This window comes from Sphaerodactylus townsendi, linkage group LG03 (assembly GCF_021028975.2).
Source record: "Sphaerodactylus townsendi isolate TG3544 linkage group LG03, MPM_Stown_v2.3, whole genome shotgun sequence".
Taxonomy (NCBI): Eukaryota; Metazoa; Chordata; class Lepidosauria; order Squamata; family Sphaerodactylidae; genus Sphaerodactylus; species Sphaerodactylus townsendi.
Window position 1 is genome coordinate 154,599,398 of NC_059427.1, and position 55,184 is coordinate 154,654,581.

Genomic DNA, 55,184 nt, shown 5'->3' on the forward strand with positions numbered 1-55,184 from the left:
TGATTGGAATATCCAACTTGAGCAGGGGTCTGCAACCCGTGGCTCCTGAGCCGCATGCGGCTCTTTCAGCCTTATACTGTGGCTCTGTGTGGCCTGGAGGTCAGAGGGTAGCGTGGGCATGTCCCTCCAGCCCTCCAGAGCAGCGCTGGAAGGAAAGGTGAGTGGAAGGGCCGAACCGGAGTCAGCTCCGTGAATGAAGGTGCTACCTTTTGCATCCCCTCCACTCACCTCTCCTTCCAGCACTGCTCTGGAGGGCTGGAGGGACTGCATGTCTCTACACCCTGACCCCTGGAGGTCAGAGGGGAGTAGCGTGAGCACCTATCCCCAGCCCTCCAGCTGGAAGCTGGAAAGGTGGAAGGGTCGAACCAGCCGCTCCGCGGAATGAAGAAGCACCTGACTTCCACTCACCTCTTCCAGCAGCACTGCTTGAGGGCTGGAGGGATTTGCTACACCCTGACCGAGGTCGAGGGTATGGGTGTTGTTCCTCCAGAGAGCAGCGCTGGAAGGAAAGGTGAGTGGAAGGGCCGAACCGGAGTCAGCTCCGTGAATGAAGGTGCTACCTTTTGCATCCCCTCCACTCACCTCTCCTTCCAGCACTGCTCTGGAGGGCTGGAGGGACACGCCCATGCTACACCCTGACCCCTGGAGGTCAGAGGGTAGCGTGGGCATATCCCTCCAGAGCAGCCGCCATCCCTCCTCTTCCATCCCCACAGCTGCCATCCCTTCTCTGCCCCATGGAGCAGGCGGCTGCCTGCTCTGTTGAGCAGAGCAGGTTTCCCTGCCCAGTGCTGCTGCCTTCCACAGTGCAAGAGGTGGCGGCACTGGGCAGGCCGCAGACACCATCCCCCCTCCGCCTGCCCCACGGAGCAGGCGGCTGCTTGCTCATTGGGCAGAGGGGGTTTCCCTGACCGGCACTGCTGCCTCCCACAGCACGAGAGGCTACAGCACTGGGGAGGCCGCAGCTGCCATCCCCCCTCTGCCCCACAGAGCAGGCGGCTGCCTGCTCCATCACGCAGAGGGGTTTCCCTGGCCGGCACCTCTGCCTTCCAGCGCTAGAAGGAAAGGTGAGTGGAGGAGCCGAACTGGAGGCAGCTCCGTGTGGAGCTGCCTCTCTGGCTTGATAGATCTTTGGGGCCTTGGAAAACGGGTCCAAATGGCTCTTTGGGTGGTAAAGGTTGCTGACCCCTGGACTAGAGAAAAGGCCCATAGACTAAGAAAAGTTGCAGAAGAACAAGACTCTTTGAAAGAAAAGGTTAAAAATGAGCCTTCCTCAGCTCTGGCTGAATTTATGATACAAGATGAAGAAATAGCTGGAAAGAGTGAAAAGGTATACAGAGTAACCTCTCAAAATTCAAAATCACAGGAACATAGATATATTGTCATCTTCTTCTATGCAAAGGATACTACATATCAAATTATGGAGGCCCATTTAAAATCTACATTAAGATGGATGAAAAAGACATGAAGGAAATTCTCCTAAGGGTCTTATAGAAGTGAAATGACTATATATTTCTAGTGGACATTCTGAAGAAGAAATAAATATGGTTCATGTGGTTGAAATGGGAGGGAATTCCTTTTACATACAAAGGACAGACACACAGAATCACCTCAGCAACAAGCACCAAAGAACTTCATAGTAAAAACATTAAAGAATTTACTTTAAATCATCCAGTAAAATAGTTCAAATGTAGATAAAAATCAGCAAAACTAAGTAGAATGCTAGATATTATTATTATTAAAAAGATATTATTAAAAAGAAGACAAGTATTTAACTAGTAGAATGTTCAGAAAAGATTGAAGAATTTATATGTAAACTGTTTTTAAATCCAAGAAATAAGTTAGAAAGATAAGGTTATACTATGTTTTTTCTCTATATGAAAAGGATAAAAATTCAAATAGTTTCTTTTCTTTTTTTTAATTGCTGGTCTAGATACCAATGACAACAGTATAATATTGAAGATAAAATTCAGCAGTGGGTTCTGGGAAGTAGTTGTTTTGTTCTTTTATTTTATTTGTTGTCGTGTGAGTAGTTTTTAATGTTAGGGTGATTGGATCACCGTTGAGTTGTATATATTGTTTTAGTTATGATGTGTAATCGTTAAAAAAACTTAATAAGAAATCATTATTAAAAAATGTAAAAGGAATATAATTAAATAACTTTAAATGGATTATAATGCAATCCTGTGAAGAGCTAAACTATTTAAGTTCATTGAAGTCAACAAGGTGGGTTTTTCTGGCTCTATTAAACTATGGAAACTCTTTGTGAGGATCTGGTTTTCTGTGCGGTTCTTTTTTAGATAGAGTTACTAAATTTGCAGTGTATCTGCAGGTGACTCTCCTTACAAGAACTCCAAAGTTTCATGAAGATTGGGTCAGGGAGTCCAATTTTATGCCCCCTCCCCAAAGAAGATGCCCTTTCTTTATCTTCCACTGGGCAATCCTGTAGTGGAATCTTCACCAAATTTTGGGAGTTCTTCTAATGATAGCAACCTTTGCAGCATAGTGTTGCAAATGTGAAGTGGCTTTACCTCAAAGAGACTTCACTGCCAAGTCCTGCAAAATGTAATATGACCTTGAAAATGCTGCAATAGAAAAAAATCTCGGAAAAATCAGCTGTTTTTGCTTTTGTCTTTTCAGCTTCATTAAGATGGTGACTCTTAAGAAGAAGAAGAAATAGTTTTCCCCCACCTTTTTAAAAAAAAGTTTCCCTGGCAATGAGCTCATATTTAATTGGGAATGGTATTAATCACCATTTTCGACTTCCCATGGATTTTCAACTATTTTAAAGGCTATTAGTACTTTGTTTTGAAAATATTATTTTTTTGCAAATACAGTGTATTGATTTAGGAACAGTAATAACTGGAAACTATTTCTGAGCATGCTATAGGCATTTTCCATAACACTACGGTGCATACTTAAGCAGAGTTAAACCGTTCTCATTGAAATTGAGGATTTACCTGTGTTTACGGCTGCACTGTAAATCTATTAACCAGCTAATTAATGAAAATAACAAAGTTCTACGGATGCTCCCAACAGGGATGATAGTTTGATAACTGCTTTATTTAAGAGAATGTTTCACAATATTCTGTGCAAATAGAAAGCTTTTGATTATTAAAAACAAAACTTTCCTGGGTTATATTTGGTCATTGACCGTAAATAAAGTTTTCTTCTTCTTCTTTTCTGGGTTACGATTCTTCCTCTGCTCATTAAATCAAGCCCCTCATCTCTGTACTATCCTATGGGAGTCACTTTTCCATTTCCAAAATGCAATCTCTCTTGTGAGCTCTCGATAAAAGTCTGCAAATAAGTTTCCCCTCCAACATTAGAAACTTTTAATAAAGCCCTCAGAGCTGTCATATGAACAGTACTTTTTACTGCAAGCATAATTATCTAACTTTGTAGTTCAAAGCAATGCCCCAGATAGGTCATTATATTTAATGACAACACTTATACACTTAGTTATCTCTTTTGGTGTAATATTAAGGATGGGGTGGTTAGCTACAGCTGAGAGTTCTAAAGCTGGGATCCCAAATACTTTTTACTAAGTGGCAATTTGCCCAACTACTGTAAATGGTAAGTATAATGGATAAGCCACTGGCAAAAATTTTGTTAGATAATGAGTTTGCTGCTGCTAAACACAGCCACTAGATCTGTTAAGACAATACTGTCACCTCAATCAGTGTGTACATATTCCCCCCCAGACCATGCAGCATGCATGTTCCTCTTCTGTAGCCATGAATGGCCACATGTGGGAGTTTCATTTGAATTGGTGTAAACACACTACATGCCTTGATGTGGATGTTGAAGGCTAACTTGATTCTGGTAGATCTTGGAAGCCAAGGAAAGTTGACCCTAGCCAGTACTGGGATGGGAGACTCCCAAGGAATTCCACGGTTGCTATGCAGAGGCAGCGGCAGGCAATGGAAAATCATCTCTTGCCTTGAAAAGTCGGCTGCACCATGATGACACTTTCCACCACAAAACATATTGTACTGTTCAGGACACATTTGCACAATAACTCCATGCTACTCTCCTTCTCATAAATTTGCTGTTTGCCCACTAATCCTCCTGCCTCGACTGTGGATGATCTGAAGAACAGCAGAAAAAACAGGGAGAGGAGAAAGCAGTATTGATGATCACACTCTAGGCATTTTCCTAATCTCCTTACCAAATAGATTGGGGAAAGTTCTGGAACAGCATAGCTGATGTGAAGTCACATCCTGTGAAATACCATCCTCCACAGTCACCTTTTCCCAAATTTAGTCAGATTTGCCAGTGTAGGACTGGCAACCTTAACCTCCTTCCTAAACCTGAAACACAGAGCTCTAAAGTCATGCATTACATAAATGAACAAGATCATTTATTTCATGGCCATTTCACACTTGATGCTAGTGCAAATCTGCCATTGACGATGCAATCTTATACAGTGTATTGTCGAAGGCTTTCATGGCCGGATCCAACTGGTTGTTGTGGGTTTTCCAGGCTATGTGGCCGTGGTCTGGTGGATCTTGTTCCTAACGTTTCACCTGCATTTGTGGCTGGCATCTTCAGAGGTGTATCACAGAAAAAAGTCCGTTTCACACTGTGTCTAGTGAGAAGGTAAAGTTTAGTGTGGTATATTGTCCATGTCCCAGGGTGGGGAACCAATCATTAAGTGTTTGGGTGGAACTTGCTATGCAAAGGTGTGGTTGAGTGCATTGTATTGCGGGTGAGGTTATCAGTCCATTTTTTAAGTACTGGGAGCCAAGCTTTGCTAATTTTCAGAGTCTCTTTTTTCTTATTGAAGTTCTCTTGGTGTTTGTGAATTTCAATGGCCTCCTTGTGCAGTCTGACATAACCTCCTTTCTATTTATAAATGTACTCAGTTCCTGAACAGCTTCAGAATATTGTAAATTGGTTCTTCATTCTAGATCTGCCACAATACTTGCAAATGTTTCAGGCATTGTTAGAAAGAGAGCAGACAAACAGTCAATATTACTTTGCTCGTTCCCTTCATCTTTCAGTCTGACAAAACATTCCTGTAGTTTATTCAAATGAGCTGGTAAATTCTACGTTTCACAGTATGGATAGCCAACCAGACCCCCTGCCCATATAGTCGGGTTAGGGTCTCAAACATCTGTTTAACCATTGGTAAATCAGTGATATGCGACAATGGTTGGGAACTTATACTTTAGATGACAAGTGCACGTGCTTTGTCGTTCACTCTTTCCCACGCAGCTTTCATGGCTGTGGTTGAATCCTTGGCTGGAGGGTTTCCATTGGTTACATCGATTAATTCTTCTGCAGTTAGGGTCGCTCGTATTCTTGTTTGCCATTCCGCATAATTCAACTCTTCTGTAAAAATCATTAGTTGCAGCTGACCATTTAAGTAAGTGGCCATGGTTAAGCCGTTAATTAAGTTGTTAAGCCGGAACAAAAGGCAGCAAGTCAAAGTGTCCGTGGAAACTTCTCTGGGTCTTCCATGAAAACAAACAAAAACTTAACTCCTTCAGTGTCAAGCTTCCTCACACACAGTTTAAAAAGCACAGCATTGGGATCACACTCACCAAACTAAAAATAAAAAAGCATAGGGCTTCCAGTCTGAACATTAATCAGAATCTGGGCCCATAACCTGTTCACATTGAACAGAGTGCACGGGTGGCTGATAGCACAGCAGAAGCCTTATCTATGTGCACACGTGTGGGAATCCCATGTGCGTGTGAACTTGCACAAAAGAAAGTCGGAGTCAGTTGTAGTTTCTAATCTAATAAAAAGAGTATTTATTAGTGAACTCCATTCTGGATAGAAAGATAGGTAGATAGGTTCACTAATCTATCCTAATCTAGCTGGATGAAGACGGATGCACGGAGTACCCATCCTCCCTCTAGGCATGGTGAAAGTAAGATGGAGAGAGTCTGAGAGGAAGGCAGAAGGAAGGAAGTCCCTGAGAGTAGCAATCTAACATCAAAGGGATAGAGCCAGCATGATAGAGTAAAGGTGTCAATTCCTAGGTCCCTATCTAGCCACTAACTATCTAGTAAAAAACCCTCTGTAGGTTGAGGCATGAAACAGCATAAAGTCCTTCTCTTCCAACACTAGGATCTACAATTGACCTTTCCATGCTAATTTTCTAAAAAGGAAGAATTCCTCCATGCTGCCCATCATGGGGGAGAGCACAAATCTGGGACAGGAAAAGGCAAATTCTCTGCAAATGTGCAAATTCTACCCTGCTGCAGAATAAAGGAAACAGGCAGGAAGATTCAGCAGTGCACAACAGATGAAAAGTGCTGGGCAGGAAGTAAAAGCAAATGGACTGCTTCTAAAGTGTAGTGAATATGATAAAGGCAGAATAGACCTAAGTCTCTGTTTCTAGAGCACTTGGGGGATTCGACCTTGAAACAACAGTCACATAAACTCACATTTCCTTCATCCCTTAGCTTTTTGTACAATAGCTTGAACAGCAAGATGTCTTCTAATGATTTTTCATCTGTGTGGTGTCAGAGGTTACATGCTGTCAAGTTGCAACCAACATGTGGCAATCCCAGCAAGGGGCTGTCAAGGCAAGCAGAAGTAGTTTGCCATTGCTTTCTTCTATACCAGTGTTTCCCAACCTTTTTGACATCCCAGTATCCTTGACCTCGCTGTACCTGTCTCACGGTACCCCGTGATGGTACACCTCTGCCACCCCCACCCCCTTCCCCTCCCAGGGTTTTTTAATGTTCCTAAGAACTAGGAAATGAAATCAAAAATAACTTTACTTTGCTCTGTTGATAGAAGACCGGGAGTGCTTGCTGGCTCCCACAGACATGCAAGCTGGCCTTCTGGAAATGGGGCAGGGAACCACTGCGGTACTCATGGTCGAAGGCAGGCAGGATGAGCTGGTGCGGCTTGCACCAGCTCTGCTCCATGCGCGTGAGGGTTGCCATGGGGGGTGTTCTTACCACTCGCCTCTCAGGTTGAAGCGGGGTGAGGGGCCAGTAGCATTCTCATGTTACCCCTGGGACGTGCTTATGGCACCTCAAGGTACCATGGAACCCTGGATGGGAATCACTGCTCTATACCATCATTCTTGGTAATTTCCCATCCAAGTACTGACTCTGCTTAGCTTCCAAAATAAGACTATGCCATGGCTTCTTCCCTCCCCAACACATAACTTAGTGGAACATAATCTTTACTGTTCATTTTGTATCCTGTGTTATATTTCTAAGTAGGTATTATGCCTCTGAACATCACAAAATAGTGACATGCACTATTTCTCCAATTCTGTGGAATTTGACTTCCATTGGTTGTGGGACTGTATGAATTTCTGTTGTGGTAAAACAGGCCCTGAAGGCAGAGGCTTTTCACCTCAGGAACTGAAGAAATTGCTCAGCTAGCCCTTTCGGAAGTTTGACTTTCAAGCTTTATCCTTTCTCCAAGGCCACCAGGACAATTGAGGCATTGCTGTATGAAGACTTGTGATAAAACTCCCTTCTCCCACTTTCCCAGACACTATGGAGGAAGGAAAAACTTTGGAGAATTCATGTGAGGTTTTATCCGTAGTTGCCAAGACAAAATAACTGAAGGTCCAGAAGAAGATCATATTATCTTTAGTTGTATAAGCAATCATTAGTTACGCATAAAAACATACAATTGAACTGCAATATACTATAGCATCTAAACAAAAGAAAAAGCCCCAGGGTTTTCAAGGCAAGAAATCAATTATCCCAATTAAGCTCTAAACTAACGTTGATTCTGTGTAGAAGTTAGAATTTCACTTATAGAAAATATGCATTCAGGAGCACAAAATTCAGCAGAAAAATAAAGTTTTAATATGTGGAAACTGTGGCTTGATTAAAATTGGGTTGGATTGTCAAGATACTATTTCCCTAGGGCTGCATCTGACCTACAGATAACCAACAGATAACCAATAGATAATCCCCAGACCAAACCTCAATCAAAAAGTGACAACTTGAAAAAAGATGGGCCAAGTGTCTTTACTTGGCCTATCTTTTTTCAAGTTGACACTTTTTGTTCTTTGGGGTTTGTCAGAGTTGTTGATTTCCAGGAATGATCCCTTGCCAGGATCTTCAAAGGAGATATAAAAGCACAAGCTTATATCTTAAATGACTGTGCCACTAGGCAAGGGAAGTTGTGGTAGGTTTGCACTTTTTGGCAGATCTCACAGAGGGACCAGTGGAATTTGGATGTGAGAAGATCAGAGCTGAATTCTCCTAGCCACCTAACAGCACCTGTGATCTGATCAGTCACTTCTAGGCAGTATACAGACAAAAAAGTAAGTCTAATGAACAGGGCATTATTTTGGAGGTCCAGCAAAGAGTGGGGAGGGGGGCAATAAAATATTATTTTGGAAAGCTGGACAGAGTTGCTAAATACTGAGTAATCTTTAAGTACCCTTCCCCTATTCTGCTACTTCTATATAAAATATAGGGTGTTTTTGCTTAATGTCCTTATTGACAACTTTGAAAGGGTATTAGATTCATGGAGGAGAGGTCTATTAGTGGCTACTAGCCATGGGGACTACGGGGAACCTTCATGTTCAGTGGCAGTATACCTCTAAATAACAGTGCCAGGAGGCAGCATCAGGAGAAGAAATTGGTCACTATGCCCTGTTGTTGGACCTCTGGCGGAACAAGTTGGCCACTGTATGAGAAAAAATGTTGGTCTAGATAGAAAACTGGTCTGATCTAGCATGGTTCTTCTCATGTTCATGATGTTTTTGGCCAGCCATTTAGAGAATTGGTTCTCATCTAAACAGAATGGAGGGATGGATAATTCAGACCTTCCTTTTCATTTTTTCATACTACAAGACAAAGTAGGGTATAGGCTGGATACTCCTTCCCCTGTTCCACCAGCCTTCTCTCCATCAGCAAGTGGATAATGGTACATGTAGAAACTCATTATAGAAACTCAAAAGGAGCAATATTTAGGATTGCTATGTTTCCACACAAAGCACAAAAGGTGTCTTTGAATTTCTGTTAACACTATTTTGTACATATGTGAATACTGTTAAGGGGAGAGAAGGCCCCTCTTAATGGACTTTACATTCTTCGAAAGTAAGAATTATGTTTGTAATTCAAATGCTTGAGAAGCAAAACCCAAAATCAATTCTTAAAATGTGTTAACAGATCAATGTTAGAGTAGTGTTCAGCAACACTACTAAGTGTGTTTACCAGGAAATATAGCCCACTGAACTCAGTATGGGTCTTATTTCTGAATAAAAATGCTTTGTACCAGGCTGTTGGTCTTTTAAATACATGCATATTCATACAGCTTAGCAAGGGGGTTGAGTTTTAATATTTTTTGGAATCACAAGGAGCCTCCTTCATGACTAAAGATGATTGCATTCAGTAACTACAACAGTGAATACACTAAGTTTAATTATGAGTAGGAGAAATGCTGTCCTCCTCAAATGGTTAAAGATCATCACTTACAACTGGGTATTTAGAACAAAAGTCACAAAACACATTTTGTTTTAAACTTAGACTTTTTCATCTCTTTGAACTCCACCTGTCCATTAGCTCATTGTTGCCAACAGTTCACCTCTGAGAAGTTAAAATATTGGTGAATATTCCTTGGCTTCATACAGCTTAGCAAAGAGTCAAGCTTCAGGGTGCTGCTGAAGTGTAAGAAAGTAGAACCTTTAAACGATTATTAATACTAATTTATCATTGCCCTTGTTATTGTTTTTTAACAACAACAAAGTCTTTATTGGCATATAATAAAAGTACAAAAATATAAATAGGTGTCAAAAACATGATTTTAAACACATCTAAGATATCAAAGCTTGAATACACTAGATTGGCAGAGCCTCATAGCATGCCACAGAAACTTTGCAACCAATTCTATTATAGTTGAGTTTTAATTCACCAAAAGAAATAAAACCCTAGTTGTCAGATTGCCCTTTTCTTTTGGAGAGGTAGTGGTTCTGTCCCAGATGTTAATGTAGAAAGGACAATAAAAAAGGAAGTATGGAATAGATTCTATGCTGTTATGCCTAGCAGGTCAAAGCCTAGATGAGTAAGGAATTGTTTGAGATCTCCCCTACAATACAGCTGAAAGTAGAGCATTAAATCTAGCAAAAGCTCTACACTACCGCAGGACTGTAAAAGTATGGTAAAATGGTAAAAGTATGGGACTAAATCTCCTGAACTAGGAAAGATCCCCAAACTCAACAGAGAACAAATTTTCCTGGCCGCATCAGTAAGTTCCCACTCTATATCAAACAAGCTGCGTTTCATTGGTGGAAATATCTCAGTTAATCTCTGTGCAAAAGGGAATGTACTTCTGCTTGCAGAAAGGAAGTTTGGATTCAGTTCATTTTTCCCCTCTCCTCTGAACAGTCAGTCTAATGACAGTTTTTCTTTGTTAAAAATGGAATTACAAATAATCTCATGATGCTTTTCTCTCTACTGTCAGATTCTTAAAGTGCCTCCTCTTGTTAGATCCTGCAATAACTGTCTCCCAAATCATGGAAAGGTAAGTTGGGAACTTCCCAGTGACTACTAGGATGTGTTTGGAATAGCTGAGGCTCTTCAAACTGAAATAGTTTTCCAGAGTGATATTATAATTTTGCAACATTTTAGAATTCAGGTTTTTGAACATATTCTAATTTTTTATTTCAAAAACCAATATCGAAACTTCAAAAAATCCTCAGAAGTACTGATATATTTTAATATAGTAAAACTAACACAACAGAGTATGTTGAAGCGCTTAGAGCAGGGTTTGTCAATCAAAGTTCCATGGAACCTTAGGGTTCCTTGAGAGGTCATTTTTCCTTTTCCATGTAAATACTAGTGCATTGTGGTCTGAAAAAGTCTTAGGATACACACCCATCTTATGAATGCTTAGTCCAAATGTACTAGTTAACCACACAATGTCAATTTTGGAATGTGATTTATGTTTTTCTGGATAGACGGTATATTATCTTGCATTACCATATTTTAATCTCCATAATCTCCATAAATCTTGGAACTTTAATTTCTGTATTAGATAAAAAAAGTTTTAGGCAGCTTACCTTCTGTTATTTTTATGTTGCTATCTGATTTCCTGTCCATCCATGTCAAGGTTACTCCATTAAAATCTCCCATCTATGATATTTTCACAGGAATATTCTAGTAACATTTGTTCCACTTCTTTATAAATCTGAAATTTATTGTCATTTGGAGCATGCACACCATCCAAAACTGTTTTGGTTCCTGCTATTGAGACCTTTCTCTCTCATCCTTATATAACAGCTTTGGTTCAAATTGTTTTTTAACATAAAATACCACCTCTCTTTTTTTGGTAGGCTCTGATGTAATGAATTCTTGCCCTACAATTTTGTTTATTAGATACTTCTTGTCACATTTTGTAATATGAGTGTCTTGAAGACAAATAATATCCAGATTTTGTTTCCTGAGAAGATGAAAAACTTTTCAATGAGTGAAGTCCATTCACATTCCAAAACAAAATTTTATAATCAATTGCGGTTAGTTTTCTTGTGGTTGTTGTAAATACTTATGCAAAAAGTCCTCTGCTTTCAGAGTTTTCAGAATTCTAAATCTTTTGTCTTTAAAATTGAAGGAGACTCCTTCTGGAATTTCTCATCTAAATGGAACACCTCCCCTTTTCAGTACTTCAGTCAAGTACCTGTACTTTCTTCTCTTTCTCAGAAGTCTAGGTGGAACCTCTTTTAGGATTATGTTCTTTGTCCCCTCAATGATCCAGTTGTTTGCAAAGTGGGCCTGTAGTATCCTATCCCAGAAAAAGTTGAACAGAACAATGCAATCTTTTGGTAACTTTTCCCCTTCCATTATCTCAGGTTTTACGTCCACTAGGCTGGACCAATTTTATGGTAAATTATTGTTTAATATCCTGTTCCTCCACTTCTGGGATTGATCTGAGATGTAGAGAATTTTCTCTTTGCCTATATTCCAACATAGCAATGTGATCTTGGAGTCTTTCATTCTCATCTTCCAAATGCAGAATGTTTTGGTCCAACCCATCTAACCTGTTCTTACTTCCTTTTACATTCTTGGTGGTGGTATCAATTAAATTTACTTTCTTGTCTACTTCTGTGAGGGTTGCTGTATTTGCTTCTAACAAATCATGCAGTTTATTAAACTTCTTCGTTAAATCTGCATTACTTATTTTATCAGAGTTCTGCCCCCCATCTGGCCCCTCTACATGACTTAACAGATTCTCTCCTGGTTTTATCTTTGGTAGGGTCGTGCTTATTGGCCATAGTTTAAAACTCATGACAGCATTTTCTCAAAACTAACATATATTTCTCACAGTCTTTTCCCTGGTCCATGGTCATGGACACTTCTGTGTTTCTGATCGTGTTGTAATATAAGTTTTACATCTTAAGATCAAAGAACTTTTCCCTTGCTTTGGATTCTTCCCCCTCCTTTCTTAAAATGACTCAGATTTATGACTTGTCTAGCACCAGATCCTGCGTACCTGTCCTCTCAGTCTCTCACAATCCGTTATCTCTTCCTTACATAAATATTTTGATCTGCTGACCAATCAAATCCTTCCATTCTCATAAGTTTCAATATGCATTTACCGTATCTTATTTTAATCTTTGTATTTAAAGTTTAAGTAAAATTAAGTAAACCTTCTAATGTTTTGCTTTCAAATTTTATATTAAGATCCTTTGCTTATTTTTGAATTGAGAAGAAAAAAACCCTTACAGTTATTGCAGGTTCACTAAGTCTTTAATTCTTTTAGTCCATCAAACAGCCAGTCTTTGCACACTTTGTTTCCTCCAATTGTGAGATAACTTCTTATTTGTAAATCCAAATATAATGAATCCAGGTAAAAGAAATCTGGTTTCTTTCTGTTCCACAGCTGGGTTTATCCAAGATGGTGATCCCCAGGGGCGTAACGAGGCAGCCCTGGGCAAACTGTAGCCCCAAGTAAAACCTTGAGTTGGATGCTCCCTCGCCCGCCATGGGCCACCCACCACCTGCAATCTCGAATTTTTTTTTTTTGCACTAGGATATTGGTGCCTCCAGGGGATGCCTTTTTAGACATATCAGCACCCCTAGATTTCTCTGTAGCCAAACTACATCAGGAGACTGGTTCTATTCTAATTCCACTTCGTTTGTGGAGGTTTCTCTATTCAAGGGGACCTTCCAAAGTTATGGACTCCCAGCAGTGGGTGCCCCATTCCCCATTGTTTTAACAATGGGAGCTATTAGGAGATGGGGTTGCTACAGTTTTGAGGTGGGTCCGCCATAACTTTGGCCCCCCCCTGAACCAAACTGCACCAAACTTGGGGTGCCATCATCTCCAGATGATACCCCTGAAATTTCGGTGCCCATACATCCAAAAAATGCACCCCCTGCAGGAACATTCCTTAGAAATTTGCCCAAGAATCTTTTGTTCTGCATTGAGTTTTCTGTATTGCTGTCAATGGGGGGTTGCAGGGTGTGGGGGGCACATTTCTGAAGGTACAGTCTCAAAACTTTCAGGGTCTCATCAGGAGACCAAGGCCCCTAGTGATACCCCCCCAAGTTTGGTGCAGTTTGTTCAGGGGGGCCAAAGTTATGGACCCTCAAAACTGTAGCCCCCATCTCCTATTAACTCCCACTTGGAAACAATGGGGATAGGGCACTCCCCTTTGGGAGTCCATAACTTTGGACCCCCTGAACCAAACCTCACCAAACCTGGGGGGTATCATAAGGACAGTCTCCTGATGATACGCTGAAATTTTGGTGCCGCTAGCCTAAAAACTGCGCCCCCTGCAGGCCAAAAATGGAAAACCACCAAAATACCCAAAAACGAACCCAGCATTTTGATGCCCCCCACAAGGTGATGCCCTGGGCAGCTGCCCACCTTGCCCAATGGACATTACGCCAGTGGTGATCCCACTCCCAAGTTTCACTCTAAGGCAGAAAAAAGTCCTCCTCTGACACTTCTCCAGAGGAAACCTTTAGGAGATATGTGGTTGATCTCAAGTCTATCTCCTTGATTTGGAGATGACAATTAGGCTTGAGAAGCATCTCAAACCTGATAAACCCCCACCTGGGTCTCTGTTTTCACAGAGAGCTGCATTCACTTCAATCCCACATTGGAAGTCCCAGGCAGCAAGACCCATTTCTGAACTAATTTTTATTTTCAGGACTTCCTTGTAAAGTAGCTCCATCACAAAGATTATATAAAATGCAAGCATCTCACATCCCTTATTCCGAACAAGTTATTTTATTTTTAACTTCCAGCGCTTATGAATATATAACATTATTCAGCAATTATTGTATTTCATGACAATTTCATACATAATGCACATTTGGAAATCCAAACTTGCCATCAAGTCCACCAGAGATTTCCGTTGCCTTTCACCCTGCCACACCTCCTCCCTTAAGATCCACCTGTGCAAATTTGGAACTCACCTCTAGATCCTAACCCGGTTTGAGAATCACTGGGTTGAGCAATGCCTAGAAAGACTGGGACAGTGTTTATACATGTTTCCACATCTCATATTGAAAATTAAGCACTGAGAAAGAAGAGCCGTTTATATAACAGCTTCCAGAACTTTTAATCCATATTTACAATTTTGGTAAATGCAAGTTCAATTGATGTGCAGCAAAATGGTCATCTGAACACTGTGCTAACCCAAAGGTGAATAAATACTCCTTCACTGGTGCATCTGGTAGCTCTGTCCTTATCTCAGATCTGCAGAGCCCAAGAAGTACTGTGAACTTGCATAAAGCAGTGGCAAACATGCTTACACATAGAGTCAAAGTACGGTGCACAGGGTATTTATTTATTTTGTTAATTTATTTTATTGGATTTGTATGCTGCCATTCCCCTTTCAGGCTCAGGGCAGCTTCTAACATATTGATTATACAATCCTAAAAACATAAAACTGTAAACATGCAATCTATTAAAAGCTCTAGATGGCAAATAAAATCAATTTAAATTAAAATAATGCATAAATAACTCCAGCAATATATACAGCATACGGGAAGAGAAGAGGGAGATTATAGGATGGTTCAACCATAGATCCTTTAGCAATAGGCTTGGTGGAACAATGTTATCTTACAGGCCCTGCGGAAGTGCATCAGATGCATCAGATGCCACAGGGCCTAGGTCTTACCAGACAGGGCGTTCCACCAGGTAATGGCCAGAGCCAAAAAAGCCCTGACTGTGGTTGAGGCTAGTTGGATATCTTTTGGGCAAGGGACCACCAGTAGATTGTTAATTGCTGCATGTAGTGTCTCTTGGGGAGATATTGGGAGAGGCCATCCTGCAGATACAACAGCCTTTAGGGCTTTAAAGATAAGCACCAGAAACTTGAACCTGATTTGTTGCTCTGCCCAGAGCCAATGTAGCTGGCAGAAGACAGATAGTTTGTGCCTCCGCCATGGGATCCCTGTGAGGAACCATGCTGCTGCATTTTGCACCAGTAAGTTAGGCGTTTCCAGAGCAGACCAAAAGGCATCCTGTGTACATTGTAGTCCAGTCTAGAGGAGACTGTTGTATGGATCACTGTAGCTAGGTCAGTTTGGAACAAGTAGGGTGCCAATAATTTCACCTGGTGGATGTGTCAAAAAGCCTGGCAAACTATGTGGGTGACTTGAGCCTCCATCAATAAGGAGGCATCAAGTATCACACCAAGACTCTTGACAGCTGATGCAGGTGTTAGCTGCATGCTTTCAAGAGATCCAGTGTAGTTAGTTGTTAAGACTGGTGGCCTCTAATCTAGAGAACCACACATTTCCCCACTCCTGCACATGAAGCCTGCTGGGTGACCTTGAGCTTAGTCAATTCTTTCTCAACTCTCTCAGCTCCATCTATATCACAAAGTGTCTATTGTGGGGACAGGAAGAGAAAGAATTTGTAAGCTGCTTTGAGACGCCCTAGGGTTGAGAAAAGTCATTTTCTCAATTAGAAAACTCATTTTCTAATTGTCAAACGTTGACCATCCCTCCCTGACCCAGACACAGGACCTCCATCTTAGATTGATTCACCTTCGACCAGCTCTTGTTTTGACCATTTCACCATGGCCTTCAAACAGCTGGCCAGAACTTTGGGGCAAAGTGCAGACGCCTATCCATCAAGAAAAACAGCTGGTGTTATCAGCATATTCATGACACCCAAACCTGGAACTCCGGATCAACCAGGCAACATCAACAAAAAAAATCACCCCTTGAGGGCTTCCACATTCCGATATGTAGCGAGAAGAGAATTTCTCTCTGACTGTTACCCCCTGTCCCTTGAGAAATGAATGCAGCCACTGCAAGGTTGACTCATGAATCCCAGCATCGGCGAGGTGGTGGACCAAGAAGTCATGGTCAACCAAATCAAACACTGCTGTTAGATCAAGTAATAACAGCAGCGCCAAACTGCCTTGATCCGGACGTCTCTGGAGGTCATCCATGATAGTGGTCAGAGCTGTCTGTCCCATGGCCAATGCAGAAACTGGACTGTAAGGGGTCCAAGATAGGGGCGTCCTCCAGAAAGGCCTGGAATTGCTTCCAGAGTGGAGTGATAGCTACTACACTACTACATAGTTATGCTTTTGAAAAGAGAATAAGCTGCAGCTGGATCTCTTCACAATCTGAGGTGTAAATCACCTATGCTGTGTTGTTTTGTGTTGTGATAAAGAAGCTGTCCTTTAGCCATTGCTCTCGTTGCATCTATTTCTAGCCTTGTATTTTATCACTCACTGGGTAATGGTTTCACTTACAGAACCCTTTGGCACAACCTTAACTCTGTAAAGAGTCAGAATGCAACCACAGTGACAACATGGTTTCACTTACAGAACCCTTTGGCACAACCTTAACTCTGTAAAGAGTCAGAATGCAACCACAGTGACAACATTCATCCTCTTGGGTTTTACAGAGAAGCCTGAACTAGGTCCTTTCTTCTCCAGTATCTTCGTTCTTCTGTACATATTCACTGTACTGGGCAATGGCTGGATAGTCACTTTGATCAGAGCTGAACAGCATCTTCACACCCCTATGTATTTCTTTATCAGTAATCTCTCCCTTTTGGACCTCTGCTATTCCTCTGTCATTGCTCCCAAAGCCCTGGAGGTTCAACTTCAGAGGGGCATGGCAACCATTTCCTTGCCAGCTTGTGCTACCCAGAAGTTCTGTTTCACTACCCTGGTGACTGCCGAGTGCTTCCTCCTGGCAGCCATGGCTTATGATCGCTTCTTGGCCATCAGTCACCCATTGACCTATACCTTGCTCATGACCCAAGGGCACTGTCTCCAGCTAGTACTTGGGGCTTACAGTTGTGGACTTCTTGGTTCCATGATTCAGACTAGTGGCACTTTCCGCTTGTCCTACTGTGGCCCCAATCGGATCAACCACTTCTTCTGTGACATCCCTGCAGTCCTGAAACTCTCCTGCTCAGACACTCATCTTTCTGAAGCTATTCTGTTCGCCTCCACAAGCATCATTGCTGTGGTGACCACAGCCATCATCTTCATCTCATATATGCGAGTTCTGTGGAGTGTTCTCAGAGGTCACGCCAGTGAAGGGCGGCGAAAAGCCCTCTCTACCTGCACTTCCCACTTCACTACTCTTAGTCTCTTCTATGGCACCGCCATTTTCATGTATGCTCAGCCAAGGACCAAAGGATCACAAGACCAAGACAAAGTGGTTTCCATGTTCTATACACTGGTGATTCCAATGCTTAATCCACTTATCTACAGCTTGAGGAACAAGGATGTGAAGGAAGCCATGAAGCGCCTGATGAGCAGGAAGATAAGAGGTCTGGCTGTTAAGTGATATTTAGGGAGAAAGCTTTCCACTTTGGTACACAGAGACCCTCAGTGCATATTTAAATGAATGAATGAATGAATGAATGAATGAATGAATGAATGAATATGTATTGTCAAAGGCTTTCATGGCCAGATTCAACTGGTTGTTGTGGGTTTTCCAGGCTGTGTGGCCATGGTCTTGTTCCTAACGTTTTGTCTATTATCTGTGACTGGCATCTTCAGAGGTGTATCATGGAGAAAAGTCTGTGATAAATAAATACATACATACATAAACAAACAAACAAACAAACAAACAAACAAAGGTATCACTAATTCTGATGTTCTGGAATCGTATAGACCAGAAAACTCCACTCCAATAGGACTACAATTCATCTGAATTCCATATCCAGTGTATATCCAAATTGTATCATATTTATAGCCTAGATGTAAGTTTTAGTTTGTAGAATACTAAGCTGAAAAATTATTATTCCATTAAAAGATAGAAAAAAAATTTATGAAATTTTTGCATCCCCAATCCCTTTCCGTTACATAAAAGTGGGATTCTTTCTAGCACTAATGTGTACCTTGTGAATAAGGATCTCTAAATGTGAAGAAGGCCCACTGGTGATGGGAAGTGTTATCAAGTCATAGCCAACTTATGACGACTCTCTCATGAGGTTTTCAAGGCAAAAAATGAGAAGTGATTTGCCATTGCCTGCCTCAGTATCACAACTCAGATCGCTTACCAGGCTAACCCTGCTTAGTTTCTAAGATCAGAGTCAAGCCTTGTTAGCAATTTACAAATAAATGCTGTTCTTGTTTTGTGGATTCTCTGTCCACTCAAATGGCACAAACTGAATGTGAAAAAAGAAATGGTATCTGCCCATTCAAGTTTCCATTTTATAAGTGTTTATTATTCAGATTTGGGATTCCTTTTTCAAGGATAGTCTTCTGAAACTGAAGTATTTCCCACTCTTAGGCCTACTCTGCACTGGCCAATTAAGCCGGGTTGGGGGTACTATAAACTCTGTTTTGGATGGGAACTGCACACAGTTCCTGCTCTGAATATGACTCTAAACCACCGCTAACCCAGCCATCAGCCTCAGAGCGGATTATACGAGAATCGCTCAATGAGGCGCAGTTCACTTTTGTTTCCCCGCAGAGTACAGCTGTTCGGGGCAAGTGAATATTACGCAGCTGTCAACTTAACACAAACAGACAAATGCAGCTCGTGAGCAATTCTCATACAACCCCCTCCTTAGCTCCCATTTGCAGAGCCACCAGGGGGAAAGGGGTCACGGACATGCCTCCATGCAAAGGCACATCCGTTGTCCCTGGCAGTCACAAGCTAGCTCGCACGAAAGTGTGCAAATGGTCCCGGGGTTTCACCAGAGTCAAGTACCCCGGTGTGACCCCGCCTCCTTGGCCTGTGCAGAACAGGTCTATGTTTAAAGCAGGAGGATTTCAACCTCAACTCGTTTTTAAGTGATGTTATGATTGATACGCTGAGCCTGCTGGGGCATATTATGACAGAAAAGCAAACAATAAAACAAACTACTACCATTGAAGAAACAAGAAGAGGCAAAAGCCAGGCACTCCTCAATTGGGCTTAAACTGAAACCTTGCTAAAATTATATATTTTTAATTACCTGGTGACTTTGAAGCAGTGTGAAAACAAAAAGAAAAAATCCAAAACAAGTAAATATGTTTCTTCAGCAAAAGCTTTACTTTCAGTCTACAAGACCTAGCTACAAACTGAAGTATAACATATCAATACAGTAAAAACAAGGCACTATTTAAGTAACTATTTAATAGATCGGTTCACAGGAATTGCAGCTATTTAAGACAATCCAGAGGCTTTCGGTGTATCAAGGCATTAAAAATCAATTTCACAAACAAAGCAGAAATTTGATTAATAGATCAAAGCTCAGTGCAAGTCAGTAAAGTTCAATTGTTCACATGTTTGATGAGTATTTAATGGTTGTTTGCCCTTTTCACTTTCATTACCAATAGCAGTAACATCCAGTTATAAACAAAATGACCTGAACTTCAGAATGTAGTCACTTTCAAGGCCATATGGATATTGATTTCAAAGTAAAATGCTAAGAGGACTGGGATTGGTGTTCCAAGTCATACACAAACTTAACATTTAAAAAAGCATGAAAAATATTAGCAAGCGGCATTTATTTCATTTTGATCATTCTATCTAGCTTTGGATCATTTATACAAGCTTTTCTTGTGACAATAATTCCCTTGAAATACTTCTTGCTTAAATACCAAAACTACAACAGTGCTAGGGTATTAAATATCAAACCCAAGGTAGTGCTAAGGTAGTACTCTAGGGGATGTTCACATACCGCAAGAACACCTTGCAAGTACATGATTCCCTGATTTGCAGACAATTTCACATATAACCTTTTCCCTACAAAGAAGTTTCTCATTACAAATGACAATCATGCATATTTCTAATTTTGCCCTGTGAATATATACCGGGAACTTGTAGCCCACTATGGCTTCCCTGAGTGTTCCACAAAAGATGCCTGTGTGATCACCACAGAAGATGGTGATTAAGTGCTGGCTTCAGGTTTTTGTGGTCATGGGCAAGATGCTCCAAACACCTCTCTCCTTGGAAGCCCCCTGCTGCCCTCATCTCTTCAATAGAGTTGTATCTTCATCTTGTTTTTGCTCTGCTCAAAGTGAACCAGTCAGCAGCAACAGCACAAGAGAGAAGCAGCAGGCATAAAGGATTACCGCATAGGTTTCCTTTGTTGGAATCTGGGCCTCAGTAGGCACTCAGTAATTCTAATTTCTGATACCAGTCCTATGTGTATATATACTACAGTATTCCCTTTTTCCCTATCATCAGAATACAGTTGTATGAAGCTGCCTTCCATGAAGACTCCAACCTAACATTAGTGCACTGAATATTTTGGAACAGTGATAATATTTACATTCAGCACTGTAATGAATTCTTCTCTTATTCGCCCATCCGTAAGTGGAGTCATCCTTTGAACAAATGTACTAAATCTAGCAATGAAACTACATTCAAGGTGTCTTACAACATATTAGAGATTTTACATAGAAATGTTACATCCTAAAAACAAATGAATGATTTTGAAAAAGCATAGTTCATCAATTTCCCTCTTTTCAAAACAATGTTGCTTTGGGCAGGTGCATAGAATAATGTTAAAGATGTCACTTTGGTGTAAGGGAAGACAGGCAGGGTTCTACAAGCTCAAGTACAAAATGTCACATCAGATCTGGACAATTCAAAGCTTTCAAGATAAAATATTTTACTTGAAAACAGCTAACAGGGTAAAGTATGATGCTTAGAGGTCCATAAACAGAACTCCAAATGTTTCTCCTTCTCTAAACATCAGCAGCACATAGAGGCCAATTTGGATTGGGACCAGAGTTTGAGGTACTGATCAAAATGGCTCCAGGAGGCTGCTATTTGTCCTGCTGAGGTACCCATATCAGCACCTGTTTCCCCAAGGCCATTTCAGATTGAGAAAACAGAACTGAGGTTTAACACCTCCTTCCCTTCAGGTCTTGATCTGAATTGGGCAGTAGGTATGGGAATCAGCATTTCCACCCCTCTTATCTTTCCTTCTCCCAAGCACTTTTCTGCCATACAGACTCCATTACTAGTATGGTATTTAAACCTGATCAGGGAAAAGATCTCTATCACCTGCTATGAGTCTGCCTACCTTTTCCCAATACATACATTCTAGCCACAATTAAGGTTGGCAGGAAAGACCAGAGTTGACCTTCAAGCAACAGGCACTTAGGTGTCTTGTTCTACCCAGTGCACGATGTGAACAGAAAATTTATACAAAAGCACAAATCTACAGTGGATCTGACCAAATAACTTTAGTCCCATATTTGGCACACCTCCCATCCCCCATGTGCTGGGCAACTTTTTATGATCTTTACATAGCAGTGATGTTTGATCCTTTTGTAATTCACCAATTTTAGTCAAAATTGCAGCCACAGGAAATATGGTGGTTAATTAGGTTATCATAGAAATGCAGAAGAGTGGCTTCAAGGGAATAGGGAGGACATCACTATTTAAGGGGGAGCCTCCAGGGAAAAGGAAAGATCAGCAAAACTGGGGCATTGGATTGATAAGGTCCTTCCACCACCCATATCACCCAACAACAACTCCCCCAACTATTTAATGTTTCCTAAGGCATGCAATCTTGCATTATCCTATTTAATGTTTCCTAAGGCATGTAATCTTGCATTCTCCAGAATTTCCACCTTCTGGTTACCAGGTCCTGGCATCACAACATTGTTCACCATTGCCCGAGCCACAGTCACTGTGGGGATGGAGAAAAAGGTGGGGTGGATGTAGGCTATTGCTCCCAAAACTTTCTGGGCTACCCACTCAGCAGGACGTGACTCTTGACGATCACACAGCAGCACCCTATAGGAAAAGAGATGTGAATCAAGAAGCAGCTTTCTTCCAGTTTTACATTTGGTACTTCTCAGTTCCACTCCAAATAAGAATGAGTACAGGAAAATAATGGGCTACAGCTATGGCCTCTTAGATGGAAGAACTGTATGGAGAAGAACAATGTAAGAACAGACAACATAGCTGTGAAGTACCAAGACATTACAGTGGAGACAGTAATAAAACACCTTTGGACACACACCCGGTTTCGAAGTTAAATGCGGTTGTATTACTTAGCCGTTTTCTTCCTTAGTTGTCGCGGCGGAAGCCTTGGTGTGCTCCGCGTCAATTCTGCAAATTTATGCTTTTTGCATAAATTTGCTATGCCGTTTGCATAGCATATCCGCAAACGGCGTAGCCTGGGTTTATGCCAGTTACAGAGTTTGCCGAACGCCACCAGACTGATTACCAGCGACTACAGCGACTACAGAGCATTTTCCAGCAACCCTAAGAACTGTGAGTTTTATGAGAACTGACACAGGAATATAATGGAGGGGATATTAGATTTTTGTTCCCAATAAGATCTAAATACCTATCCCAGACCACAAAATGGTAACTATTGCCCAGTCTAATTGACATGGCATATGAAAAGAAGACAAAGAGCTGGATTTATATCCCCCTTTCTCTCCTGCAAGGAGAGAGGCTTACAAACTCCTTCCCCCCCTAGTTAGCCCCTACCCTTATAGTTATTTCTATGTTGTCCTAGAACTGATGGCACTCAAATATCAAGCACAGTGACCACAGATGGAGAGAAAGTGGCCCAGCAAGAGCACTTAGATGAAGTGTTGAATTTGGACTAGGAAGATCAAGATTCTGTTCTAATCTAGTTGACCATCAGACTAACTTGAGTGGCCCATAGTCACTTTCTTTCATCCATACCTTGCATATCACAATGAAGGCCACTTTGAGCACTACAGAAGAAGTGTAGGATAGGTAGACAAATGTACAGACAGATTAAAGTAGCACACACATACGTCCTTTGGGGTGATTAAACTGTCTGGGTGTGTGTTCACTATGACTATTTTATTTAGATTTACCCCTTTAAATATAAATCACTAGAAAAGTGTTTTTTTTAAGTGAGACACAGTTATATAGTAATTACTGTGGGACTACTAGGATCTGGGAGACCACAGTTCATATTCCTGTTCTGCCATGAAGTTTGTGAAAGAATCTTGGTTAGCTTACTCTCTCTCAGACTAACCTACTACACAGGATGTTGTGAGGACAAAATGGAGGAAGAACAATGTGTACAGCTCTGAGCTCCTTGAAGGAAGGATAAAAATACATTATAATGGAAAGTGCCACCAAGTTGCTGCTGACTTATGGAGATAACAGGGGGCAAGAAATGAACAGATGAACAGAGTCACTGCCTTCTTCTGCATTGCAACCATGGACTTCCTTAGTGGTTTAACCAAGGCTGACCCTGACATCTCCCTCTGAGATGTGATGAGATGGGGCTACCATGGGCTACCCAAGTTAGGGCATAAAAACTAACAGGTAAGTAAAAATATCTAACTCTTACTATTCCAACTTTGCTGAACTTAAATATAGAAATACTTAAAGAAAATTCACCTTCTGTAAGTGAACTTGCATAACATGCTTCTGGAGATCAAGTTGGGCCCCTTCCACACATGTAGAAAAATGCACTTTCAATCCACTTTCACAATTGTTTGCAAATGGATTTTGCTACTTCGAACAGTAAAATCCACTTTCAAGTAAACTGAAAGTGCATTATTCTGCATGTGCGGAAGGGGCCTTTGAGATGGCTCCCTCAGAGTAGGCTGTCAGAATGCTTCAATCAGCAAGCTCGTAAGATACAGTCATTTTATTTTACTGTATGATGAGAAGTTTCATATGCAATACAGATTTCCAACGAATCAATGCACAGAAGCATTTTTACACAACAAGCATGACGATCCCAATGACCAACTGCTGAACGTTCCAGAAGGATAAATGCTCAGCAACTGGCCCTTATGCTGCGGTCATGAAGGGCCGTCACCCATCCACCCCCGCATACACATTTGTTAATACTTACGCTGGTCTAAATATGGAGCAGCGGTCAAACCCAGCTGCTTGGACCCTGGACTCTGCTTCACCCTGTGGAGAACACAGCAAACCAAAAACAAGGTGTCACCTCTTAAACATACTCAGTGCAAATGTCATTTGGTTCCACATTAAAACATTACAAGCTATGAGCAGTGAGCTAACCTATAAATTCATTGGGGCTAAAGTCGTCCCCTGGAACAATCTCCCTCAGGAGAATGAATGGTACTGCAGACTGATACAAATATCAGGAAACTGACCATGTACACAAGATGAGACAACAGCAGCTACTGATGGTAAAGGATACTGATTGTAGCATAATAAACCAAACAGGTGACTGGTGAAAGTTTTGAAGGCATGACAATGCTAGTCAAGACCTTCTGAGTGGGTCTTCAAAACTGTTTTAGTGAGGATACTGACCCCACTCCTATTTCATTACTCAGGCCCCTTCCGCACGTGCAGAATAATGCACTTTCAATCCACTTTCACAATTGTTTGCAAGTGCATTTTGCTATTCTGCACAGTAAAATCCAGCTGCAAAGTACATTGAAAGTGGATTGAAAGTGCATTATTCTGCATGTGCAGAAGGGGCCATAGTCCCGAATACGAAGAGCTGGTGCTGGCTTGGTTTCTATACATTCTGCTAAAATTCCATGTGGCAGTTATACAAACAGGAGGAACTTGGGTACGTAGGGACAGAATGGTAAGCAAGGTAGAAACCAGACATTTCTCTTGCCCACTATTTGATGTCAAAAACCCCTGACCAAATCTCATCCCTCAAACATACCTTAACTCGAAGGTAAAAGAAAGAGCTGGAGGCATCTGCACCCTTAGCTGACTGTAAGATAAAATGATGGCATCCGCCAGCTTTGGCTAATTCTGCTGAATGCTGAACATAATCAAGGTCAACTCGTTGAAACCCAGCCTGGACAGGAGGAGTGAGTGAAATGTATTTATTTGGACTGGAAAGAAATCCTCATGAGATACTGACCCTCAGAACAATCAGGGACCCACTACAGACAAAGCTATGAATGGAAGGTTCTGTCTTCCTCTTCATCTTGAAGAATGAGTTGTTTAACATTGACATTTTGACCTAACGAAAGGTCTGCGTATTAAGGCTCTATTGTTGTTCATTGATGAGATATTCACCTACGTTTTATATCTTTGCAGGAAAGGAGACTAGTCATGTCACTCTGCATATACTTAAGAAGTAATATGTATTTCTTTCGTTTTTGCTTCTAAAAATAAATACAGAATGTGCAAAGATTTATTACATTTAATAAATGCAAATACTGCAATTGTTGGTACAATACTTTCCAAATAGCTGAGGAGAAGATAGCTATTGTTGAATAAACACATTGTTGTTTACTTTCTTTGTTAACTGGGCATATAAAATTCAACTTTATAGTTATTTATGTAGAAGGCCCTCCTATTGATCTATAAGGTCTTTTGACCTAATGAAGACATGAGGTTGGCCTCAAACTGTTCTCTTTCCCCATTTGCTGTTATGTAAACAGTGGTGGGCAATTGGCTGTAAGGCTGGGGGCAATATAGGACTGAAGGGGAACATTTAGACCAGACCATGTCTTCTTGAGATTTTAATGGGCTCTCCAAAAAAGGTTTGGAAAGAATGAGCCCATTCTAAATCAAATCTGGGGGTTTTAGGATTTCAATCTGTTTACTGGATTATTCCAATTTTGGTTCACAACAACACAGTGAGGTAGGTTAGGGAAGTATTGACTGGCTGAAAGACAGCAAGTGGGGATTTGAAGCCATGTCCCATCAGTACAGTGGGTTGGCTACAGGTCCCATCAGTACAGGGATCCACCTGTGCAAGGACTGTGGATCTTCGATGCTTTCCCCTTCCTAAAGCAGTCCTTTCTGACCCTGGGAAGCTCAGTTTCCTGAGTCATGGGACATGTATGGCCTGATAGCGGAACTGTACAGAGCTCAACAGATGAAATGGTAAAAAAGGAGCAGTTCCCCCCATACTTTCACCTCCTCCTATTGTGGCTATTATTCCACATGTGTCCCATGATTCTGAAAACCATGTTTCCCCAGGGTTGGAAAAGACAGCTGCAAGAAGGGAAATGTTTGAAATATCTGTGACTATCAGTAGATTGCTGGATCCAGTCACTGGTTGTCATTATGTAGTACAGTTTATAACACAATATGTTGTCTTAAACATGTTATGACCTACTGTGAACACTTGTGGATTGAGTGCCAAGAAAATCAGGAGTGTGCAGAAATACCCTCAGACCTAATGGGAAGGAAAGCAGTCCTTCTGTCCACCCTGGCCCATTCCCCTAAAATGGCCATATTCTATGCATTTCCTGGTTCCCCCAGCCCCTCCACCTTTCTTTGCTTCTCTTGCATATCCTACTTCCCAGTTAGGCTGAATTCCTCACCGTTCCAGCTTTGGCTTTGGTTGTTCCCAGGCAGCAGAATCCAACGTCATGGCCTTGGAAAGCAGCAGCAAACTCATCCAGTTTCTCAAAGTCAACAATTTCTTGCCTCTGGAAGATGGGACACAAGGTGTGCCAGAGAAGAAACAATTAAAAACTTAGTTAAAGAGAGGACAGAATGTGCCTGCCTGTGAGACCCACCCTCAAACTGATCTAAAGGCTTCACTCATTGTGGGATCCAAGAAGTCAGGCAGAAAAAACACTGTTACCTACAGGTGTTATTTGGCACCCCAAGGGCAGGTAATTATGTGGTTCCCCAAACCACCATGAGCAAGCTTTCACTTGCTCTCCTCCTGAAGAATCAAGATGACTCTGTTCAGCTGCCAGCAGCCTCCTCTATATGCAAGGAATATTTTCTGCCAAAAAGATTCACATACCATAGAAAGGCTCCTTCCCTCAAGATTACAATCAGGATATGTCTCTATTTACTGAAAGCAGACAAGCCTTTAGTTTAGTAGAGATTTATAAGACAATTGTAACATTATAGGGATGTTAGAACCACTCTAATTAGTTGTAGAATTACTTATAGAACCACTCTACTTATAGAAGTATGTTCAGGGAAGTTTCTGAAGTTTACACAGCTGTTTGGAGACAACTGAAACACTGCCTGGTTTAATAGCAGGAATAGAAGCCTGATCTATCTCTCTCCTGTTGAAAACGAACGGCCCTCATTTTCCTTGCTCTAGTAGCAAAACTTGTTAAATAATAGTACAGTTATCTTCAACATCATGACTTTCCCCATAGAGTAAGAAATTAAATGGGAATTTGGGGGGAGTTTTGCAGAAGTCGCAGTTGACATGTGAAGGCAAGCAGATGACACAAAAAAGTTTGGAAACTGAAAAATGCATGGCATGTATATATAGTACTGTATAATATCAATATATTTTGTCTTTTAATACCATAAATACACAACTTCTTTTTTTAAAGTTAAAATAAAAGAAAAATAAATTCAGACTTCTTCTCTGGTGCAAAGGCAGGGCTGAAACGTTTATGTGGATTTCCAGATCGCAGGGGGCACCATGCCCCTTACCCCAGTAATCCAGAGGGTATAACTGCACATTCAATTGAAAGAATTTTGCCCAAACCAATAACATCGGCCCCTTCCGCACACGCAAAATAATGTGTTTTCAAACCACTTTCACAACTGTTTGCAAGTGGATTTTGCCATTCCACACAGCTTCAAAGAGCACTGAAAGCAGTTTGAAAGCGCATTATTCTGTATGTGCGGAATGAGCCATCCTGTCACAAATAAGAAAATGACATTGTCAACAATTCTTCTTAAAAGCAAAAACAGCCTGTAAAGGATAGATCATTTGCCTAACATCAGTCACACTAGTCAGTGCAGTCTCTTTCCTAGTAGTGTGCTCCTACAAACAATCAAACTGCAACATAGCATAGACTGAATCTGGCACACATTTTAACAAAGCCAGTTCCCATCCAGACCTGCGTATTGGTAGAAGTGCAGATTATGCCCTTGAACTCAGGGCAAGTGGTATTGCTATGTGAATCTAAGCCGAAATCACAGTTGGCAAAATCTCCACCTGCATGGTTGCCAAGTTCCTTTTAAAAAAAACAACCAAGCCATATCTCTCTTCACAAGAATCAGTTGTTGGCACAACTCTCTTACCACATTGCTGTAGTGTGGCCCTTCCAAATCCAGCTTTCTCCGGCCAATGAGTGTCACCTTGGAGAACAGTTGCTGCCTCAAGACTTCAGCCAGCAGCTCCTTTCCGGTCTCACCTGAGGCGCCCAAGATGAAGCATGCTTGGTTTTTTCCCCGGAAAGACTCCTGGAGGTTCTTCAGTTCTTCTGGTGTGGGGACAGACATCCTGAGTGGGGGCTGGAAGGGAGAGATGGAACAAGAGTCTTGTCACAAGACAACAAGAAAGCCATTATCTGAGAGCCTGGCCAGATGTGAAAATGTCTGGGATAAATCCATCTAATTTCATGTCCTGAACCAGCCTAGAGGAGAAAGGGACACCTGAGGGGGAGAGATAAGAGATGTCACATGCCTGGTAGGGCTGGAGGCAGCATTTCCATTTTGTTTTAAAAGCCGCCCCACATTTTCAACAGGAACAAGAGCTGGGGGTGAAAGAGTTAATGTTTAACCTCTATGGATCAAGCCTCCCGGAAGATCCTCCCTTGCTTGTATAATAGGCAAGTTCCCAGCATGAAACCTTTTTTGCTCTTTTTGAGCACGTTTGCCAGCTCTCCCCCCCCCCTTTTCCTTCTTTTCCAACCGCAGCATAAAATGACTGGATAAGGATGACCCACTAAGTGCATTTGAAGAAGCGGGTTCCACGGCATGTGGAGGATTAGGGCATATTGCGGGAGAGGGGCTCTGATTTGTTGCAAATATAAGTAAGTCATTACAGCCCGCAAGACGTTGGCACACTCTCAAGAATTACATCTCTAGACTATAATAGCATCGGACCCCGCTGAGGTCCTTTTCCTCTCCACGGTCCACCCTCAAATCTTCAGTTTTCCGGACAGGATCGAGAACTCAACCCTCCCCACATCCCGTCGGTGGCCAGGGTGGACCTGGCACGCCTGTCCCCTGCAGAAACAATCGTCTCCTCCCCAACCTGAAGTCCCCAGCTGCACTCATCCTTTCCTGCAGCTCTCATTCTCTCTCTCCCCCATCCCATCTCTCTCTCTCTCCCCCTCCCAAGCCAGACCTTGCAGCAAACCATCCCTGGATGGAGACGTTGTTGTTAGCAAGAATGGAAGTAAAAAGGACGCAGCGCGCCAGCAGAAAAAAAGCTCTAAAACTCGGGGGGGGGGGGGGAGTGTAACGATTTCTTCCTTTTTTTCTACACCAGCCCCATTGACCCCACTGATCTGCAACTACTGGGATAGCGACAGCGGAAAAGTGAATCCCCTCCTGACTCAGCAGCAGCAAAACCCCAAGGCAAGAAGACAACAAACCTTTCGTCTTCCTGTTGCTTCCAGGGGCGCATGTGCAGACTACAGACTTTCTCTGTCCCCGCTACTCGCAAGGAAAACACGCCTGCCACTTGTACTTTTAGGAATTCGTCGTAGTCGGCTTGCGGCAATAAATAGGCGAGACAGGATCTGCGCCCGCCCATGATCTGCTATTGCATTCTGAAAGCAGCCCTTTTTCACAACTGGATTTTCTAGTGTGGACCAATCTATCTGGTTGCAAATGTTTGCTGTATCTGAAACATACTTAGCTCGGTGAAACATCTGCTTGGCATGCATGCAGATGGTCCCAGGTCCAATCAGCAGCGTTTCTAGTTAAAATAGGAGCAGGCGATATGAAAGACCTCTCTAACTGAAGAATTCTGGCTAGCTGCTGACAGCCTGGACCAATGATTAAGTCCAGGATCCCAGGGATCCCTCACGTGTTTGAGCTTCTGGCAACCTTTGGAATGCTGACACAGTGTGGTGTGCGTAGCTACAAAATGGCTACTGCAAGAGGTGGAGCCAGCCATCCTTGCTTAAATAATTTTAAACATTATTTTATTTTAATATTAGATTTATAAACCGCCCTCCCTCGTAGGGCTCGGGGCGGGGAACAAGATAAAAACAATAAATCTGCAATAAAATACATAATATACAAATTACAAATATACAAATTACAGTAAATGGGAAACAATGATAATGGATGGCAACTGACCCACCATGGGTATTGTTGCTTTCTTTCAGCCACACTATAGCCACACTATTTCTTTTTTTCAACCACTCTTGAGCTAATTCTAAACAACATTCTAAAACAGTATTTTTAAAAATCTGCACAGCCAATCAAATCTCCAATGGACAAGAGGCAACTGCCCCCTCCCACTTTCTTAAAACTCCTGATAGGCATTAGAAAAGGTCTTGATGAGCCCAGAGGCACCATTTTGGGGACCCCTGCACTGTCCAGTAAATTGTGATGTAAGACTGATGGACTACCACACCAACTACTCCACTGAGGGTCATTAGCCATTTGGATTCTAAGGAGATTTTATTTTGAGATATTTTAAATGATCCTCATATATTGTAATTTTTCCAATGAAAATGTCCGGAAATGTTGTGTTTTCTGAAATGGTTGATGGAATGGTTGTTGCTATGGCTGATTCACTGATTCAATAAAGACTATCCGGTTTTGGGTGAATGTGGTGATTTGCATAGCCTCACCTTGCTATCTTCCCCCTCCCTCATACTCACCTTCCAACCATCCCCCCCATCCCAGGCCTTACCTTTCAACCCTCCCCACCAAAGCCTCACCTTGCCACCCTGCGCCACCAGAACCTTCATCTTTCTGCCCTCTGCATCTGAAGCCTCCTGTTCCAACCTCTCCCAATTTGCCACCCCAAGACTCCCATTCAATCCTCCTGCAACTCCAAGCCGTCCCATCCTCCCCCACCCCACCCCACCCCTCACCTTGTCTCCCTCCCCTCACCCCAAGCCACACCTCTCCCATCCCCAAGTCACAGACCCAGAACCTAGTAAGTGTCGTGCTCAAGAAAGGGTGGGGGCCACTAAAGTAAAGTTTCCCCTTTAGTCGTGTCTGACCCTGGGGTACCACTGCAAGCAGTGATTTTACAGGCAAGCCGTTTTTGTGGGGTAGTTTGCCATGGCTTTCCCCGGCTATTCTTTAACCCCTAACTATGAGCTAGGTACTCATTTACCGACCAAGGAATGGATGGCTGGCTGAGTTGACCATGAGCCAGCTGTCAGGATATCTGACCCACAGGGGGCTCGAACTCCTGACTGTGTGAGTGGCAGTGCAAGCATTTAACCACTAAGCCACGCGGCCACTACAGCCCCACTAAAGCCATTGTGGGGGAGATGCTTTCACTTCTATGCTTTGCTAGGGTCCATTGCATCTCCCCCACAATGGGCTTTGCTGCTAGTTTTTGCATATAATTGAATTGTTTACCTAGAGTTGTGGTTCCCAACCTTTTTTTCACTTGCGTACCCCCTGGAAACCCACTTTCACCATCATCCAGGAACAAGCCTCTCAACTATTTAATGCTTCCTAGGGCACTTATGTCTGCATTCCCCAGCACTTCCACCTTCCTGTTATCAGGTACTGGCATTACTACATTGTTCACCATTGCCCAGGCTTCAGTCACTGTGGGGCAGAGTAAAAGGTAGGAAATATGTAGGCTACTGCTTTGAGGGCTTACTTGACTATGCACTCAGTAGGACAAGACTCCTGACAATCATAGAGCAGCAGCCTATCAGAAGAGGTCGGTCAAAAATTCCTCACAGTGTTATGGAGTGACTAGATCTTAGGGAGTCTAAGTAGCATGAAAAAGCACAATGCAAGATGGGGATATAGGTGAGAAAGGTGGATGAGCGATGATTGCTCTTGCCTCCATTAAGAGCAATGAGGACCAACTGACCCAGAGGTATGATGGACAATAGATTGTTTCTGCAATGGGATCTAAATATCCATCCCTAAACCACAAAATGGGGCATCTTGGTGCATTATTGCATCAGAAGGGTCAGTTTTCATCCTCTAGGCTCTTAATGACATACCTCACCATTCATGATGGGGGTTCAGGTCTACTTCATGTGGCACCAGAACAATGTGGGCAATAACTACAATTGTGGCTATTCCTGCATTATACTAGGAATAATAGCACTCATGAGTCATTGGTCTTAAAATGTTGAGGGAACAGCCACAGTGGTAGTTACTGATGAATTATTGGATGAAGTATTGAGTTTGGACTAAAAAGATCAGAGTTGAGTTTCCTGCTTAGCCATGAGGAGCACTTGAGAAAGTCATTCTCATTCTAGCTTACTTTATAGGGTTGTTGTGAGGATTGCACCATTAACACCCTATGTGTCACGTAGAGCACCCTGAAAAAGGTGCAGGATAGTTAGATGGAAGGATTATCAAACCCTTATGGGGGAACACACAAAGCTCGCATCATATTCTAGATTTAGTAAATCCTCTGGGTTTGCATTCATTATAACTATTTCTATCTGTCCATCTCAAATATAATTGCATGTTGAAAAGGTAAGCTATAATAGTGTAGTGGTTATAGCACTGAATTAGGAATGGGGGGAACCTTGTTCAAATTCCCTGTCTGTATTGAAGCTTGGTGGATGTTATGGGCCAGTCACTGCAGGCCCACCTTCAATGACATGATATTCAATTATTTAGTATCCATCCTTCTCACACTCATATCCATCTGTAGTTCACACGCACTTTTCTTGGTACTTACCCTGGTCTAAATATGGAGCAGCAGTCAAACCCAACTACTTTGACCTGGGACTGTGCATTACTCTGGAATGACAGATCAAACAAAACATAAGATGTCAGCTCTCAGATACACTCACTGCAAATATCCTTTAGTTCCATACTCAAAATTATAGACCCTGGATAAAGAACCAGCCCAAGAATTCTTCAGGAGCTAAAGTCCTCTTAAAGCAAAGACTCTTCTGTCTAGAGTGCTCACCCCCAGAAGAAATTTCCAACTTGGGAAATTTCACGATTTTAATAAGTTTTAGGAATTTTAAACAGGTTTTATTGTGGCCACTTTATAATTGTTTTTAGGTGATTTTTCTATGAGCACAGGAGGCTGAGGGTCTACGCAAGATGAAACAAGGTTACCAAGGATGTTGGGTAATGATTGTGTCATACAAGGGCATAATGCACCAAAAATGTGATTGGTGAAAGTATGGAAGGTGTAACAACAACACCAGTTAGGACCCTTCTGTGTAGGTGCTCCAAGGTGTGCATTCAAATATGCCAAACTGAAAAAAGTCAAAAAAAGCTCTTTTGGCTTTTTTTAGCCAAAAAAAGAGGCATCATTTTCATGGTGTAAAAAAGACAAATCCAAAAAAGCTACAGTAATTTTTTAAAGATTTTCCAACTATGATCATGAGTCTCTGGCAGGGGCAGAGCACGGGGGAACTGTGCCTGGGGCACGTGTGTGCCTTCCGCCCCCGCCATGCCCCAGAACATCCCCATCATGCCCCCGCACTGGCGCGTGCCCAAGGCAAGACACCCCATCCCCTGGACGCTACGCCACTGGTCTCTGGTGGTGTGTGTGTGTGTGTATGTGTGTGTGTGCGGTTTTTTGAGGTAGAGACACCAAATTTTCATCATAGCTGTATGTGGCTCTCCTAATAGACCCCCCCCCCTCAAGTTTGGTTAAGTCTGGGTCAGGAGTCCTTTTTATAGGAACCCAGCTTTCCTCCATTTGGGGACCCATAAAATTGAACCCTCTGACCCGATGTTCAGCAAATATGGGAGTTCTTATAAGGAGATAACCTGCAGCTACAGTTTGATGGGTCTTCAAAAAACTGCCCCCAAAAGCCTTACACAGATTTCCCATAGGGTTTAACAGACCCAGTTTTTTCCAGGTATTTGGGGAAAAGGCAGGGGGAAAAAAACATATAGGCATGTTGACTCACCTTTTGCAGGTGCGGGATTTTCTGACTATTTTTAGATTTATTAAACCAAAATCCAAAAAATACTGAAAAAATTGGTTCACACCCATTGTTCAGCCGTCCAAAGAAGACCAGTCCCATGTCTTCTCTTTTTGGTGTCAGTGTCACAGTTATGCAAAGCAACGTTACCACACTTCCTTTACATTGATCCAATGTTTATTGAGAAGTGCAAACCACAGTCAAGAAATTTCACATTGACTTTCATCGTCTATGTCAAACTTTTCCTACCTTATCTGAGGTGAATGTATAAGCCAATTTACTGCTTTACTTCTAGTCTATGCTATTCTGTGAAAAAAGAGAATGATCCTAAGTCCCTACTCTCCATCAGAACAGGCGTTTTTAGCCTCAACAGTCATAAACTGAAAAAAGGCAGCGGGTTCTATAACTAACCAATCCTGTGCCAAAGGCTACCCACATGCCCCTAAACTACACTTCCCACAATGCTACATCTTAAAGGCAAAGCCATCTCTTCTTTGCTTATCATCACTACAGTGATGCTGGCTCTTTCGCTACTAACTTCCATGGGGCAGCACACCCATACTCTAAATTGTGAGTGTCCCTTCACATCTTAATAATGACACTGATCTCACTCTTTCTAAAATTATTTAATCATGAACACAAAAAAGACTTGATGTTTCTATTGTTTCTACCAGTATTCCACATGATAGGTTTGCCAACTTCCAGGTGAGGCCTGAACACCTTTCAAAAGTACAACTGATTTTCACAGGGCAGAATCCATTCTTCTGGAGAGAATGGCTGCTTTATAGGATAGACTCTATGGTGCTCTGCTCTGCTGAGGGCCCCTTGCTCCTCAGACCCTGTTCTTCTACAGTTGCCAGGTCCATCTAGTGAGGGATGGAGTTGGGTTGTCAACTCTAAGTTGGGCAACTCCTAGAGATTTGGGGGTGGAGCCTGGGGACAAAAGGGTTTTCCAATCTCAAAAGCATTCACTTTCTCCAGGGGAACTGACCTCTGTAGTTTGGAGATGAACTGTAATTCTGTGGGGATACCCAGATCCCACCAGTAGGCTGGCATCCCTATGTTCTCCCCAGGCACCACTCTGAAATATTCAGGAATTTCCCATCCCAGAATTGGCAGCCCTATTGTGTGACAGTTACATAAATAGGAGGATCTGCTAGCATCTGTACATGACACCAAGGCCTACAACCTGGGTATGGAAGGATGGAATGGACATCAAGACACACACCACAAGTTCCTAAAACTCTCTGCCTGGCTAGCTGGCCTTGGAACCTACTGAGTTTCATCCCTCAGACACACCTTGAGCCTAAAGAAGAAGAAGGGGCTGGAGGAATTTGCTCCCATGCTTGACAGTAAGACAAAGTGGTAGCATCCACCAGCTTCTGTAGTTCTGCTGAATGATGAACATAATCTCTGTCGACGTGCACTAGTCCATCCTGTCGAGGTAGAGAAAGAGATGGTTTTATTTGGATTAAAAAAAATAAAAATATCAGTATCACTAATGATCATATCAACATTATTATTGTTGTTTTCGATAATAATGATTAAGATGACAGGGGAGGGGAAGGAAGAAGGCCATTCTGCATATTTTCATTGGAAACAACAAAAATTTGAATCTCCACTGCAATGATTTCTGGGAACTGTAATATTTCAAAGGTTCTGTTCCTTTCAAAAAACCCAGAATTCCTACTATGCTACAAATCACTGTGATGTCTATGCTGGGGCCTCCTTTTAGGTAAACAGTCTAACAAAGGCCTGAGGACCAGTCTTCTCCTAATGCTCCCTCTTCGAACAGCTGCTGCTGGAAAGTAAATGTTGAGGAAAGAGGCTGCTTGGCTCAGACTAAGAGCCCCATCCAAAGGGTGTCTGTGAATCCACTTGTGGGAGCAGCAGGGCGGCCATGCTGGTGGATTCGCACTCTCTGGGGCACTTGCTCCAGTGGAGGGGCGAAACCACTGCTATGCAGCCACAGCTGCTCTTCCCAGCAGTGGGATGTGGTGCAGCAGTGTCCTTGTTCCTTCAGCGGATGCCTGTGTAGTGGGGTCTGGCCAGGGTCGGCTCCCTCCTGGCCATCCGGTGTATTACGCTGGAGGCTGCAAGGACACATAACCCTTTTGAGTGGCGTAAGTGTATTGTGTGCTGTGGAAGCTTCTTGGCAACAGGGAGGCTGTCACACTCCAGGAAAGTTCTTTGGGAGTGGTGGGGGAGGGCGGCCATGGCCGGCCACCTGGATCTGTGGATGGGGCTATAAAATTATTTAAAGATGCAACCTAGATGCAAAGGAATTTGGACTTAAATTGTAAAAATAAAAAAGATTGTTTTTAAATAGGGGTATGTGACAGTTTCTCTAGGGTCACCCCATTCCAAAATCTAGCATGTATCTTAATTGTTGTTTATTGTACACCACCCAGAGCCCTTTGGGGATTGAGCAGTATACCAAATTCGAAGAAGAAGATGAAGATGAAGAAAAGGAGGAAGAGGAGGAAGAGGAGGAGGAGGAAGAGGAGGAGGAAGCAGCAGCAGCAGCATCTTCAAATTGACAATAACATCTGTCATATTCAGAAGGCAGCCCTCCTGGGATCCACACAAATACTACGCCGATACATTAAAACTTCCTAGGCATCTGGGTGAGGCTCGAATTCGAATGAAGGCCAACAAGCAGCTAAAGACCTGGCAACTGTGAAATTTATCATAATAATAATGATGATGCAAAATGCAGATTGTGCAAAGAAGCTGATGAAACTGTACATTGTGTTCTCAGTTGCTGTAGGGCAGCACTTGAAACATCTTTGAATTGACAAAATTAACATTGGTCAAATTCAAAAGGCAGCCTACTTTAGGTTCCATACCCGAATACCCCTACGCCGATACATCCTTCCTAGGCCTCTGGGTGAGGCTCAAATTGTAATGAAGGCCGACAACCAGCTTATAAATACCTGGGCAATTTGCAGTTGGATAACATCAAGCACGGGCAAGTAAAGACTGTTGTCAGCAGAGAGTACACCCAGAGGATTAGGAAAATTTTGAAATCTAAATTAAAGGTGGGAATCCCATCAAGGCCATCAACACCTGGGCCATACCTGACATCAGGTACGCTGCGGGAATCATCAACTGGACATAGGCTGAGTTGGATGCATTGGATAGAAAAACTCGGAATCTTATGACAATGCACCGTACTTTACACCCATGCAGTGATACTGATAAATTATACCGCTACCTGGAGGTCTGGTGGCAGAGGCTTACTGCAAGTACAGCAAACAGTGGAAGCGGAGAAGCATGCACTGGCCGATTATGTGAAGGAAAGCCAAGAACAGGAATTGATTGAAGTGAAGAACAGACATTTGCTGAAGACCCAGAAAACCAAACAAGAATACAGGAAAAATGTGATTAAAATGAGGACTGAAAGCTGGTACAACAAAGCACTGCATGGGCAATTTCTGGAGAAAATCAAGGACAAGGTGGACAACGAAAAGACCTGGCTATGGTTAACTGGTACTCTGAAAAAGGGAACTGAATCTCTGATTTTAGCTGCTCAAGAGCAAGCCATTAGAACACATTCTATCAAGGCCAAAATCGAAAAATCCTCTTACGATGCAAAATGCAGATTGTGCAAAGAAGCTGATGAAACTGTAGATCATGTCCTCAGCTGCTGCACAAAGATTGCCCAGACTGAGTACAAACAGAGACACAACTCAGTGGCCAAGATGATCCATTGGAATTTATGCAAGAATTACAACATAAGAACAGCTCAGAACTGGTGGGAACATTGTCCAGAGAAAGTAATGGAAAATGAGAAGGTCAAGATCCTGTGGGACTTTCGAATCCAAACGGACAAAGTGTTGAAACACAATACACCAGACATCACCGTGATCGAGGATAAGAAAGTGACCATCATCGACATAGCAGTCCCCGGTGACAGCAGGGTCATTGAGAAAGAACACGAGAAGGTCACTAGATACCATAATTTGAAAATTGAGCTTCAGCATCTATAACAAATCAATGAAATTAGATCCCAGTGGTAATCCCGACGCATGCATCATCCCAAAAACACTAGGGCAGCACTTGAAACATCTTCGAATTCACAAAATTAACATTGGTCAAATTCAAAAGGCAGCCCTGCTGGGATCCACACGAATACTACACCAATACATTACAACTTCCTAAGCCCCCAGAAATCGGGCTGTTTTCTTACCATATCACTGTAGAATGACCCAGCTTTCTCTGGCCAATGAGTGTCACCTTGGAGAACAGTTGCTGCCTTAGGATTTTAGCCAGCAGTTCCTTCCCAGTCTCACCTTAAGCACCCAAAATGAAACATGCTTTTTGCTTTACCCAGAAAGAATCATGGACTTTCTTCAGTTCTTTTCACTTGGGGGAAGCCATTCTGTGTGGGCGTCAAGGCTTGGGGGTGGGATGAAACAAGACATTTTTTGGGTAAGAAAACTACTATCTGAGAGCCTGGCATGACAATGAGGTTTGCCAGGTCCCCCCTGGCCACTGGTGAGAGATGCAGGGGTGCAGCAGCAAGCCTTTATTGGCATAGAAAGATGCAGGGATGGGAAAGTATGATTGCCAGATCCAAGTTGGGAAACTTCTGGGTACTTAAGAATGGAGCCCTAGGAGGGAAGGGACCTAAGTGGGTTACAGTCAGTGGTGAGATTCAGCCAGTGGTGGGATTCAAATAATTTAACAACCGGTTCTGTTGGTGGGAATTCAAATAATTTAACAACTGATTGTTCACAAGTACCATTTTAACAACCGGTTCTGCCAAAGTGGTGCAAACCTGCTGAATCCCACCACTGGATTCAGCCTATTCGCACCAGTTCGGTAGAACTGATAGCAAATTTTTTGTCTAGTTTGGAGAACTGGTTGTAATCCCACCACTGAGTCCTTTCAGAACCGGTTGTTAAATTATTTGAATCCCACCACTGGATACAGTGGCATAGAATTCACCCTGGCATAGAATTCGTCCATTTTCTCCAGGAGTACTTATCTCTGTAGTCTGGAGATGACCTGTAATTCCTGAGGATCCCCAGGCCCCACCTATCCCTAATGAAGATCACAAATGTCAGACATATTTGGAATGAATTCATGGTTCGTTTTTATAGAGAGGTTCCAGATATTAACTACAACCAACCTCCTTCTGTCTGAAATGGAAGTCCTACCTCTTAAAGGGCGTTTCCCCACTTCAGAATTAAAGTGGAGGCAGACCAGGCTCGTAAGAACCGGGTGTTTTTGAGCGCGAGTTAATGTTCCCCACGGCAGTTTGTCTATTAGGGGAACTCACCTTTCTGCTGCGGTTTTTTAGAAGCAGCACTCCCCACTGCCCTGCTGTCTGCAGAGATCGGCAGGTCGGGTCTCTGCTACGATTGGCTGGAGTCCCGTTTTGGAGGCTGAACCTTTATTTATTTTTTTATTTCTCCTTCCTGGAATCAGCGTTGAACCATCCCCACATGCACACACGTAAGGTAGGGGGTTGATGTGTGTTTCTGTTCAGGCATTCTGGCCTTGGCACATTCCAGGATCTGGGCTGTGTGCCCAGAGTGGCTGCGAAGTTAACCTTGCTTTTGCGCTTATCATATATGTGTGTGAAGCTTGCTTTTTCTTGCATCGTGGGAATTGGGTTGGGGAGGCCTGGGAGGAGCTCCATTGTCCGTAAAAGAGGCCGCCTATTCCCGGGAAGGTCAGAATCTGCATTCCGTGTAGTGTGATCATTGAAGTTTATGAAATAAAGAACTATTCTAAGTTACTTGTTTCGAGTCCTTTGAGGTTCCTTACACACGTCATCACAAAGCTGCCCAATCCAAGTTCCCTGCTTTTGGTGCTGGCTTTTGATTGGCCAGCACATTGCGGTGCAAAAATTTGCTGAACTTCCTGGTTGTTCATTTGTGGCTTCATGATAACGCTGGGGACAGAAACTGTGGGGATTCATTGTGCTATATTTTGAGTGAACCTAAATAACAGTGGGACTGGTGCATCAGAATCCTGCTGCTTTCAGCACAAACAGAAAAACCTTGTCCTTTTAAAAAATCAGCCCCAATTCCTTTGTAGACGATTTTTTCCTTAAAAAGGAAGAACTAGTTGTCTCTAGTAGGACTAGAACTCACAAGTTTTCACATTGTGGCACATGCAGACAAAGCACTGTATTAGCTAGGTAAGCCACAGCAACCCTAGTGGAAGATATGGGTAGATACTAGGCTTTCAGTGAGTGCTCCCTTTCATTGCTATGTAAATGTTGACCCTATGTTGCAACATAGGGTCAAATATACGACGATCTCTTCTCCCCGAAATTAAAAAAAAAGCTGTGCGCATTGCACACAGCCCACTGCTTCCTTATTGGGCAAAAGTCTACAGGTCACTAACGGGCAGGAAACTCAAACCCCGAATTCACCACCCAGACTTCCCCACTGCCCTGCACTCTGCCTGGGTTTTTCCTAAAGGTGCTCTTCCATCCAGGATCTTAAATGACGTGTGCTGAGGGGGTAGGAGAGCAGCAGAATCAGGGGGGCTGCATTGTTGCCGCTAGTGTAGTGGGGAGTGCAGTCAGACCCCGGGTTATTTGCTGCCAGTACCCCGCAACAAATGGTGAGTGGGGAAACGACCAAAATCCAGGTTTATACAGGGTAGGTGTGGCTATTAACTATTGTGGAAAATGTACTCTGTTCATGATCGTAGTCGTCCCTTCCTTTGTTATTAACCCTAGATGGTCATATGATTCAATTCCATTGTTTTCACATATCTATTTTACATGTCCAGTTGATTGAGATAATTTAAGTGCATCTGTTCCTCAGACTCGCTCCTGTGTCTGTCTATGCTGATGGTAAGCCTCTGGATCTGGAGTCCCCAACCTATTTGGGCCTGCGGGTGCTTTTGAAATTCAGACTCAGCATGGTGTAAATAACAACAAAATAGCTGCCACAAATTGGCTGCCACAGGATGTAGAACCTGCCACAAAATGATTGCCATAACTTAACTTCCATAACATACTGCAGACTCTTGTGCTGGGATAGCAGCTGCTGCCAAAGTAACATTTTTAAAAAATCTGCGCAGCCAATCAAATCTCCAGTAGCCAATCAGAAGCCTTCTTGGTCAAGAGCCACTTCCTAAATGCACTTAGTGCAGTGGTGGCGAACCTATGGCACGGGGGCCAGAGGTGGCACTCAGAGCCCTCTCTGTGGGCATGCGTGCACAGAGTTCGTCATGGGAGGGTGGAAAATCACCCCCCACACACACACACACATCTAGGCTGGCCTGGGCCGCTGGGCACGATGTGTAGGTAACGCTGTTAAGTGCTGTTAAACTCCACTGATTTTCATGGGAAGAACTGAAGCGCAATCCTTTACCTGAGAGTAAGCTCGGTTGCTGGCAATGGGCTTGCTTCTAAACCCTCCTAGGGTTGTGATTCACCCATTTGAAGAGTTGCACGGTTGCTTCAAAGCAAAGCCACTGACTATCACCAAGCTTACTTCCATGTAATGCGCGCCTTGGAGCCAACCGTTTTTTCTAAACTAAAACCTCAGTGTTCGGGTTAAATTGCCGTGTGGCACTTTGAGACAAATAAGTGGGTTTTGGGTTGCAGTTTGGGCACTCGGTCTTGAAAAGGTTCACCAACACTGACTTAGTGGGTTCCAGAAAAGGTGTTGGCGAGCATCTTGGCACCCATGGGCACCACGCTGGGAACCTCAACTGTAGACAGTTCTTTTTTAGATCTCTCTTTGATTCTACATGTTCAAATTGTAAAGACACAAAATAACTTTCAAAAATGTCATTGATTGATTGGCCACTATGTGAAACTGTATGCCTGACTAGATGGACTACTGATGTGATCCATCAGGGCTTAAGTTCTTTAAAATCTAACCCATTAATTTTTCCAGGCACTTTAAGATACTACTGCGCTGCCTCATTTCATTGCCCACTGTTCCCGTTTAAAAACGTGTTAATTTATTTTTGTCATGTTTGTAGAATTTTTGATCTTTGTCTTGATTATCGTAGTGTTCTTCATCTTTTTCATTTGGCAAACTGCTAAACAGGGACACCCTCCCCAACCTTGCTAGACCTGTGGACATTCCTTACTTGAGATCTGCCCCTGAAAATAAGCCACCATGAGAGCCATTTTTGAAGATTGTTGTAGGATGTCAATGTTGCAAAAAACTAACAAACGTGATTGAGCCATGAGCCATGTTGAAAATAGGGCTCATGAATAAAGTCACAACCTGATTACAAAGAGTAGGGATACAAACAGGAAATGCCAGGTGTGTGGCAGGGCTAGAGGCATTGTTTCTATGTTGTTTTGGAAAACTGCCTATAATTTAAAATGCAACAAACATCAAACTTATGCAGCCAACTAGGTGTGATTTAGTTAATTTCCACTGATTGTAAAGCAAATGGCTGCTGTGAGGAAGTGGGTCACAGAAAATCTGAGCTTTGCAATCCCCAAGGGATTTGTTGTTTCCCAAAACAGTACCTAGTCAGATACTGGCTTTTCCACACACGGTTTTTGGTGCAGCTCAGCTTATTTACTGCATTGGCTTTTCCACTTACTATTGTCTACTGTTGCTCTCTATTTTTTCAGACCATAAAACATGGGAAAAATTGGAATAAAAACAGAGAGCAATAATCGGCTATGGCTGTTAGGAATCCCTTAATTATTCTTCATCCAATTTGCCAAGTATCTCCCCTGAATGACGATCTGTTTCTTTTCCTCTGTTTTGAAATTTGGAGTCAGTTGCTAATCAATTCTGTTTCGATCACAGAGAAATTCAAAATAGGAGGGGCAGGAAGGGCAGTTATTGAAGGAGAAATTAAAGAGAAATCCCTCTTTTAAAAGAGAAAAAAGAAAACAGAGAAGAAGTGTGATGAATGGCTATGTGGGCCAAATGCGTCAGTTTTCACAGAACATCCATCCATCCACTTCTGATAATTTTACTCATTCAACCTCGGACAAGAAATACCGTATTCCCCCACAGTACCTCTTAGTATTTGATCCACTGCTGCCCACCAAGCTTGGAATATTGTCATACAGTGTAATGATCCTAAGCCACAAGTTAAAAAAATAGGACATCAAAATAGCACTCATGACAAAGCAACGTTGTGTGTGTGTTTATTTATGATGTAGTGTTACTAATCTCCAGATGGAGCCTGAAGATCTCCAACAATTATGTATAATCTCCAGACTATGGAGATCAGTTCCCTGGGGGGGGGGGGGAATGGCTGTTTTGGAGGGTGGCCTTCTTGGTATTACACCCTTCTAAGGTCTCTCCCCCCCTCCAAACCTCCCCCTCCTTAGATTCTACCACCCAAATATCCAAGAATTTTCCAACCCTGAGCTGGCAACTCTGTGTTTGTACTATGCATATGATACACAGATATCAGGGATACATACAATGGCCAATTACACACAAGGTGTTTGCTGCGGGGTGGAGGCAAATGTCCGCCATGGCAAGATTTATTGTATGGACATATTTCCTCTAGCCCTGCTTTCACTTTCCGCTCTCTCCATGGAAAGTAAATCCACTTACATCATGATTTTAATTTTTCTTCACTGCCAGAGTGGGACAGATTTGTGAGTGGGCACAGCTTTGCCCCAGACCTCTGCCCTCTGCCCACAGCCAACCCACCTAGTCTTACCCCTCCACTCCGTTGCACTGCTTTACATGCTTCCCTCTTACCCTCCTCCCTGTTGCCAACTACTTCCTGTCCTGCTCATGCTCTGGAGAGACGCTATCATCCAGCACGTTGGGTGAGTGCACATCCAAAGAAAAGTGTCAGTAGGTAAAGGGGGTTCAGGGGCTAGCAGAAGCTCCACTGCTGCTCCTCGCACACCTCCCTCTCCAGGTGTCACTTCCTCAAGGGCAACCACCACAATGACCCTGGAGATGGAGCTCGTAGGATGAGCAGTTGGCCCCTCCAAGATGATGAGACGTAAGAGAGAGGAGATGTGTGCTGTAATGGTGAGGGACTACCTCCAGGTCAACATGCAGTTGTTCAACCACCCAAAACTGGGCTGTGAGATTGACTGAAGTGAGCACGTGATTGTGTGTGAATCTTCTCAGAGGCCCCTTCCGCACACGCAAAATAATGCATTTTCAAACCACTTTCACAACTGTTTGCAAGTGGATTTTGCTATTCTGCACAGCTTCAAAGAGCACTGAAAGCAGTTTGAAAGTGCATTATTCTGCATGTGCGGAATGAGCCAGAGTCTGTTCTAGGTGGTTTGGGAGAACGTGTCATGATATATAAAAAAAGAGAGAAAGGTTCACAAAAGGGTCATTTCAAGTTAGCAGAAATTTGCCAACCCAAGCCGAAGTTAGTCAGATTAGGGGCAAGAAGTAGCAACAATTGACCTTTAACATGATTGGTGAATTCAACTGTGATTCTAGACCAATGAGAGGCTGTTGCCTGGGCGAAGAAAAGTATCCTGTTGGATATATGCTATGCTAAGTTCTGAGAGATAGAGTCTGAGCTAAGCTTCCGTGCAAAGGAACTTTGTTCTTAAGAAGAGTTCTGTGTTTAGCTTTGTAGTCTTGTATAGAATAGACTTGTGTAACCTTGCAACTGCTAAAGTAAAACCTCCCTATGGAAAGAACATCTTGCGTGGAGAGTATTCTTTTCCAAGTGTGCTAGGAGGTTGCAGTGAGTGCAAGAAGACTATATATATTCTCATCTTACCAGAATGACTCCACTTTAAACTCTGCTGATAGAACGCTCTTCCCATATTAAACTAGCTGTAAGGACAATGTCCCACTTCAATTGGCAGCCACAACCCCAGTCCCCGATGTCCATCACCCAATCTGGAAGCCTCCACCAAACCCTAGCCACTGTGCAGCACAGGGAGATGTTGGAGGGGTTATCAGTCAGATTCACCCTCTTCATGGCCCAAACCCAAACTGCAGGCTGACAGTGGCAGCTGCACCTAAGTTGTTCCCATCCTCATCTTATTGAAGATGAAATGACCCAGGTTAGGGCAGAATGTAAAACATGACCCAGGGAAGCAGAACTCAGAGGAGTATCATAACCTGTGAAGCCTTCAGTCAACAAGCGTTCCTGAGGCCCACCTAACAGTGTTCATTTTGAGTTTTGCACAAGAGAATAAGAAGATGCCAGGAAATGGTAGAAGAACACTGAAGAGAAGGGCTGTAAATCATCAGGTACATTTGAGAAATAATTTCCCACTTCATTCAAGGATTTGCTTTACAGTACACCATGTGAAAGTTGGAAAACTTTAATGAAGACATAACTGCGATGTTTGCTTTTACAGGAAATATGTTGAAGAAGACCGCAGCAGACTGGGGCATCACAACAGTCCTCCTCAGAAATCCTTCCCCAACATTCAACAAGGGAGGTACATCTTCCAATTTCCCTCCCCTGAAGTTGAAATAGAAATAGGAATTCATGTATTAAGTGGGAAACCTGGAATCAGCAAGCCCCATGTAAGTCTATGATGGGGGAAAAGTAATTTTCCCAGCACAGATAGTTGCTGAAGAGCTTGCCAGATTCTTTGATCTTGACTTGGTTCCATTGTAGTCAATTAGGAATTTCTGGGGGTGTCTATAGGGGGTGGATTTTTAAGGTAGAGGCATCAAACTTTCAAGGTGGCTTCAGGAGGCCCTCCGGCGATGAGGCCACCCAGGTTTGGTGAAGTTTGGTTCAGGGGGCAGTGGGAGATGGGGCCTACCCCTTTGGGAGTCCATAAAGTTGGAACCCCTATGTAAGGTTGTTTTGGTTAGCTAGTAGCTTGCTTCAACCTTAACACTCAAGCATTCCTGGTTCTTCCATGCCCTGCCCGGAGCTTTGGCTCAAGGCTCTTGCTTAGCCTTGCCGCTTACTTGCTTGCTACTGTCCTGTGTGAACTTGCTCCTGGGAATCGTAAGGTGGGAAAGAAGGTTTGTTTTTGTTGGGGTTTTCGCAGGAAAACTCAGCCTGTAAAAGGCGGCTGTTGGGGAGAGGCTAGTTAGAATTCGCATTGTCTGTAGAAGATCATGATTGCTGGATCAATAAAGCACTATTAAAGTTACTATTGGCCTGGACTTTGCTGATTCCTTACACCCTAGAGCAAACTGCACAAAACCTTGGTGCTCTTACCAGGAGGGTCTTCTGAAGCCACTGTGAAAGTTTGATGCCTCTACCTTAAAAATCCACCCCCTCTACCTTGAAAAAATGTTTTCCCTGCATACACACACCCAGAAATTCCCCATCGACTGTAATAGAACCAAGTCAGTTCAATGGGAGAATCTGGGGAATTTCTAGGGGTTTCTTCACCTGCTCAGGCAGTGATTGGAGCCCATGGAAACAATTTGGGGTGCTTTCACACCTTCACATGGAGACCCTTCTCTTTTTTTAATTTCCTGCAGCACATTCATATCTGCGCAGGCATATAGGAATGAACCCCCCATAGCCATGCTGATTGTCCCACAATCCAATTGGCTGCACCTGTATAGCTATGCATGTGCAACACACAAAAGAAAAATAGACCTCCTTGCAATGGCCAGGCAATAGTGAATATGTTAATGTAGATTTATATGGCAGTCATACTCGCTGCCATGGGGGGAAAAAAATGTTTGGGGGACTTTGCACATTGTCAGGTGCTCAGAGAATCTGCCCACACCATGCTGGGCAGCCTCCACAGAATACCGGGCAGGTGGATTCTCCCTGACAGTGGACAGCATGGAACCTAAAGTGAACGGGTGGAAGAGAAGGGAATAAAGCATCTCCTGCCTGTTGTGTTTGTGCAGGAGTGCCTCCAACCTGGGATTCTGCAAAAGGATCGCTGGTTTAGTGATTTTCGAGAAGTCTGAAGCCCCTTCCACACACACAAAATAATGTGTTTTCAAACCACTTTCACAACTGTTTGCAAGTGGATTTTGCTATTCCGCATAGCTTCACAGAACACTGAAAGCAGATTGAAAGTGCATTATTCTGCATGTGCGGAATGAGCCTGAGTTCAGGGGAATAAAACAGGCCAAACTCATTTTGGGAACTGGACCTGTGTGATTCCCCACCCCCACCCCAACAGTTTATATAATGTCCTGTTATATTTTGCTCATGTGGAATTCACCTCTGTGTGGGAAAAGTAGGGTATTTTCAACACACTCAAATTGTAGGAATGTTGACTGGAAAGGTAGTTAGCCATCTACCAAAATAATCGTTTCAAAAAACTGATAGAAGCATAATTAGAACCATGTCCCTGACTTTCGCACATGCAAACTAATACGTTGGGGGAGAATTTCCAAACTGCTTCAATCGGCACGTGTTACATTTACCTAAAGCAGCATCCACAATCTAGTTTAAGCTTTTGGCAACCAAGTTCACAAAGAATTATTGTGCATTTAATGGGGCTTGAGTCAGGGCTGAATGAAAGATGGGCTTGGCATGATGTTCAAAGGTATTGAAAACACATACAGTTTGCAAATAAAGCACAGCCAGGGCATCCTACTGGCAGCAGAACCAGCTTCATTATCTTCTGTCTTATGTGTGAAGCTGACACCCACTTGCTGATGAACTACTAATTAATCTCTGAAAACCTGGCAATTAAGCCCGAACTGTGAAGTCTTCTTGAAGTGAGAGGCAAGAAAGCAACGAGGTTTAAAGGTCAGTAAGTGAGATTGAGTAAGAAAGCTAAATGTGGAAGGAATATTGGGGAGGTTGTGCATCAGAAATCATGGATTTTGTACATCATCTGAAAACTATTAAGAAACAAGTAAAGACCCAAAGGAAAACAGTTGATCTCCAAGTGAAGAGATTTCATTCCCTGTGATGAAGCTGAACTATAGTAAGCTGGGCTACAGTAAGGGAAGTCATTAACTTGGTATGGCTGTCTTTTTTTTTAATCCTGCCCTTTCTCTAGAACACCGTACCATGCCATCTGTGTGTGTGTGTGTGTGTGTGTGTGTGTGTGTGTGTGTGTGTGTGTGTGAGAGAGAGAGAGAGAGAGAGAGAGAGAGAGAGAGCTGACCAAGGTCATGTAGTAAGTTTCCTTCCTTTCTTCAGGATTTGAATCTCCTCAGGCCTCACTCTTTTATTACCATATATACTCAAGTATAAGCCGACCCGAATATAAGCCAAAGCACCTAATTTTACCACAAAAAACTGGGAAAACATATTGAGTATAAGCCTAGGGCGGGAAATGCAGCAGCTACTGGTAAATTTCAAAAATAAAAATAGATACCAATAAAATAACATTAATCGAGGCATCAGTAGGTTACATGTTTTTAAATATTTATTTCAAAGAAAAACAGTAAACTAGCTCTGTAAGTGGAAAAGAGGGTCAACAAAAACAATATGGTATCAACAATAACTTTAAAAGTACAAAAACCTTGGCTCAATCAGCAACCAAGCAAAAACACAAGAGTTAAAATCCTTCCAAAAAATCCTTCCAAAAAAAATCCTCCTCATTATCTGTATGTCCAAACAGAGCTTCATTTTGACAGAGCAAACCCGTTCTTCCATCCCCTATTACCATATATACTAGAGTACATGCCATCTGAGTATACTCGAATATAGTTTGAATTCCATAAATATTAGTTTAGGGGTTTTTTTCATATAGCATTAAAAATGTGCTGAAAAAAGTCGTACTATACATCGAAAGAGTATATACGGTACTATGTCACCTTGGCTCTCATGAGGATCTGAATACATAAGGATTGTGACAAGAATATAAATTGATTGGAGTACAGGAAAAAGTGGAGTGGGTGCTGAAAATATCTTGGGGTTGTTCATAAAATGAAGCTGTTAATAAATGGAAGCTGTTTATAAAAGGAAGCTGTTTATGAATGGTAAGCACTTCTCTTAAAGGATATCTTGCATTAATATTCTGAAAATTGAGATGTGAGATTTGGGAAGGTAATATTTTCACCAAGAGTTTTAGTTTTGTCACTACAGCTTTCTCACAGGTATTTCCCAGATGGGTTTGCTGCTGAAGCTTCCCACTCAGTGCATATGGCAGATTTTCCCACATCTTCTTTACCCTAGTCCCCTCAGGTTGCTAGTTCCCACTCTTTTCCACCTTAATACAAACAATAAAACAGTGACAAAGTTATAGGGTTATAGAAATCTGTTTATCAGGCTCTCTGAATTCCTAGGTTTCATCTGTGGGCAAATGTATGTGTATTGTTATGGGGAAGGAGACTTCCTTTTTCTTAAATTCATTTTTAAAGATACAGTTTCTTATAAATCCTTTTTTCTCTTCCAAAAGTAGAATTTCTCTTTTTGTTCTCTTTGCAGTTTTCTGTTACACTTCTATGCACTTTTTGTTTTTGTTTTTTTTGCTTCAGCCTTTGCAGGGCTTCCTTCCTTCCTTCCTTCCTTCCTTCCTTCCTTCCTTCCTTCCTTCCTTCCTTCCTTCCTTCCTTCCTTCCTTCCTTCCTTCCTTCCTGCCTGCCTGCCTGCCTGCCTGCCTGCCTGCCTGCCTGCCTGCCTGCCTGCCTGCCTGCCTGCCTGCTCTTCTGTCATCAAGGCCAAGTTCTTGATAACTCCTCTGTCCCAGAGGTATCCCCGCTCTCGGCAGCTTCAGGGAACCTAAGCAAGACCTGACAAGGCTCGGACAACAAAGAGATTTACAGATGCTGACCTAAGGGCCAGCACCTCCCTTCCAAGACAAACACTGTGCTGCCTAGCAGCCTTTACAACACCTTAAGTACACTTTCTCCCCAATGGAGCCCGGGAGAATCAAAGACAGCCCACCACCATTCAAAACAACCAACCTAACTGCCTGAGCTGGTGTTACATGCAGGAACCAAATCAGTGTGTCCGATAGGCATCCTCTTCTCTGCTTCTCAGCCAGAGCAGGGCGAGGCGAGCGACGTGTCCACTGATGGGGGACACACAAAGGTTTTCTCCAGGTGTCCGGGGTCAGGAAGCAAAAAGCTTATGACGTGAGTCCCCTCTATCTGCCTGCCACGAGATTAGGCAGGGCAAGGTGCTTCGGCTGAGGTTTCCCTTTGTCCGCGTGCATCAGGGGACTTTAGACGTGAATGGGATAAGTCCGGGTGGGGCAGAGATGGCTCTCTGCCCTTGGGCCAAGGAGGTTCCATACAAGCACAAATACAGGGAAACTTACAAATCCTATTTCTACCTAATACAAATCAGTTTCTACCTAAACAAATACAAGACAGAATAAATTTTCCAATCGTTTTTAGTTCAGACATATTCCAGGAGCGGGATTCTCTCCTGGCTCCGCTATCACTTCCTTCCTTCCTTCCTTCCTTCCTTCCTTCCTTCCTTCCTTCCTTCCTTCCTTCCTTCCTTCCTTCCTTCCTTCCTTCCTTCCTTCCTTCCTTCCTTCCTTCCTTCCTTCCTTCCTTCCTTCCTTCCGCTCTCTTTGGATCTCTCTTTTGATCAAGATGGAATTGATCCAAATTCCTAAAGAAGAGGAAAACAACTAGATTCCTGGATTCCAGGGTGAAATTTGGTTGAGAGGAATTAAGAGAATTACTCTTAACAGTGCTGATGTGTATGTAAGGAAAGGACTGTGTTCCTGTCTGGGAGTCCAGTTTCCAACTGGAAATGCCAGGGATTGAACCTGAGACCTTCTGCATGCAAAACAGAGCCACAGCCCCTCTCCACATACCTTTAAATACCCTGATAAAGAAAGATAGGAAGGGACAGCCACAAGTACTTCTGCCCATCCCTGCCTTGGTCCTCTCATCCCATGTCCTCCCACCCCTTCTGTGGCAAGCAGGACTAATGCTGCATAACTGATGGGTGACCAATCAGGCCTGGGTGGAGGAGTGAGGTGGGGTGGGAAAAGCTTCTTTTCCCAGCAATGTGGGTGATTGAATGGTATATTACCATTATTCATTTTGCAGTTTGGCAACTGTAATGAAAATAAACAGGAATATATATGCAAGGGTGTGTGACTCAAGTACTCAGCCATGGCTAGATCCCTGATGTAGGAAATATGCTGCTCTGAAGGTGGGTCATACTTCTTCACTTACTTTCTTACAATATTTATTCCCCACATTTCCCTCTTGAATGGACCCCAGCTGGGAATAAAGTCAAAAAATGCACTGGAAATTCGAAAAGTCCAATTTAAAGAAAAATAAAATAGCTAGCAATAACCTTGGCCAGTCTTGAATCCATTGTGTGTGTGATCACTCCACTATATGATGATGCAATTTCTGGTGCAACTGGGAAGTGCCAGGATCATCTCCTGGCAACACAAATATCTCTATGGAAGCCATTGAGATGTTGGTCAAGTGCTAGAGTGCATCTCAATGTGATGCCAGTGATGTTGGCACCCCCCCAAGTTTGGTGCAGTTTGGTTCAGGGGGTCCAAAGTTATGGACCCTCAAAGGGTAGCCCCCATCTTCTTAGCAAAGAACGGGGGATGGGGCACTCCCTTTGAGGGTCCATAACTTTGGACCCCCTAAACCAAACTGCACCAAACTTTGGGGGTACCATAAGGACAGTTTCCATATGATACCCTGAAATTTTGGTGCTGATACATCCAAAAATGTGCCCCCTGCAGGCACATCCCAGAAATTTGCCCAAGAATCTTTGTTCTGCATTGAGTTTTCTGTATTGCTGTCCATGGGGGTTGCAGGAGACTGCCCTGATGATACCCGCCAGGTTTGGTGCAGTTTGGCAGAAATGCAGAAAACTCAATGCAAAACCAAGATTCTTGGGCAAATTTTGGGATGTTCTTGCAGGGAGGGCATTCTTGGACGTATCAGCACCAAATTTTCAGGGTATCATCTGGAGACTGTCATGATGGCACCCCCAAGGTTTGGTGCAGTTTGGTTCAGGGGGGCCAAACTTATGGACCCTCAAATCTGTAGCCCCCATCTCCTATTAGCTCCCAGTGGAAACAATGGGGGATGGGGCACCCCCTTTGGGAGTCCATAACTTTGGACTCCTTGAACCAAACCTCACCAAACTTGGGGGGTAGCATAAGGACAGCTGCCCTCTGATGATAATGCTTGGAATTTTGGTGCCATATGCCCAACAATGCACTCCCTGCAGGCAAATCTTAAATGTCCTGGTGCAAAAGAAAATTGGTCGTGGTGGAGCCCATGGTGGGGGCGGGCATCCAACTCAGGTTTTGCCCAGGGCTACAGTTTGCCCAGGGATGCCTTGTTACGCCCCTGCAAGGGGGAGGTTCTTGGGTTCAACCCTGCCATTACATGTTCGAAGCTCCGCCCCTTTTTGTGAGTTTTTTTTGTATTTTTTAGTGTTTTTTCAGTTTTGGGCCTGCATAGGGTGCAGTTTTTAGGCTAGCAGTGCCAAAATTTCAATTCTTTGGGAGATTCTCCTGATGATACCACCCAGGTTTGGTGAGGTTAGGTTTAGGGGGTCAAAAGTAATGGACTCCCAAAGTGGGTGCTCCATCCCCCATTGTTTCCACTGGGAGCTAATAGAAGATGAGGGCTACACATTTGAGGGTCCATAACTTTGGACCCCCAGAACCAAACTTCACCAAACCTGGGTGGTATCAGTGATGCTGTTTGGGGTGGATTATCCCCCACCATGAAACAGCATCACTTTCAATGTTTTAACTGGGGACCTCAGATTCTCCCTTTAAATCCATGCCAAAGAGGGTGGATTTAAAAGGAGAATCTGGGGAAGGGACTGCCGGCTGGGAGCCCAGCCGGTGGGGGGTGGGGGCAAGCGGGGCAGAGGAGTCTGCTGTTCTGGCCTCAGAGAACTGCTTTTATGCACACTGAGGCCGGGGGCGGGGGCTTGGGGAGGTGTGGCCACACCCCAGGGGTGGGGGGCATGGCCCTGACCCCCGACCCCCCTATAAAAAATCTATACCTACGTCACTGCATCTTGGTGTAGTTTGAATCTACTGACATCATTCAATCCTGTCTGGAAGTCAAGCGGCCCTCTGCTATGGATGTCTCAATTACCGATGTGTGTCAGTGGGTGGTGGTTACATAGTGTTGCCTAGAATTACTCTATTACTTTAATTCTCAATAGTAGGTCAGGTTTTGGCTACTGGAATGAAATTAGATGAAATAGTTTAATCCCTGCATTTGTCCAAGTGTTGGAAACCAGCCAATGTATGCCTCGTTGTTTTAACTTTTGTGCAAAAGTCCACCACAGGCCTGGTTAAAAATCAGCAATGTATATCTCACTAACATGTAATTTCGGGGAGGTTGGTGGGGTAAAAGTCCTCTTGCTGTCATATTCATGACTTTAAAAAATATTAAAAGCAAATTAGTACTTGAATCCTTAGAGGTGGAAAGATCCTCATAGTTCCACTAGTCTAAACTTCTGCTCAGATCAGAAAATCAACAGCTGGAGCATCCCCAGCACATTAAGCTCCCTTATACTCAATCAGGCCTATTGGTCCATCAGTCATTACTGGCTACTCAGACTGGCAATGGCTCTCCAGGGTGGCAGTCAATCAATCAATATTTTATTTCGGTCAAAGACCAGAAAATATCAGATATAAAATATAAAATCCAGATAGTACATTTCCAGACCAGATACAAAATAAAATTGAAGTAACCAGTTTCCAAAGACTGTTTGTCCAAACCATAATATAAGTTCAAGTTAAAAACTGGAATACAATTTGAATAAAAGATAAAATCATTGATCCAAAGTTCCTATTTTTATTGCCCTACTTGTCCACGCCTTTTAAACCACATAAGCACTGAATTTTAAGCACCTCTCTGGTTATATTCGGATTGGTGACATCTTCTAATAGTCTTTCCATGGGTACAATTTCAGGGCCAAGAAAAATTGATGTTGGAAGAGAGTCAAACAGTTTTGCCCTCATTTCTTTGTGAGTGGGGCATCGTAGTAAATATAAAGGCTAGGGTCTCTATTTCCGCACGTCACGGGACAAAGCTCTGTCTATATATGGAATTTTTTGATATCCGCCCTCAAGCATTTCTGAGGAAAGAGAATCACATCTAGTGAGTGTGAAAGCCCTCCTAAGGGACCACAGCTGTCTAAGTTATATAGATAGGGGGAAGGGGCCAAAGTGTATTTAATGGATGGTTTGAGAATAAATTTGGGGAATGCTGTTAAGATCCTGTTGATTTTAGCCATACCTTGAACTCTCTCAGTTTGGACTGTAGTCTACCCTGGAGACAAGCCCGTCAAGAGAGCACTAGGTGATATGCCTCTCTTGTGCAGGCCTTCCCTAACTTCACACACATCCATCTAGGGTTGGAAAGAGTCTTGGGCTATTAGGGGCCAAAGTCCTTTAGGGTTTGTGTGTAAACATTGGGCCAACATAAACTACTAGTAAGAAAAGGCACCTCTGTCAGCAACTTTCATTTCCTGACCTGTCCCTAACTCTAGACAGCGGTATTCGGGCAGTACACCAGGCGGAACTTGTAGAATGGCTCTCAAGCATTTACTTTGGGTTCTCTCTAATGATATTGCCTGCCACCGCTTTTTTTGTTGTAATGTACAATCGTGACGTAAGTTGCAAGCTCGTAATCTTTGCCAGGGCCACTTTAATGGCAATGGACATAGTCCCCTCCCTCTTTTAGTACTTTAAAACCTTAAGACTGCATCATTGTCCTTCTGGCGTTTCCCATCACCATTTTTATATGCTCCATATTCGGTGCCTGCTGACTGAACCACAATCCAATTAATCAATTTGTTCGATTTCTGCGAACTTCTCTCCAGATCCTCTTTTTAGGTTGATTACCAAAAGCTGCACCTTGCCTTGCTCACAATGGTCAGCTCAGTCTTTTTCATAATATAAGCAAAAGAGTATAATGCTCTTTTGAGACCTACAGGTGTTCTGGCCAAAAGGACCGCATTGTCAGCATATAACAATATGGGGAGATGTTGTGTGGCAAGCTTAGGAGGGTGTGTGTCTGTTTTCCTTAAGTGCTCCGCTATACCATTGATATAATAGTTGAACAGGGAGGGAGCTAGAAGACATCCCTGTCTAACTTTGTAAGTTCTTATTAGATCTGTCAGTAGGTGGCCATTTGGGTTAAGCATCTCACTCTCAGAGAGGGAGTTGTCATGAAGAGCTCTCGGAATAAGAAAATACAGCCTTCTGTCTACGCTGAGAGGTTTCCTGTAATTTACTTGCCATACAATTTTTTCCCTTAGAGATGAGATCAAATGCTGATTTTAGGTCAATAAAAGCAGCATAAGTGAAGTGGGTCCTGGGGATGAATATTTTTCGATTAGATGTTGCAAGATCAGGCAGTGTTCTGTAGTAGATCTCCCTTCTCTA

The 55,184-nt window shown here is 42.9% G+C and overlaps 2 protein-coding genes across 6 annotated transcripts; one reads left to right on the forward strand and one right to left on the reverse strand.

The window, feature by feature from the left end:
- The first annotated feature begins 381 nt into the window (after window positions 1-381).
- Window positions 382-17,750, forward strand: LOC125427947 (olfactory receptor 5B21-like). Its single transcript, XM_048487515.1, has 4 exons — window positions 382-511; window positions 6,754-6,891; window positions 10,425-10,458; window positions 16,733-17,750. The coding sequence occupies exons 1-4, from the start codon at window positions 382-384 to the stop codon at window positions 17,706-17,708; spliced, it is 1,278 nt and encodes a 425-aa protein (XP_048343472.1). The 3' UTR covers window positions 17,709-17,750.
- Window positions 17,751-19,383: 1,633 nt separating this feature from the next.
- HTATIP2 (HIV-1 Tat interactive protein 2) lies at window positions 19,384-29,940 on the reverse strand. Of its 5 annotated transcripts, none has more exons than XM_048491139.1 (7): window positions 29,573-29,940; window positions 28,272-28,484; window positions 26,588-26,695; window positions 24,967-25,104; window positions 24,172-24,233; window positions 21,902-22,109; window positions 19,384-21,862 (listed from the first exon to the last, which is right to left on the reverse strand). In XM_048491139.1, the coding sequence occupies exons 2-7, from the start codon at window positions 28,470-28,472 to the stop codon at window positions 21,854-21,856; spliced, it is 726 nt and encodes a 241-aa protein (XP_048347096.1). In that variant the 5' UTR covers window positions 28,473-28,484; window positions 29,573-29,940; the 3' UTR covers window positions 19,384-21,853. The 5 variants fall into 5 exon arrangements, with proteins under 5 accessions (XP_048347096.1, XP_048347095.1, XP_048347094.1 ...); XM_048491138.1 differs by lacking the exon at window positions 29,573-29,940 and adding an exon at window positions 29,323-29,549 and having other exon boundaries at window positions 19,384-21,881; window positions 21,921-22,109; XM_048491137.1 differs by lacking the exon at window positions 29,573-29,940 and adding an exon at window positions 29,323-29,548.
- Between the last annotated feature and the right edge of the window lie 25,244 nt (window positions 29,941-55,184).

Bases quoted from the DNA above. Each gene is read 5' to 3' on its own strand.
- LOC125427947 (XM_048487515.1), top strand. From the start codon at position 382: ATGAAGAAGCACCTGACTTCCACTCACCTCTTCCAGCAGCACTGCTTG. The intron at 512-6,753 runs GTGAGTGGAAGG...CTCTGTTGATAG, and splicing joins GAGCAGCGCTGGAAGGAAAG to AAGACCGGGAGTGCTTGCTG. The intron at 6,892-10,424 runs GTGAGGGTTGCC...TCCTCTTGTTAG, and splicing joins ACCAGCTCTGCTCCATGCGC to ATCCTGCAATAACTGTCTCC.
- HTATIP2 (XM_048491138.1), bottom strand. The intron at 26,696-28,271 runs GTAAGAGAGTTG...CCCATCTTCCAG, and splicing joins GGCCACACTACAGCAATGTG to AGGCAAGAAATTGTTGACTT. The intron at 22,110-24,171 runs GTAAGTATTAAC...CTTTTCCTATAG, and splicing joins TGCTCCATATTTAGACCAGC to GGTGCTGCTGTGTGATCGTC.